We start from the raw sequence: 72,089 nt of genomic DNA on the forward strand, positions 1-72,089 counted from the left end.
AACAGAAAGCAGGTAATAGAATAAGGGGAACCATGCTCCAGATCCTGCAAGCAGCAGAACCTGGCAGCTTCAGTCATATGACTCTGGCTTTAGATTGAAAAATAGAAGGGACTACTGGGACAATTGATGCTGGTTAGCAGGAGCTAAGAAATTAGCGGTGATTAAGAAGACACTAGCATAATTGAGGTGATATTTTCTGTGAAGCTATACAGCAGGAATTAAGAAAGTTTTTGGTTGATAAGTATGGTGTGTGTGTGTGTGTGTGTGTGTGTGTGTGTGTGTTTATGTGTGTGTGTATGTGTGTGTGTATGTGTGTGTGGGGGGGGTGTGTAATTGAATCACATCCACAGTAGTTAAATCACTAGAGGTGATAGCACTATAAAAATGTTATTATTAGTAATTAGAGAGTTAGTTGTGGGTAAAACACCTACATCAAAATGCTTTGTACATTTGGGTACTAATATATACTAAAGAAGCAGACTGTAGATTCAAGGTCATCCTCCTTCCCACACCAACACCACTGAGGATCAACAGTTTCCTTAGTGGACTAGATGACATCATTGACCATATGACCTTGACTGAAAAATGTATCTGCTACCAGAGAAATGATCTCATTGCAGATCCAACATCGACCAAGAAAACAAAACAAAACCAATACACAAACAAACAAAAAAAAACCCAAATAAACAAAACTAGGCCTAAGTTGTTTCACCTGATTCTGTGTGTTTATCAAGGTGAAGCAAACTCTTGTATGGCAGGCCTAGTCATCATTTCCTTTATTTGACATGGCTTTGCAACTTTATTCCAAGTAAAACCCAAGCTTAATACAAATAAGAAAATGGAGCTGAATGCAGGAAAATGGACTCCAAAGAGATCAGATTTCAGAGCTTCTTTGCAGCAGAATCCACAACCAACTTGGGAGGGGCTTGTCTGGGATTGGCAGTTCTGGGAAGGTTTGTGGGCGTGGCCACAGGACTAAACTATAAAATGCTGAGCATTTGCGATTGATCGTCACTTACAGCGATTTTCTGGAGGGAAAGACTTCCTTCTGCTGACTTAGAAGATTCCAGCAGGTTATTCGAACGGGATCATAGAAAAATGGTAACTGCTCCCTCCTTCACAGAAGGTAAGTCTCACTGTAAGGTCTTACATCTTGTGTGTTCACCACCAAAGCTGTTGGCCCTAAAGTACCTTTATTTTCTTGTCCTGTAGCCAGTCTAGCCTTGTCATCTCCTGCAGCTCTAGACATGCATAAGGATGAATCTAGGGTGATGGGACAAACTTCTGGAGACATGGGGGGGGGGGCTTCTCTGCACTTCTAAGAAGTTCAGTGTCATAAGGCATTCACAGCTTGCATATTTAGTGCAAGAAACTTGCAGTCATCTCTGCGAACCATACTGGAACTGATCAGATGCACTCAGAGTGTGGCCTTTTATTCGAGCTAGCTAGGGAACCACCGTGAGTAGGAAGGTTTTGGTGATGATGAGCCCAGAATATCTCTCAGGACAAGGGTTTACATTAAGCAGCAAGCAGAGGGCTGGGGGTGAGTATGCAAGCATCTGCTTGGAAAATTTTTAGGATCTTTTAACATATTGGTGTGTGCTGAGAGTCCTATCACATACTTAATGTCCGCTTCCCTCTGCATTAGTGGTCGTTGGGGAGGGGCTGGGCTTTTAACCTGGGGGTGCAGATCTGTTGTGGTAATGACATGGAGTCGCTGACTTGCTGAGCTTGTAAACTGGAGACTGGATATAGCTTTGGAGTTTTTTGGTTTTTTGTTTTGTTTTTTATTGTTTTGTAGTGTTTTTTTTTTATTTTGAGTTGTTTTGTTTTGTTTTGTTGTTGAGGTGGTAACATGGATATTAGTGCTAGGTACTGTCTTGTTAGTTTTCCTGAGTTCAAACTTAGGTCAGGTTTTCTTTTTTTTTTTTACATTATTAAAACATTTTTTTTTATTAACTTGAGTATTTCTTATATACATTTCAAGTGTTATTCCCTTTCCCGGTTTCCGGGCAAAATCCCCCTCCCCCCTCCCCTTCCTTATGGGTGTTCCACTCCCAACCCTCCCCCCATTGCCGCCCTCCCCCCATAGTCTAGTTCACTGGGGGTTCAGTCTTAGCAGGACCCAGGGCTTCCCCTTCCACTGGTGCTCTTACTAGGATATTCATTGCTACCTATGGGGTCAGAGTCCAGGGTCAGTCCATATATAGTCTTTAGGTAGTGGCTTAGTCCCTGGAAGCTCTGGTTGCTTGACATTGTTGTACTTTTGGGGTCTCGAGCCCCTTCAAGCTCTTCCAGTTCTTTCTCTGATTCCTTCAACGGGGGACCTATTCTCAGTTCAGTGGTTTGCTGCTGGCATTCGCCTCTGTATTTGCTGTATTCTGGCTGTGTCTCTCAGGAGCGATCTACATCCGGCTCCTGTCGGTCTGCACTTCTTTGCTTCATCCATCTTGTCCAATTGGGTGGCTGTATATGTATGGGCCACCTGTGGGGCAGGCTCTGAATGGGTGTTCCTTCAGTCTCTGTTTTAATCTTTGCCTCTCCCTTCCCAGCCAAGGGTATTCTTTTTCCTCATTTAAAGAAGGAGTGAAGCATTCACATTTTGATCATCCGTCTTGAGTTTCGTTTGTTCTAGGGATCTAGAGTAATTCAAGCATTTGGGCTAATAGCCACTTATCAATGAGTGCATACCATGTATGTCTTTCTGTGATTGGGTTAGCTCACTCAGGATGATATTTTCCAGTTCCAACCATTTGCCTACGAATTTCATAGACTCGTTGTTTTTGATAGCTGAGTAATATTCCATTGTGTAGATGTACCACATTTTCTGTATCCATTCCTCTGTTGAAGGGCATCTCGGTTCTTTCCATTTTCTGGCTATTATAAATAAGGCTGTGATGAACATAGTGGAGCACGTGTCTCTTTTATATGTTGAGGCATCTTTTGGGTATATGCCCAAGAGAGGTATAGCTGGATCCTCAGGCAGTTCAATGTCCAATTTTCTGAGGAACCTCCAGACTGATTTCCAGAATGGTTTTACCAGTCTGCAATCCCACCAACAATGGAGGAGTGTTCCTCTTTCTCCACATCCTCGCCAGCATCTGCTGTCACCTGAGTTTTTGATCTTAGCCATTCTCACTGGTGTGAGGTGAAATCTCAGGGTTGTTTTGATTTGCATTTCCCTTATGACTAAAGATGTTGAACATTTCTTTAGGTGTTTCTCAGCCATTCGGCATTCCTCAGCTGTGAATTCTTTGTTTAGCTCTGAGGTCAGGTTTTCTAAAATGGAGTCTGAAGTTAAAAGATTTGACCACTGACATGTCCTCCACCAAAGCTGTTGGCCCTAAAGTCGTTTTGTGTTCTTGTCCTGTAGAAGATCCAGCCATGTCACCACCTGCTACCCCAGAGCTCCATCAAGATGAAGCACGGGTGCTAGAGGAGCTGTCTGCCAAGGGGAAGCCCAGTCTGAGTTTGCAGAGGATCCAAAGCCCAGGGTCAGGGCTCCAGAACATAGGCAACAGCTGCTACCTGAATGCAGTCCTGCAGTGCTTGACACACACACCACCTCTTGCCGACTATATGCTGTCCCAGGAGCATTCTCAGAGGTGTTGTTACCCAGAAGGCTGTAAGATGTGTGCTATGGAAGCTCATGTGACCCAGAGTCTCCTCCACTCCCACTCAGGAGGTGTCATGAAACCCTCCGAGATATTGACCTCTACCTTCCACAAGCACAGGCAGGAAGATGCCCATGAATTTCTCATGTTCACCTTGAATGCCATGCATGAATCCTGCCTTCGAGGGTGCAAGCAATCAGAAACCTCCTCTAAGGACAGCTCCCTGATCTATGACATATTTGGAGGCCAGATGAGATCTCAGATCAAGTGTCACCACTGCCAGGGCACCTTAGATTCCTACGATCCCTTCCTGAACCTCTTCCTGGATATCTGCTCTGCTCAGAGTGTGAAGCAAGCCTTGGAGGACTTAGTGAAGCTAGAAGAGTTGCAGGGGGACAACGCCTACTACTGTGGTAGGTGTAGAGAGAAGATGCCAGCTTCTAAGACCACGAAGGTTCAGACTGCCTCAAAGGTTCTCCTGCTAGTGTTAAACCGCTCCTACGATTTCGGGGGTGACAAGTTGAACAGGGTAGTAAGCTACCCAGAGTACCTTGACCTGCAGCCATACCTGTCACAGCCAACTGCAGGACCCCTGCCTTATGCTCTCTATGCCGTCCTGGTCCATGATGGGGTGACTTGTTCCAGTGGACATTACTTCTGTTATGTCAAAGCCAGCCATGGGAAGTGGTATAAGATGGATGATTCTAAGGTCACCAGGTGCGATGTGTCCTCTGTCCTGAGCGAGCCTGCCTATCTGCTCTTCTATGTCCAGCAGACTGACCTTGAGAAGGTCAATGTTGATGTGTCTGTGGGCAGAGTACATGGGGTTCTTCACCCTGAATCCCAGCAGAAGAAAACGCGGAAGAAAAAGCACAAGAGAAGCTCTTGCACAGAAGCTGTATACATGCCCCGAGAAAACAGGGAAAATACAGCCACCAAAGAAACCTCCTTAGGGGAGGGGAAAGTGCTTCAGGAACAGAACCACCAGAAAGCTGGGCAGAACCTCAAGACTACCAAAGTCAATTTGTCAGCCAACGGAACTGTGATTCATCAGCCCAGATATACCGCAAACTGGGGCAGGAATGCTCCAGACAAGGACGATCAACCAGGGCACAGTGGTGACAGACTCCTCACCACTCAGGGCTCCATGAACACTGGGCAACTCTGTGGTCATGGAGGGAGCCAAAGATCTAAGAAGAGGAAGAACAAGAACAAGCAAGGGCAGAGGCCTCTGCTTGTTTACTAGTGCTCAGTTACTCAGTCAACCTGGGTCCTGTGGACACACTGTCAACCTGAGAGGGACCTCTGGAAGAAGAAATTTGAACCCATGTCCCAAACAGGAACATGCCTTACCCCTCAGGTGGAGTCTTCCTTTCCTGTGCCCTTGCCTGCCTTCGCTGACTCTGTGAAGGATAGTCTGGATGTGGAAAAACAATGCCCAGGGTATAGGGACAAATTGAATACAAGAAAGCTGGAAACCTGGGGAAACACTGCCTACCTACCCTCTTCTGCAACTCATGGAATCTGAGGAGGGAAGAGACTAAATCCCTACCCTGGCACTCTTGATGTTCAGATTTTACCCTCTGCCAAGAAGTTGCTGGGCAGACTGACTTTTATAACCCCCTTTCTGGGAAATGTGAAGGACAAAGTGTAGAGATGTTCTTATTCCTTGTATGTGATTTGCAGTTCTTTGACCAAATAAATTCTGTTACTCCACACTCTGTTTTCTTATTTATTTATTTTTCGCCATGAATATAAATCAGTATGGTATTCACTTGGAAGAGTATACTGACCCTCATAATAACATTCATCTCAGAAATGTAGGGAGTAGTCATCACTCACTTGAGTTTTTAAAGGATTCTTTTCCCCCAGGGAGTTGCCACCTACCCTGTCTCTGATGTGAGGTCATTGACTTCACTGCAATCCCGGTTGCTAGACTTGTTTGAAGGTTCTGGGTTTGATACTGAAGGAGAAAGGTGGGCAGTCAGCACCTGTGGCATCAGCTGTTCATCAAACCCTAATGAAAAGTCAGAGGTGGGACTTGCAGAGACTGTGACAGCAAAAGTGTCTGGGCTCCTGTCTCTGCCAAAGACCTCACTACCTCGGTGTCCCTTTTGATTACACGGGCCCCAAGGTCTTCTTAAGCCTGTTTGGAAACTAGAAGATCACAAATTCTGCTACTGGGATGTAAATGTTGCTTCTTCATAGGGGAAGAACCACTCTGTGAACAATATACAGAGTTGATAATTGATGCCATGAAAATTGCTTGTTGTTACTAAACACAACTTGATTGCTGGTTTAAGAAACTCTAGTATGTTCTCAACCGATAGCTGTCAACCTCTCTGGAGATGAATGATTCTTTCACAAGGGCTGTATATCACATATCCTGTCTATTATATATTCACCTTACAATTCAACAGCAGTAGCAAACTTACAGCAACAGAGTAGCATGGGAAACAATTTTATACTTGGCGGGATGGCACAACACGAAGAAGTTTACTGAGAACCACGGCTCTAGGACCATATAAGAGAGATCTTTAAATGAAGAAATCCATTTCAAACCCAAGAACAATTACATAGCAGTTTTTGGAACATCCACAGGGAACTGATTACATATGATATGGGGAAGAGGGCAAGTAGATAGAACCCACCTACTGTTACCTCGGGTGGGTGTGTGCAGATTTGTTGAGGAATAACCTAGAAACTGGTATTATACCTTGGTCTTGTTGGGAGTTAACTTGGAAACTAGTGCTAGACCCAAGTCTTATTGGGTAGGTAATCTGAAAACTGGTGCTAGTTACTGGCCGGTTAGTTGAGTTCAACCTTAAGTCAGAATCTTTAAGAAGATCGTCTAAGAAATCAAAAGATCTGTTCACTCAAGCACAAGTGACCCTTTATACAAAAACAAACAGAGTACTACGATTTGCCTGGTGTGGTCCACCTAAAAGTTACTCCTATTACTCCAGTGGGAATGTGTCAGCATGATGGCATTAGCTGGATGATTAAATCACCTGAAAAGTAATGGTGCAGTCAAGAGCTGATAAAGGCACTATAAAAAGGGCATTATAACTAACTAGAGAATTCTTTGTGTGTTGATTCCTTACAGCCTAATGCTTGGGATGTGCAAGTACTGACGTACACTAAAGAAACAGATTGTAAGTTCAGGATAATTTTTTATCCCAGTGCCAAGTGCAGTCGTCTACTCAGTAGGTTAGATCAGGCTTCCATCACATGACCTTGACTGAACCATAGGAAAGAGACTGTTCTGCAAAAGTATAGCAAGCTTAGAAAGGAAAAATATAAAACATATGGTTCAATTATTAAAAGTGCACCAAGAAGTGAAATGGAACTGAATCCTATGTTCTGGGAGGTAACAGATTAGAAATTTGGGGGCAAGGTCCTACCCCGCTAAGTTTACCTGCAGGTACTGTGGCACACACCTTTAATCCCAGGAGACAGAGCCAAACAGATTTCTGAGTTCAAGGCCAGCCTGGGACAAAGCAGGTTCTAGGTAAAGAAGAAAGCTTAACTCCAGGTTCCGTGGTACAAGCCTTTAATCCCAGTACTACAAAAGACATAGCCATGCAGAACTCTGAGTTCAAGTCAATCTACAAACAAGTTCCAGGAAAGCCATGCATAGGCAGAGAAGGAATTGAAAAACAGAAAGCAGGTAATAGAATAAGGGGAACCATGCTCCAGATCCTGCAAGCAGCAGAACCTGGCAGCTTCAGTCATATGACTCTGGCTTTAGATTGAAAAATAGAAGGGACTACTGGGACAATTGATGCTGGTTAGCAGGAGCTAAGAAATTAGCGGTGATTAAGAAGACACTAGCATAATTGAGGTGATATTTTCTGTGAAGCTATACAGCAGGAATTAAGAAAGTTTTTGGTTGATAAGTATGGTGTGTGTGTGTGTGTGTGTGTGTGTGTGTGTGTGTTTATGTGTGTGTGTATGTGTGTGTGTATGTGTGTGTGGGGGGGGTGTGTAATTGAATCACATCCACAGTAGTTAAATCACTAGAGGTGATAGCACTATAAAAATGTTATTATTAGTAATTAGAGAGTTAGTTGTGGGTAAAACACCTACATCAAAATGCTTTGTACATTTGGGTACTAATATATACTAAAGAAGCAGACTGTAGATTCAAGGTCATCCTCCTTCCCACACCAACACCACTGAGGATCAACAGTTTCCTTAGTGGACTAGATGACATCATTGACCATATGACCTTGACTGAAAAATGTATCTGCTACCAGAGAAATGATCTCATTGCAGATCCAACATCGACCAAGAAAACAAAACAAAACCAATACACAAACAAACAAAAAAAAACCCAAATAAACAAAACTAGGCCTAAGTTGTTTCACCTGATTCTGTGTGTTTATCAAGGTGAAGCAAACTCTTGTATGGCAGGCCTAGTCATCATTTCCTTTATTTGACATGGCTTTGCAACTTTATTCCAAGTAAAACCCAAGCTTAATACAAATAAGAAAATGGAGCTGAATGCAGGAAAATGGACTCCAAAGAGATCAGATTTCAGAGCTTCTTTGCAGCAGAATCCACAACCAACTTGGGAGGGGCTTGTCTGGGATTGGCAGTTCTGGGAAGGTTTGTGGGCGTGGCCACAGGACTAAACTATAAAATGCTGAGCATTTGCGATTGATCGTCACTTACAGCGATTTTCTGGAGGGAAAGACTTCCTTCTGCTGACTTAGAAGATTCCAGCAGGTTATTCGAACGGGATCATAGAAAAATGGTGACTGCTCCCTCCTTCACAGAAGGTAAGTCTCACTGTAAGGTCTTACATCTTGTGTGTTCACCACCAAAGCTGTTGGCCCTAAAGTACCTTTATTTTCTTGTCCTGTAGCCAGTCTAGCCTTGTCATCTCCTGCAGCTCTAGACATGCATAAGGATGAATCTAGGGTGATGGGACAAACTTCTGGAGACATGGGGGGGGGCTTCTCTGCACTTCTAAGAAGTTCAGTGTCATAAGGCATTCACAGCTTGCATATTTAGTGCAAGAAACTTGCAGTCATCTCTGCGAACCATACTGGAACTGATCAGATGCACTCAGAGTGTGGCCTTTTATTCGAGCTAGCTAGGGAACCACCGTGAGTAGGAAGGTTTTGGTGATGATGAGCCCAGAATATCTCTCAGGACAAGGGTTTACATTAAGCAGCAAGCAGAGGGCTGGGGGTGAGTATGCAAGCATCTGCTTGGAAAATTTTTAGGATCTTTTAACATATTGGTGTGTGCTGAGAGTCCTATCACATACTTAATGTCCGCTTCCCTCTGCATTAGTGGTCGTTGGGGAGGGGCTGGGCTTTTAACCTGGGGGTGCAGATCTGTTGTGGTAATGACATGGAGTCGCTGACTTGCTGAGCTTGTAAACTGGAGACTGGATATAGCTTTGGAGTTTTTTGGTTTTTTGTTTTGTTTTTTATTGTTTTGTAGTGTTTTTTTTTTTATTTTGAGTTGTTTTGTTTTGTTTTGTTGTTGAGGTGGTAACATGGATATTAGTGCTAGGTACTGTCTTGTTAGTTTTCCTGAGTTCATACTTAGGTCAGGTTTTCTAAAATGGAGTCTGAAGTTAAAAGATTTGACCACTGACATGTCCTCCACCAAAGCTGTTGGCCCTAAAGTCGTTTTGTGTTCTTGTCCTGTAGAAGATCCAGCCATGTCACCACCTGCTACCCCAGAGCTCCATCAAGATGAAGCACAGGTGCTAGAGGAGCTGTCTGCCAAGGGGAAGCCCAGTCTGAGTTTGCAGAGGATCCAAAGCCCAGGGTCAGGGCTCCAGAACATAGGCAACAGCTGCTACCTGAATGCAGTCCTGCAGTGCTTGACACACACACCACCTCTTGCCGACTATATGCTGTCCCAGGAGCATTCTCAGAGGTGTTGTTACCCAGAAGGCTGTAAGATGTGTGCTATGGAAGCTCATGTGACCCAGAGTCTCCTCCACTCCCACTCAGGAGGTGTCATGAAACCCTCCGAGATATTGACCTCTACCTTCCACAAGCACAGGCAGGAAGATGCCCATGAATTTCTCATGTTCACCTTGAATGCCATGCATGAATCCTGCCTTCGAGGGTGCAAGCAATCAGAAACCTCCTCTAAGGACAGCTCCCTGATCTATGACATATTTGGAGGCCAGATGAGATCTCAGATCAAGTGTCACCACTGCCAGGGCACCTTAGATTCCTACGATCCCTTCCTGAACCTCTTCCTGGATATCTGCTCTGCTCAGAGTGTGAAGCAAGCCTTGGAGGACTTAGTGAAGCTAGAAGAGTTGCAGGGGGACAACGCCTACTACTGTGGTAGGTGTAGAGAGAAGATGCCAGCTTCTAAGACCACGAAGGTTCAGACTGCCTCAAAGGTTCTCCTGCTAGTGTTAAACCGCTCCTACGATTTCGGGGGTGACAAGTTGAACAGGGTAGTAAGCTACCCAGAGTACCTTGACCTGCAGCCATACCTGTCACAGCCAACTGCAGGACCCCTGCCTTATGCTCTCTATGCCGTCCTGGTCCATGATGGGGTGACTTGTTCCAGTGGACATTACTTCTGTTATGTCAAAGCCAGCCATGGGAAGTGGTATAAGATGGATGATTCTAAGGTCACCAGGTGCGATGTGTCCTCTGTCCTGAGCGAGCCTGCCTATCTGCTCTTCTATGTCCAGCAGACTGACCTTGAGAAGGTCAATGTTGATGTGTCTGTGGGCAGAGTACATGGGGTTCTTCACCCTGAATCCCAGCAGAAGAAAACGCGGAAGAAAAAGCACAAGAGAAGCTCTTGCACAGAAGCTGTATACATGCCCCGAGAAAACAGGGAAAATACAGCCACCAAAGAAACCTCCTTAGGGGAGGGGAAAGTGCTTCAGGAACAGAACCACCAGAAAGCTGGGCAGAACCTCAAGACTACCAAAGTCAATTTGTCAGCCAACGGAACTGTGATTCATCAGCCCAGATATACCGCAAACTGGGGCAGGAATGCTCCAGACAAGGACGATCAACCAGGGCACAGTGGTGACAGACTCCTCACCACTCAGGGCTCCATGAACACTGGGCAGCTCTGTGGTCATGGAGGGAGCCAAAGATCTAAGAAGAGGAAGAACAAGAACAAGCAAGGGCAGAGGCCTCTGCTTGTTTGCTAGTGCTCAGTTACTCAGTCAACTTGAGGGAGACCTCTGGATCAAGGAATTTGGACCCATGTCCCAGGCAGGAAAATGCCTTACGCTTCAGGTGGAATGCACTATTCCTTTGTGCCCTTGCCTGTCTTTGCTGACACTGAGAAGGATAGTGTGGATATGGACAAACAATGCCCAGGGTACAGGGACAGTTTGAATGCAAGAAAGCTGGAAACCTTGGGGAAGTCTGCCTACCTACCCTCTTCTGCAACTCATGGAATCTGAGGAGGGAAGAGACTAAATCCCTACCCTGGAGCTCTTGATGTTCAGATTTTCCCCACTGCCAAGAAGTTGCTTAGCAGACTGATTTTTATAACCCCCTTTCTGGAAAATGTGAAGGACAAAGATAGACATGTTCTTATTCTTTGTATGTGATTTGCAGTTCTTTGACCAAATAAATTCTGTTACTCCACACTCTGTTTTCTTATTTATTTATTTTTCGCCATGATTATAAATCAGTATGGTATTCACTTGGAAGAGTATACTGACTCTCATAATAACATTCATCTCAGAAATGTAGAGAGTAGTTATCACTCACTCAAGATTTTAAAGGATTCTTTTCCCTCAGGGAGTTGCCTCCTACCTTGTCTTTGATGTGAGGTCATTGGGTCCACTGAAATCCCTGTTGCTAGACTTGTTTGAAGGTTCTGTGTGTGATACTGAAGGAGAAAGGTGGACAATCAGCACCTGTGGCATCAGTTGTTCATCAAAGACTAATGGAAAAGTCAGAGGTGGATCTTGCAGAGACTGACAGCAAAACTGACTGGGCTTCTCTCTCTGCCAAAGACCTCAGTAGCCTCAGTGTGCCTTTTGATTACACGGGCCCCAAGTTCTTCTTAAGCCTCTTAGGAAGCTGGAAGATCACAAATTCTGCTATTGGGATGAAAATGTTGCTTCTTAATAGAGGAAGCACCACTCTGTGAACAATATACAGAGTTGATAATTGATGCCATGAAAATTGCTTACTAAACACAACTTGATTGCTGGTTTCAGAAACTCTAGTGTGTTCTCAACACACTATAGCTGTCAACCTCTCTGTGGATGAATTACTCTTTCAAAAGGGCTGCATATCACATATCCTGTCTATTATATATTCACCTTACAATTCAGCAGCAGTAGCAAACTTAGAGAACAGAGTAGCATGGGAAACAGTTTTATACTTGGGGGAATGGCACAACATGAAGAAGTGTACTGAGAACCACTGCTTTAGGATCATATAGGAGATATTTAAATGGAGAAATCCATTTTAAACCCAAGAACAATTACATAGCCGTCTTCAGAACACCCACAGGCAACTGATTAGATATGATATGGGGAAGAGGGCAAGTAGATAGAATCACATCCACTGTTACCTGGGGTGGGTGTGTGCACATTTGTTGAGGAATAACCTAGAACCTGGTGTTACACCTGGGTCTTGTTGGCAGTTAACTTGTAAACTAGTGGTAGACCCAAGTCTTATAGGTAGGTAACCTGAAAACTGGTGGTAGTTACTGGCCTGTTAGTTAACTTGAGTTCAACCTTAAGTCAGATTCTTTAAGAAATCAAATGATCTGTTCACTCAACCACAAGTGAACCTTTCCTCAAAAATAAACAGAAAACTAGGGTTTGCCTTGTGTGGTCCACCTAAAATTTAATCCTATTACTCCAGTGGGAATGTGTCAGCATGATGGCATTAGCTGGATGATTAAATCACCTGAAAAGTGGTGATGCATTCAAGAGCTGATAATGGCACTATAAAGATGTCATTATAACTAACTAGAGAACTCTTTGTGTGTTGATTCCTTACAGCATAATGCTTGGGATGGGCAAGTACTGACATACACTAAAGAAACAGATTGTAAGTTCAGGGTAATTTTTTACCCCAGTGCCAAGTTCAGTCGTCTACTCAGTAGATTAGATCACCCTTCCATCACATGACCTTGACTGAACCATAGGAAAGAGACTGTTTTGCAAAAGCATAGCAAGCTTAGAAAGGAAAAATATAAAATATATGGTTCAATTATTAAAAGTGCACCAAGAAGTGAAATGGAACTGAATCCTATGTTCTAGGAGGTAACAGACTAAGAAATTTGGGGGCAAGATCCTACCCAGTTAAGTTTACTTCCAGGTACTGTGGCACACACCTTTAATCCCAGGAGACAGAGCCAAACAGATTTCTGAGTTCAAAGCCAGTCTGGGACAAAGCAGGTTCTAGGTAAAGAAGAAAGCTTAACTCCAGGCTTGGTGGTACACGCCTTTAATCCCAGTACTACAAAAGACATAGCCTTGCAGATCTCTGAGTTCAAGTCAATCTATAAAACAAGTTCCAGGAAAGCCATGCATAGGCAGAGAAGGAGTTGAAAAACAGAAAGCTGGTCATACAATAAGGGGAACCATGTTCCAGGTACTGCAAGCACCAGAACTTGGCAGCTTCAGTCACATGACTCTGGCTTTAGAGTGAAAAAGTAGAAGGGAATACTGGGACAATTGATGCTGGTTAGCTGGAGCTAAGGAATTAGCAGTGATTAAGAAGAGACAAGCATAAATGAGGTGATATTTTCTAGGAAGTGTTTTCTGAGAGCACAAAGAAGCCAAGTTCCAGAGATAGCCAAGGTTGTACCTCCCGATGCAGCTGTACTTGGTAATGTGTAAGAGTCACGCAGGTGGTACTGGTTTTGGGGCATGAAAGGGTCAAGCTGATGCTTGGTATTGTGAAAAGCCATGGAAGGCTGCGAGGGACCTGTGGGACCCCTGTCTGGGACCCCTGAGTGAGACCCAGGGAGGCAACAATCAATTCAATTGCAAGAACTTTTATTCAAATGCTTTAGGGTTGATTCCCCTTCAGTAGGAGACAGCTCCTTCCAAACAATTGGGGCAAAATGCAAATAATTGGTAACTTAAACAACTTGTAGGTAGGCAGGGGAGAAGCAACCTTCAAACTGACTTGTAGTCAGTGGACCATTCTGCACTCTCCAGGGTGGATGGTTGGGAGTCAAGGGGAGGTCGGTTGGGAGTCACAGGTAGCTTTGTTTTACAGTTTGGTTTGCAGTTGCTCCAGGAACTAACTACTCTCTGGAAGGGAGGGGTCTTTGTGATTGGAGGTTTGCAGTGGAACTTTTCCACTGGCCTTAGATTGACCCCCACTCTGGCTCTTTCAAGGCCATTGGTAAAGGTGCAGTCTCAGTTGCAGTAGAAGGAACAGGACTGAAGGGTCATGCAAAGGAGCTGAATCTTGGCACCATGAATAGCGTGCCTATGAGAGGCTATTGGTGAAGCCTACTTTCAGTGAAAAGTCCCAGTATATTGGAAATGCCAGTACTACGAGATGACCACAAAGAACGGCATCAGCAATGGAGAGGAATCAATCACACCTTGGAATGCTACAGATGGCAGAGCTGGAGAAGTGACCCAAGCACTTTGGAGGAGCCCAGGAAATCATGTGTGGATCCCAGACATTGATATAAAAAGGTATAAAATTGAAGTTGCCTTGGAGCAAAAGTTTTGAGATGCCAGACCTATAGGATATCTCCTGAGGAATGCTGCTAACAGGGAGTAGAATTAGCCCAGGAGAAAGAAGTTTGTTGCAGTCAACAAAGATGGAAAAAGGAGTTGGACATCCCAACACCACTTTGCCATCAGACATGGAGATGCAGAATTTGGAGTGTGCCCAGTTTGATTCCTGTCTTGATTTGGTGATTACAGTTAAGTGATTGGGTAAATCTTAGAAGAGACTTTAAACTTTAGACTTTTAACATTGTCAAGACAGTTATAGACTATGGGGACTTTTGAAGATGAACTAAATGTATTTTTCATTATGTGATTTTAGATATGGTCTCCATAGACTCATATGTTTGACCAAGCCTATGGGGGCCAGGAAGTGGAATGTTATTGTTTGTATATGCTAGTTCCAGGAAGTTGTACTATTAGAGGGTATGGCCTTGTTGGAGGGTTGCCTTGTTAGAGTAGGTGGGTCATTGTGGGTATGGGCTTTAAGACCCTTTTCCTAGCTGCCTGAAAGCCCATATTCTGCTATGAGCCTTCAGATGGAGATGTGGAACTCTCAGCTCCTCCTGAACCATGCATGCCTGGATGATGCCATGTTTCCACATTGATGATTATGGACTAGATTTCTGAATGTCTAAGCTAGCCCCAATTATATGTTGTCCTTACAAGAGTTGTCTTGTTCATGGTATCTGTTCATAGAAGTAAAATCCAAACTAATATAGCAACCAAGCCAGGCCAAGGTTTTGAGACCTCACTTAATAAATATCTCTGACCATTTCAGTATTCTCTACTATGTATACATTCCTGCTCTGATCATTTTAAATGTGAGTATTTACTGTCTCAATTTCCAGTCTTCCACCTCTTGTGTTGCTCCCTTCATATTGTCCAATTCATGACTGTGTTGCTTTGAATAATGATGACACACCTAGGTTCAGATATTTGAATGCTCATGCATCAGGGAGTAGCACTATTTAAGCAGGATTAGGAATTCAGGTCCTGTTGGAAAAAGTGTGTCACTGAGGATTGGGGAGGGGGGCGGCTTGCCGTTTCTAATAGCCCAGAACTGGCCCAGAGTTGTACTCCTCTTGATGCCTTAGCATCTTTGAACTGAGATAGTTCTCCAACACAATGTCTGTCTGCCTGTGTTTCACCATGCTCCAAGGTATGCTAATGGAAGTCAAAACCTCTGAAAGAATAAGCAAGACCCAATGAAATATTTTCCCTTATATGCTATTCAATTGGTGTGTCTTCAGAGCTGTTGAACAACAACTAAGACAGTAAACAAATACTTAGAAATCACTTTGCTATTGTATCATATTTCCCTTTAGGGTGTTTGAAAGAATTAATCACTCTCAAAGTAAGATATTCCCCGCATGATTCTGTTTGAAGCAACTAGGGTTAAATATCCTAGGTGGAGATACAAACACAGGATCACAATGGAATACGCAGCAGCAGAGCTCACAGTCTTGTTCAGGCCTGAAATTTAACTGGTTATTTTGTTTTCTTTTGGTTCAGGAAATCAAAACCAACAGTTTGGAGTGGAGATCAAGTCAAGCAGTACACAAGATCAAGGTCACTATGGACTACAAGAGATTAAGTCTCAAAAGCAGGATTTATTTATATATTTATCTTATCTCCTTGGAGTTGAGGCAGGAAGATTGCCGAAAGAAAGTGAATTTTGAGCATTCATGTTGTCCAATTTGTGACCTGACACTTTTCCAGGTATCTCTTCCTTCTGAATCATGATTTCCATGCATCCCAATATCTACTGAATCTTTGTATATGCCCTTATGAAAACTCACTGTTTGCTATATCACACCTCTACCCTTAGAAACTATCGATTACTGATAAAGAAACAGACTGTCTCCCTCCTTCCCTCCCCTGTCTGTCTACCTCTTTGTCATTTTCCCACTCTGCTCCTCCCTCCTCTACTTGCCCCTCCCTCTGCCACTCTCACTGCCCTTCCTTTGCCATCTTTACGTGAATCCCTATCCCCAGGCTTTTTGTCTACATATTTACCTCCCTCAGCAATGCCCTATTCCTCTCCACCTCCCTTTCTCTCTCCTCCTTACCCATCTGTACATCCTACTCCACCACACCTCATCCTCACTCTTCTTCCTCCTGCCTGCCCCTCACAAATAGGGTCTCATGACATATTTCTGGCTAACCTGGAACTGTCTACCTACCCCAGGCTGGCCTGGGACAGATGTAAATATTCCTCTGTAGGATGATGTCATTATGCAGCAAGGCAGGTTCAGGATAAGGGAAAGCCTATCATTGGATGAGAAGGAAGGGTAGGTGGGGAAAAGCATCTAGGAAGTAGAGAGGAAGAGGAGGAGCCGTGAAAAAAGTCAAGATGGAGAAAATAGAGCAGGATGATCCAGGTCCAGGTGGAGTAGGTCAATTTTATCTTGTCTAGGTGGGCAGTTTAAATCTTCATTAATTAGCAGTGAATTTATTGTGTGGATGTATTGTGCATTGAGTATTTAACATATAAATCTAATTGCTAAATTACAAGTTTCTGGAACTTTGATTTTACCTGCCAAGGGGACAGTGAGTAAAATTGACTGGCAGAGAAACAGCTGGAGCATGCAGCTCCTGAGGATCCCACGTGGAGTGAGTATGCAACAGAACTGGTTCTGCTACTTTTTTAATCTTACCACAGCATTTCTCAATCTGTTTTTGATTGTGTATTGGAAAGAACAGTAGAGTTAAATTCTGGTAGAAATGGTCATTTACCCCCACATATTTGATCACAATCCCAGTATCCCTTTTATATTTATTCTTTTAATTTATTTTTTATTTTTTTACATTCAAGATTTTATTCCCTTCCTGGTCAACTCTGCAACTGTTCCACATTCCATACATCCTCCGTACACCCCTTGATCCAGGAGGATGTCCCTACCCCATCCACCCCACCAGACCTCTAAACTCCCAGGGCTCGCCAGTCCCTTGAGGGTTAGGTGCATCTACTCTGACTAAATCCAGATCCAGCAGTCCTCTGCTGTATATGTGTTGGGGGACTCACATCATTGATAATTATATTTACATTTCAAATATTGCCCCCCTTCCAGTCCTCCCCTCTGCAACCCCCATCCCGTTCTACATCCACTCTTGTACATCATGTTTTACTTGAAAAATGTATACTTTTATCAACACACACACACACACACACACACACACACACACACACACACACACATGAAGTGATAGTAACCCTTTGCCAAGTGGTAATGAAGTATGGTGTAGAGTGTAGAGATGATAAGATCCTATGTGATTAAGCAGAGGGGTTGAAAAAAGTACATACTGGATAATCTAGGAAAGAAATTCCCTCCTGACAGGGAAGTTTGCCTCTTTCTTTACCACCCTGAAATCTAGTTCAAAAACAGGGCTGTGTCCCACAGTCCCTCATCTGAAGCCCTGCCTAAGACAGAAGTGAATTTCTTGTATGGTAGGTCTATACAACCTTTCTTTATTTGACACTCTTTGATATTACTGTTACAATGAAAACCCAAGCTTCAGATGCCGAGGGAAATATATCTCCATCCAGATTAATCGTCTCCATACAGATCCAACTTAAGAGTTACTTTGCGTATACCACATCTACTTTGTCTGAGGCAATTAGGTGCTTGCAGGGGATGGGTGGTTATAGAACCAGGTTGGTGGGCAGGGCCACAGTATAAACTATAAAACTGTGAGTATCTGAGAATCAGAGATTTTTTTTGAGGTATAGTTCCTTCATTAATGTGTTTGATCATGTTGGGCAAATGGTAGGCCTTCTTTTTATTGATATAATATTATCAAAACATAAAAAATTCTTTTTACAGGACATTGTAGGTTCAAGTTCTTTTTTCTTAAAAGTAGATTCTTCTTTTATATAATATATTCTGACAACATTTTTCTCTTCCTCCACATTTCTAAACACCCCCTCCCACCTCCTCTCTCCTCCAGATTTAGTTCATTTCCCTTCAGAAAAGGACAGGTTACCGTGAAATACTCAAACATGAAAAAACAAGATAAGACAAAGCAAAAGTCCTCATTTGAAGGATGGACAAGGCAACCCAATAGATGGAAAGGAGTCCCAAGAACAGGCAAAACAATCAGATACACACCCACTTCCACTTTTAAGAGTCCACAAAAACACAAAGCTAGTAGCTATAACACCAACCAACCACCAGACAGAAGATCTCATTCAGTCTCTCCAGAACCTATATCAGATCTGATAACCCATTGAATAGCTATGTTGTGGACTAACCCCAAGGACAATATTACTAGGTAATTGCTGGAGCTCCAAGTTCAAGCCAGTGTCCTTGGCATTTCCCACTGAGAAGCAAACATCTCCTGATTCCCACTGAGAAGCAAACATCTCCTGATTCCCACTGAGAAGCAAACATCTCCTGATTCCCACTGAGAAGCAAACATCTCCTGATTCCCACTGAGAAGCAAACATCTCCTGATTCCCACTGAGAAGCAAACATCTCCTGATTCCCACTGAGAAGCAAACATCTCCTGATTCCCACTGAGAAGCAAACATCTCCTGATTCCCACTGAGAAGCAAACATCTCCTGATTCCCACTGAGAAGCAAACATCTCCTGATTCCCACTGAGAAGCAAACATCTCCTGATTCCCACTGAGAAGCAAACATCTCCTGATTCCCACTGAGAAGCAAACATCTCCTGAGAGTCCTGCCTCTAAAGAGGTGAGAAAATATACTTCCATGTCTCAGTGGGTGTCTCCTAAAAAGGACACCCTCACTCTTCAGAGACAGTGACTGAGAGTGACTCAACATGATTAGAAAAAGCTCCTTTCAGTCACATCCTTTCAGGACACTTTGGATTGACACATTATGAGTTAAAGGAATCACAGGTGACAAGTATATTCTTCTTCGAATTTTTTTAGTAGATGTCTATAACATAGCACGTTCAGTTCTAAGTGACTATATCAATGTACACCCCTACCATGGATAAACTCACATCCCTGAACAAGTAGCCTGACCTCAGCATGGACTCTGGACTGTGAAGCATGCCAATGAGATGCACTCTGAAGAAAGGTCATTGTCTTATCAATTGTCATTATCAGTGACAATACTAGTTATTTCAATGTTCATAACTATTTACAAGTACTTATAGTGTATAAAATTTTCACCTTTCAGAAATAAAGTTTTTCTAGGAATTATTTCTGTGCACTAGGATAATCTTGGCAAAGACCTTTTTTTTTTTTCACACAACCCATATTCTTGGGACAATCCACAAACCCAAGTGGCACTCATCCTACTGCATTAGGTGTTCCTTGCTGACAATGTGCACCTTGTGGCCTTATGATCATCTGTAGAACAATCTATAGGCCTGATGTATTTTGCAACACCTGATGTATTTGGCAAGCTCCTTGGCCTAACTGACATCCAAGTATCCAGGCAATACCTATTCAAGCAAGGCCATCCTTCCAAATAGTGTGACTTCCTATGGTCAAGGATTCAATCACTTGAGTTTATGGGGACTATAGCCACTCAAACCACCACAAGGAGAAAATATGAGAGGTGAGAAGTGAAGTGGGGATGAATCCAGGAAGAATCCAGGAGAGGGAGAGTCAATATGATCAAAACGAAACTCACTGCACAAAATTCTCAAAGAACTAATTAAAAATATAAATGATCAAATACATCCTCCATTCCTTCCCCTCCAATGCATCTCCATACCACCCCTGCCACTACCACTTCCAATTTTATGTGCTCTTTTAATTTTTAACCTACTAAGTTCACTTACTGTTGCAAGTTTCTTTGAGGGTATAGAGCCTCTACTGAAGCATTATGTAGCCTCTCAGGGCCCCACCCATGATGAAAAGCAACTTTCCTTCCCCCAGAAGTCATCAACTGCCAGAGGTGTCTTGCCTGGGATTCAGACTTTGTGACCCAGTGCTTTTTGTTCATCATTGTGTGATGAACCACAATTTATTCAGTCACCACTATCAATAAATATTCATTTATATCCCATTAGTACTGATATGCATTAGCCTACACTCAACATTTACTGTGAGGCCTTTGTGTAGACATCCACATTTGCTTTATTTAGTTAAAAGGAAACAAAGTACAGATAGCTTTAATCTTTTCAAAAACTTGTCACATGCTTTTCAAAGTGATTTTGCCAGAAGAGTTAAAGTTGGTACCTTGCTTAGCATGAGCAAGGGTCCTGTTTCAAATTTCAGCATAAAATACTATTGAAACATAATAAATGGTTTTATGATCCAAGCTCCATTAATTGTGCCTGACTGTCCCCACTGCACCACATCCTCACCAATACTTGACATCATTTACCTTTTGAAGTACATAAGTGTGTGTGTATATAAACATATTATAAGTCATGTATAAGCATACAATTTTTCAGTGTCTTCAGTATTATGTAGTAACTTTACAAAAATATTTATGGTGCTTATATAACTAGTAAGTAGATATACTTAACTCTCCATTGTAAAATAAAGCAAAACTAGATGAGGATTCTCTTAAATGAAACTGCAGGGATATAGTCTCTGGATTGAGATTTCTAGAAGTTTCTAGGAACTGGAGCATTGCTGTTTTCTATGTCAATATTGACATGTAGTAAAACAAATGCTACCAACATTGTAGAAAGACATATTTTGAGAGGAACATTTGCTCCCAGCTTATCACTTATACTGCCACTTCATGAAGCTGTATTGCACTGTGCTGTGGGTTGAGACCCATGACTTATATCAATTGACATTTGGACTTCATGCTGTGTTTTGCTTTTGTTCCTTTTGAGACAGGGTCTCATGTATCCAAGGATGGCCTTAAACTCACTGAGCTGCTGGGGGTGACCTTGAACTTCTGATTCCCCTGTCTTATGTTCTGAGCATGGAGATGATAGACATGTACTATTAATTCTGGTTTATGTGACACTGGGGATCAATTCAGGGCTTTGTGCATGCAAAGCCAAAAGTACCAGCCGAATTGTTCCCCTAGCTTCTACGGTATCCTGCTCACTACTGGGATGTGTGTATGTGTGTGTGTGTGTGTGTGTGTGTGTGTGTGTGTGTGTGTGAGAGAGAGAGAGAGAGAGAGAGAGAGAGAGAAAGAGAAAGGGAGAGAGACAGAGAGAGACAGAGAGAGACAGAGAGACAGAGAGACAGAGAGAGGCACACAGAGAGACACCTCAGTTCTTTGAGCCTCTAGCCATAGTAGTTTTTCTAAAAGAGACTTGCACTACAGCACCGGGTTGTTGCTCACTGTATTTACCACCTGTAACTGAAACTCTTCCACTCACCCGAAGGCTAATATCAAACTATATTTGTGCTGTTCTATGATTCCAGATCAGAAAGTGTTCACTTCTGATAAAATTTAAGCTCAACTTTCAGTACCTTAAATGTGATCAAGGGCACTAGAATTCTAAAATGTGATACATTTGTACGAACGTAGAGAAATTCAAGGATGGAACCTCCATTCATTTTCACAGTTCATTGCTCTGTATGGATATGTAAACTGAAGCAATTACAGAAATATATTTTAATGAGTTTTATTTAGTTATCTATTCTGACATCTATGGGTCAGAAACTGTTTCCCCAAAAATTGTATTAAATTTTGAGATACATATATGACAAGTGGTAGAGTTATAAAACAGAACTTGATCAGCCCTGGGGAGTAAATGCAGTTCTATATTGGCAATTAACTAAGTCACAGAAAATATATCTAACTTCCCATGGTTCATCAGAAGAAATCTTAGAACAATTTTAAAACTGCACATATCCTGTTCATCTGTGTTCTAAATATAGACCTTGTTTTGTACAGTGCTAAATGTACACTCCTTTCTTCAGAGACCTATGGGACCTCTACCTGTGATGCCCCAAACATATCATTTTTTCTTTACTTGAAAAGTCTCAAGAGAAATTATTAAGCTTGTTATACAAGCTTATTATTTAAATATAGCCCAGTTCTTTCTTAGTAGTAGCATCATGAATGGAGATTTAAAACTATGTAGCACTGGGGTGAGTCTGTATGGTCCAAAGAAAGTAAAGGCATAGGATACACAAAAATACTACTACTGCACAGGGACTTTAGTCATAGATGGTTGAACAGGGACTATAGATCATGAATATTATCTCAGTTTGTGGAATTTCTGAAGGAAACTGATTTCTAAGTGGCTTTGAAAATGGAGAGGAGGGGTAACAACTAGGTACACTTTGGGTATTGGGAGATGGGGACCCCAACATATTGATGTAATAAGTATTAAGGTTATAACACAGACATGTAAATATTTATATATAATTAAAGAGAGAGGCCTCTCCTTTCCACAGGTGATTGAGTGCTCCTTAGGAAGTGATAAGAATTTTTATCAACCAAAATGCACTAATTCAGGGAGAGTAAGGGATTCCTGTAATCATGTAAAACAACTTAGCAACACCATTCCTGACATCAGCTTCTTTCTCATCAATGGAATACATTCAATTCCAATGACTTTCCAGTCTCCCTGTGATATTTTATGTGCCAGGATGAACAATAGTATTTGAACCCAGATTTACATATGTATACACACACACACACACACACACACACACACACACACACACACACCACACATGCCAGTCATTATTATATTGGTTTACTACATATATTTCCCAATTCTCAAGGGCTGTGATTTCATTTAGCAATGTCTTTTAGGTGACTGCTGACTGTTGAATTAGGTTTGACATTTTTCCGATAAATTATTATTTTTCAAAGCAAAAACATGTTGGGATATTTATCTTAAAGTAGTAAAACCATTTAAAAGGCAGTCTTGTAAACTATCAACATATTATTTCTGTCCTGCACTTTCTCATGTGCTGCATACAGCAGCATACAAAACAGAGAGAAATTTTCTGTTCAGAGAGTAACAGCACATAACACCAAATGCTACAGGAAGAGCTAGAATATGGAGTATGAAGCCAAGATTGCGGAAGTGATAGAACACCTCACAATGTTAAGTTGGAAGGTGGGAGGACTTTGTGTTAACTCTGAACAAACACCTGAAACTGTTGGAGACACATGTCATAATCCTTGGAGGAATAAGGTGAGCTGCTTAAACGACAAGGAGAGGTGTCCAGAAATGCATGCCTATTGAGATTGAGAAGCCTGCGGTAGATACTGAGGGACTGATGCAGTCTATTTGGGGCAATGCTGGGAGCATTTGGAGATTTCAAAGCATTCTAATAGCATAGTATTTTTCAAGAAAATATAATGATGCCATATTTTGCCCTGAATAAGATGAAAGGATGTAGGAAGTAATAAAGAATGGTTAGGCATGATTTTATTTACATTTCTCCTATTGATAAAAACATACACCAAACTATTAATTAGGATAGTACTATATTGTTTATTTTGGTATTTAGAGTTGTGTTTATTTTTCTGTAATTTATTTAATATTACAAGCATTTTATATTTGATGCAAATGCTTTTGAAGTGTTCTGAATTTCCCTATGAATGACATTTAACCTTTGAAAAAGATAGAGAAATATATAGTTACACCGGAATGGAAAAAAATGAAAAAGCCAAGAAAATTGGAAAAATGATATAGAAGATAAAAAATTTATATAGGTCTAAGGAAAATTGATACTTCATCTTGATAAAGTAAAGTAAGCAAGAACTGAAAGAGTTACACTCCAAATTTAAAACATGCACTTTACCCAAGAGAGATACTAGAGTCTAATGGTTTCATTAGGAGCATTTTCTACCAGCAAGAAAAGAGAAGAGATAATGGGAAATGCAATATGAACATGCTGTTTAAATTGTAACGTATTTGTTTTTTTCCCTCTCTCATAAAAAACATACTTATATTTCTGCCTTTAATTTCTCAGATTTGAAAAATACAGACTTCTCAAATCTGCACAGACATTTAATCATGTTGAACTCATAGCAGAGTGCATAGTGTATAATGCTCACATTATTTAGTAGCTGTACTCCATTATATACATTGATGTAAGGATTTCACAAATTCAATGTTATTTGAACAAAGTCCACAATTTGGAAATTGATTGAAGCAAGCGATAAATCAAATACTAGTGGCTGGCCTGGGAATATGAGCTAGCATCTGTCAATAGAGTTGAAAATATAAAGCCAAGCCAGCCCAGAGTTTGGAAACAAGTTTGAAATCCTAACTTAGTAACAAACTGAGGAATACATAGGAGGAGAAAGCAATGTAGTCTGCATACAAAAATATACATTTCTTTGTTATTATTCATATTGTGAAAAATACTTTTATTCTTTTTTTTTCTTATGTCTAGAAAAAAATTTTGTCGCTCTTGTCTTCAGCATAAGACACTATTACCAGCACAGACTGTGACTTGTTTCCTATTGATCAATATGCCTGGGGTCAATACCTCTAGCCTGACACCAAGATACTTTATCCTCAATGGGATTCCTGGGTTGGAAGCTGCACACATCTGGATCTCTCTGCCGTTCTGCTTTATGTACCTCATTGCTGTCACAGGTAACTGTGGACTAATCTATCTCATCAGCCATGAGGAGGCCTTGCATCGGCCTATGTACTACTTTCTAGCCATGTTGTCTGCTACAGATGTTTCTGGGTGTAATACAATGGTCCCCAGTATGTTATGCATCTTTTGGTTCAGTCTTAAGGAGATTGATTTCAATGCCTGCCTTGTACAGATGTTTTTCATCCACATGTTAACAGGCATGGAGTCTGGAGTGCTCACACTTATGGCTCTTGACCGCTATGTGGCTATATGCTATCCATTACGTTATTCTAGTATCCTTACCAACACTATGATTACTAAGATTGGAATAGCAGCACTCATTCGAAGTGTGTTACTCATGATCCCCTTTGCTTTCCTGATCAAGCGTCTTCCATACTGTAGAGGAAACCTCATCCACCACACCTATTGTGATCACATGGCTGTGGCCAAGCTATCCTGTGGCAACATTAAGATTAATGCTGTCTATGGTCTTATAGCTGCTGTATTTATTGGGGGCTTTGATTTGTTCTGCATCTTCATGTCTTATGCCATGATTATTCATGCTGTGGTAAAGCTGTCTTCTGCAGATGCTCGCCATAAAGCCTTCAGTACCTGCACATCACACATATGTGCTATTATTATTACCTATGTCCCAGCCTTCTTCAACTTTTTCACTCATCGCTTTGGGAGAACCACTATACCCCATCATATCCACATTATTATAGCCAACCTGTATCTGTTGCTACCTCCCACCTTGAATCCAATTGTATATGGAGTAAAGACCAAGCAGATTCGTGAAGGAGTGATCAAAATGTTTGTTAGACAAAAAGATGTTTGAATGAGAGATTAATCTATGCTAACAAAGTTTGTGTTTAACATATATGTCCAGAAAATTGCCAAGGAAGAAAGGCATGAAAATTCAAACTGATAGTGGTAGACACTACAGGTGAATATTTTGTCACCAGATGCATAAAACAACAGATCATTAAAAATAAAATCTTTAATTTCTTAGAAAGAAATAAGATAGGAAAACAAGTATGAGTCTAACATAGTGACCTTGGAGCTCATGGAATGCATATAGAACAGGGGAGCTTAGATATTCGACTTCAACTGAACCCTGGCTGGTCCATGCACATATCATAGGCATGTGAGGAGTGTCCAGGAAGAATTGAGGTCTCATAGAAACTAAAGATATCAGAGTAGTGGGAAGACACATGACCAAAAGTGTCCCAACTTTGTAGAGAAGCAGGTACCTCTCCCCAGGAGGTTTCTCCTGAGTTCCAGTGTCCTTTCAAGATGCCTGCCTCATATTTGTTTAACAGTTATCACTCTGGGCTGATGTCTGTGGTTTTGTTAACCTGGAAATTCTGACGTTTGGGTGGTACCTGACTCCTGCATCAGTGCCAGAGTGAGGCTGGAGTGGTGTAGGTACTGAAGGCAACCACAGTCTGAGTTCTTCTCAGCCTTAATGTCAGGAGGCAATCTAAGTGGTGAAATGTCATGACATGGCATCTGCTAGAGGAGAGTCTGTAAGTGTAGGTAAAGGTACCTGAAGAGTATCTACATGGTCTGCTGAGCTAGGAAGCCTGGTGGCTGCCTTTATCTGGCTGGCATGTAGATGAACAGACAGTGACCATAGAAATGACCTCATTAGATTTCTGGAAATAACTGAGAAAAAGTCAATGGGTGTAAAATGATGAAAAATAGTATAGGCTGCAAAGTGAGAAGAGTAGGAAGAGATGTCGAGATGATTGAACTTACCAGAATGTTTGGAGAAAAGAAATAGGTAGAAATAATAATTGGGTTAATAAAGTTATATTCTTTGTTAACACAAGAATATATTTTAATATCACATGGCATATGAGCAAACTTGGGAAATAAATTAACCACTCCATGCATATTTTTCATTATAATTGTCCTATTTGGAAGCAGAACCTCAGGTTTTTAAGAAACTCTAGCAATTTTATGAATTTTTCTATAATATAAGCTATAAATTTTTCATCAGTAAAGATTGTGTGCTTTAAAATTACTTTGTTGGACTTCCACAACTTGTCTGTGTGCTGTCACATTAGCTATACATAACACAGTCAAACTAAATAAATACAAAATGCCTTTCTCTAATCTGATGTTTTATTATGTTTGTTCACAGCACAATACTTTTCCACTTTAATTTTGGTTTGAGAATCATATATGTAAATATAATGTGTTTTGAACAAACTCAACCCTCTTCCCTCTTCTCCAACTCCTTCTATCCCTTTCCCTTTCCCTCCAAACTTCATGTACACTTACCCCTCTTTGCTGCCAGTATGTGCACAAGTGTAGGGCCATACACTGGAAAGCAGACAGACTATTAGGGCCACATCTGAAATAAATTCCTCTCTTTTCCCAATAGCCTCTTGCTGATAGTACTTCAATTATGCACATGTGCAAAGGTACATAGTTTAGTTAGTAGCTTCATATCTGCCTGCTATCCAGAAAGCTCTACTAATTATTGTATTTTACAGGACAACGAAATCACCTCAGTATTTCCACAAATTCTATCTCTGCCGGTGAATAACAAGTTTATATTCCACCGAGTGAAAAATAATCACACCTGAAAGTCATCTTTAAAAGCACATTGGGCACATTTAATGTTTGCGGTAAAGTTGGTTATTCTCCAAGAGTATACAAGGAAGTGTAATTGTCTTATGTGATGCTAGGACCTGAAAGTTTTGAATGCCATAATTCTGCATTTGAGATGAGCCTAGACCTTTTAAGTCAATAGAAAGAAGGCCTGTTACCCACCTGTCCATTTTTTCAATTCTTTGGAGCAATTGATGTCTACAGATACTAGTGCTGTGTGGTTGTTTAGACCTTGAAAGGCCTATACAGGGGGATGCTGATGTTTGAAGCAAATCTGAACATGGAATGAGTTTCAGCCTAGCTTGAACTATAAAGTAGAAGTCTGTTTCAGAATTTTTTCTAGAGAAACTAGAATATTGGGCATAAACAGCTATATATGAGTCAACTTTATAATATGGCCAGCCTTTCCCTATGTAATATAACTTAGTTTCCAAGAGCAAAGACTCTCATCATATCATCAACTGAATAGATTCCCTTTCCATCCTTAGCCTGTTTTTAGGTGGTGATGAGTTTCCATGCCATTTTAGATCTAGAAGTGAGTGTCGGGAAATGCTTCATACATGCTTTCTGTTTTAGTTTTCTAAGATAAGGTCTCTTTCTGGTCTCTTATCAAATTGTCTAGCCTGGATGTCCAGAAAGCCCCTGAAATTTTCCTGTTTCTGCCTCCCCATTGCTAAGAGTAAAGCAGTTGCCACCATGAGCAGTTGTTTTCTCAATGGTTCTGGTTTTAATTCTTGGAAGAGCAGCATGTTAATAATCGGGGTATTTTCTTAGCCCTAAGCTTGTCTTTAAAGTAACAGATAATAAAAACATATACAGTCTGTTTCAACACATGTAGAGTTTTTAAATCAATTTACATACATAGCTCTTTAAATATAATTTGTGGTAAAAACTTTCAAAATCTGTTTTTTTAATAAATTCACAGTAGATTATTAATAGCCATAGTCACTCTACTATGCAATAGTGCTACAGAACTTTCTATTTCTACAAAATAAACTTAAAATTCATTGATTAATTATTCATCTACTCCTGACTTCTCTCAACTTGTAGTGGTCACCAATCCATTCTCAAATTCTCTGAGGTCAACTGCTCATATCTCATAACAGAGTAATCATGAGGGGATGCTTCATCTCACTTAACATGATGATTTCGAGTCATATTTATACATTTATCAAATGACACATTCCATAATCTTTTAATGCACAAATATCATTGCATTGTATAAAAAATACATTACATTTTCTTAACTATTCTTCAGTTGATATACTCTTGCAGTGCTTACATTGCTATAGTTTTGTAAATAGTTATGCAAAAAAATAACATAAAGACAACAGCAGTTACTAGATCATTTAATACTACTACTACTACTTTTTGAGAAACTTAGATCTATAAGTTTCATTTATATATCATATATAAATATATTATAAAATATATTATACTATATAATATGAATATGGAAAATATATTATAAATACATAATAAATATGTAATATATATTAGATTATGTACTAAATGTGAACAACAAATAACTTTTCAAAAGAACATAGCCATATTTGGAGCTGATAGTCTATGTAGAGTTTATTACAAATTGGAAAAAATTTGCTGTGTAGCCGTGTGAGAGTTACATGAATAATCAATATTGAGGGGTTTGGGATGTCTTTGTCAATATGTTAATCAGTATAGATATGTTTTTACTTGGTCACCTTTGAGCAAAAAGTATAAAAGGTTATATAGCCATCACCAATAGGAACAAATCCAGGGGGGAAATATTTTATAAACAACAGAATCATTAAACTTTGTACGACAGCTCTAGGGGAGTCACTTTTGAGGATAAGTTGAAAAACAAGCAGAAGTGGTTTGTCTTGTGATTGTGCACAGCATTAGGCCTTCAAGAATCTGATGGCAGCACCTTGTACTTTAAAGTATTTCATATATTCAATTATCTATTTTTCTTTTATTTATTATTACTGTCTGCGTGGTCCATACTAGTGTGCACATGCCATGACACAACTGTTGAAGGTCAGAGGGTGTTCGAGAGTCTGTTCTGGAGTCCCTTCTATCTTTCTACTATATGTTCCAGGGATTGAGTTCAGTTCATCAGGCTTACACAGCAAGCACTTTACCTGCTGAGCCCTCTTGCTAGACTCAAAACACTTACCAGTTCACCCAGGTCAGGGTTAGCACCAGGGACTTTTCACCATTACTTTCAGAACATTATGCTGGAACAATTTTTTTTTTAATTTTGGGCATGGGGTAAACAATCAGCACACTGTAGTCATTAAAATGCAAGACGCTGGAAGCACACAGCCTCTGTAGAAAATCGCGGCTCTGCCAATTGCCCTGTTATTTTCATTAAGCTGTTCACCTCTCAGTATCTTTGTGTCTCATTTTGCCTAACTGTAAAACGTACACAAATTATTATTACTCCAGTAGATGATTTTTAGATCAAATGGACGTGTATTTTAAACATATCTTATCTGAAAAACACATGTTTTGGTGTTATTGTGACTATTACCACCTTGAAAATATTTGTCTGTCTTTAAAGAAAGAGAGTAATTCCAGAGGAAAGCATGGAAAGACTCCACTCTCCCAAGGACGTGCAGAGTCCAGATTGCGAGGATACTAGTCAAATGCTGAAGTAGTGGGAAGGGACTGGATAACTGGATTTTCGTTTTACAGAAAACAGAAAAAGCTGAGGAGACACAGAAAGATGAAGCAAGGACTAAAGGGTTAGAGATTGTGGTGGAAATCTGAGCCACCAAAGATGCTGACTACTGGGCAGTTAGTGAGGGTTAAATATTTTCTCATTTAATAATTCAAAAGTGAATGACAGAGCTGGCTGTCTCTTGTGTCCTATGGAAAGCATACGTCAAGCCCTCCCTGACAGGCCTTCTGCTACCTTCCTCACCATTCCTTTGTTCTTCCTACTTTCTGAAACATAGCTGAAATTGTTTCCTTACCCTTAACATTTAACATGTCTCGCTTGGTTTTCTGTACTTCCTAAGTACTTACATACACTCAAGATTCATATCATAGCCCTGTAAAGTCTTCACCCACTGCCCCCAATAAATATCAATGAACATTCATTCAGTTTTAATTTAATCATCTGAAAGACATTTCTGTCTCTACTAGAAGAATTCAGCCCAGCTTTTGTAATCCTTTACATGTTTCAGAAAGGATATAGAGCCAGGCATATAGAAGACATTAAAACCATGGCTGTTCATTATAGAAGCTTCCTCTTGCAGTAGATAGAGATAAGACAGAGACCCATAATTGTCAATGCACAGAAAGAGAATGACTTTGGAGTACCCAGTCCTACATGGAATGTCTCTAATCAAACTTCTCCTATCAAGGTTCAGAAATCTATGCAGAAGCAGGGGTGGGGAAGATTGTAAGAGCCAGAGGAGGTAGATGAATCCAAGGAAATAGTATATTCTAGATACAACAGGACTGGTATACATATGAACTCACAGAAATTGTGACAGCACATACAAGACCTGCACATATTCAAACCAGACAATATCCAAGTACTGAGGAGGGGAAGTAGACACAGTACTGCAACCCTAGCCAAAGGATAGGTACAATTGATAGGTGCTGGGAAGTTGAAAATCAGTTTTCTAACAGAGCGTTACTGGGTATATCAATTATATTCCAAGGCCTTCCCATATTGAGGAAGAGTAGGCCAACTAAAGATGGACTTTGTGTATTTGTGCATCTTTTATTTGGGGATATTTTATCTAATTGGTTTTGCTAGTGTTATTGTTGTTATTAAACCATTGATTTTTGTATTATTGTTTTGAAAGAGAACAAACATGACATTAAATGGATAGGAAGGTGGAGAGGATCTGGGAGGAATTGTAAGAAGGGAAGTATATGACAAAAACATATTGTCTGGAAAATATTTAAATAAAAATAAAACTCTATGGCCTATACTAGCATGCTTGTGAGAAGCCAATGAACACTCAGCCATAGAAAACTAATCCTCCACTGAGGAAATATTTCTCATCAGACACTGATGTTCAGAATTAATCTGAGTTGAAACTAACAACTCATAAACAATACAATAATGTATTAAACAATTAGAGTATACCAGAAACCATGTTATGCTATTTTGTAAGAATTGGCATATTTATACATTTTATTGGTAAGCTGTTGTTATGTTGGAAAAAGGTACACAAGTTGCCATGTATAGACATACAGAAATTCATTAATATGCTTAATCCTTAGAAATAAAACATTTTAATTTTCAGACTACTTGATCCAAGATCAATAAAGCATTTGATTAATTGTCTACTAAGGTGCCCACCTTCAAGATGGCATCTCTTTTTAATAATCTCTTCTTGTTTTTCATACATGTTTCATTTCAGGTTTTTCTCACCTGGGTATCTATTCTCAGTGCCCTGAAATTTGGGATTATTGGACATTTAGATCTGGGCCCTTGAATTAAACCCAGTTTGTTCCTAAAAGAATTAGTTGTATTTAGTGTCTCAAGAATGAGTGAAGGAGTGAAATAATATCAAATGCCTGATAATGTAACCTGCTTAATCAACACACACACACACGCACACACACACGCGCGCGCACGTGTGTGTGTACACTAAAGTACTAAACCTGTGTTATGTACATCAGCAATATAGCAACATACTTGATGTAAGAGTTTGTCCTTAACAGAGAGGACAAGGTTGTCCCAAACTACTACAAGATTGTCTTTTAAACACAGAACAAAGATTGACGTTTAGTATCCCTGCATTATTTTATTACTTGTGTACATATTTAGAATTATGTACCTACAAAATGATTTATACAGAATGAGAGCACTGCATTTAATTTCTAAATCCTATATTTTGGCTTTCCTTATAAGGAATAGTTCATAATTTCACTCACAAAAACTTCAGAACTTCTACAAATTAGATGACTTAATAGCATTTCACTCCTATTTTATGAATTTTTTCTCCACTATTTTCCCCATCATAAAAGCAGTACAGCTGGTATTAACATGAATTTGTTTTAGTTAATGCCCAATTTATCTCCAAGTAAAAACTTGATTACACTTTCCCGAATCTGCTTGGTCTTGACTCCATAAACAATTGGGTTCATGGTAGGGGGCAGGAGTAGGTAGAGGTTGGCCACTATGATGTGGATGTGGTGGGGAATAGTGTGTCCTCCAAAACGATGAGTGAAAAAGGTAAAAAATGCAGGCACATAAGTGATCACAATAGCACAAATGTGAGATGTGCAGGTGCTGAAGGCCTTGTGACGAGCATCAGCAGAGGACAGACTCACCACAGCTCTCAGTATCATAGTGTAAGACACAGAGATACAGCAAATGTCAAACACACCAATCAACAGAGCAGCCATGAGACCATAGATTGCATTGACCTTGGCATTGCCACAGGATACCTTAGCCACAGACATGTGATCACAGTAAGTGTGAGGGATAAGGGTGCCTCTGCAATAGGGCAAGCGCTTGGTGAGGAGAGTGAATGGAAAGATGAGCATGACACTTCTCAAGAATGTAGCAAGCCCAGCCTTGGCAATCACAGGGTTGGTGAGGATGGTGGTATAGCGAAGAGGATAGCAGATGGCCACATACCGGTCCAGGGCCATGAGCATGAGCACACCAGACTCCATTGCAGTCAACATGTGGACAAAGAACATCTGGGCAAGGCAGGAATTAAACTCAATCTTCTTGAAGTTGAACCAGAATATGCACAGCATATTAGGCACTGTGGTTGTGCACAAGGTAACATCAGTGAAGGAGAGTAAGGCCAAAAAGTAGTACATGGGCCGGTGCAGAGACTCCTCATGGCCAATGAGGTAGATAAGCCCACAGTTCCCCACCACAGCAATCATATACATGAAGCAGAATGGCAGAGAGATCCAGACATGTGCATCTTCCAGCCCAGGAACACCATTGAGGATAAAGAATTCTGGGGTCAGGCTGGAGCTGTTGGCTCTAGACATAATGGCTGGCAGGATGAGAGCATTTTATACTCAGTAATAATGACACTGTACTAGAAAAGAATATAAATAAATGTTAAAAATAATAATAAGGTAGAAAATGATACCCTGAAAAATGAGAAATCATTAAAAGTACCCCAAAAATGAGAAAATTTTTAGAGTCTTGCAGTATTTTCCATTACTTTATACTCTCTTGCCATTTTTCACCTGACAGAGACTATGTTATTTACCAGTTGATTAGCCTACTATGGAGCTGGGGACCAAACCCAGGGCCTTGCGCTTGCTAGGCAAGCGCTCTACCACTGAGCTAAATCCTCAACCCCTAGAATATTCTTAATAATAATATCAATAATTATATATATATATATAACTTTATAAGAATTTATGAAAGGCTGCTGTTACTAGAAGGTGACTAAGCTAGTGGTCACTGTAATTTCTGAAAGAGAATATGTCCCTGTGTTTGGAATGTGCATTCAATGTCTCAATTGTAACATAGCTAGAGAATCATAATGCTGACTCATCAAAGGGGCCAGAATATTTGGATAGATCTGAACTGATAGGTCTGCTTCATGCTTGCGACTTAAAACTAATGAACTAGTGCAGAAATCTGACAGTCTGACAATGTTCAGTAACAAAATCTACCCATAATGCCCATTGCATCACAGACAGACAAGTCAAACTGAGCTCTTTCTTTGCCTCCCTTAGTACAGGGAATTTTGTCTTATATTTCCCACACTGGGATCCATTCATCTCCCACATAGTTATTTTTTGCACTATTCATGGCACTAAAAATATTCCAAAGAAGAAAATTCTCTGTTGCTAAAATTTGCCCTGACAATGAATTAAAACTGATTTGCAATACAAAATGGATGGATAGTTGAATTTGAAGGAACAAATGATTTTTTGTACAATTTTTAGAAGCCTTAAAGGAAAATAACTTCTAGCACTACAAACTTCTGATATGTTTGCACAACAAAGTGAGAACCACCACCTATAATTAAGTACCTGATGTATGAGGTTTTACACTAATATTATTTGTGATAAAGTATACTCTATCTTGTGCTGATAATTAGGTTGCCTTTGACATTGCTGACAGCATTCTGTTTTGGGGAAATATATTAAGTAAGCAATTAGGCAAAATCTAATACATTAGGTTACTAATATTTAGAAGAAGGCTGGCTCCTCTATTCGAACTTAAATAACACGGACACATATTATGTCTTCATTTTGTGGAATGAACACCTGTAACACAGGTTCAGGGGCCCAAATTTTAACTGACATGCTAACAATCACGTGAAAGTTTGAAATTTCTACTAAACATTCAATGTTTGTGTCTATGACCCTGAGTGATAGATCATAATACTGGTAGAATGTTTCATAAGCTGAGTATTACTAGTTTAAGAGATCATGATGATGTAAGAAAATGATTTTAAAAATGTGAGACAGAGAAACTTTACCCTGAATTGTTACTTAGGGCAGAGACAGGAGAGGTATGAGAAGTGAGAAAGAGTTATTCACTCACTGAGAGAACTCTCCACACAGCAATTGTCTGTGAGATAGCTGCTGTCTAATCTGAGACTTTTTGGGAAAAATTGTGTGTGGCCTGTGGCTGTATGGCATTTTGCATAGGCAAAATTTTGCAGGAGCCTCCTTCAGCAAGTCCTGCCAATATCCTTACTATTCCAGTCTTGTTTTGTATGAGTTTTTAGTTACCTCCACAAAGGACAGTTCTCTAGATGCAAATCTGAGCATATCTATCTATTAGTAAAGGTAAAGAAAATACATTTTCCCTGTGAGAACCAATGACTAACTGAGTTTCATTGTCTCCAATTAATTTCGAAGTCATTTTACTATTGCTTTACAACTGCGGAAGCCTTTCTACCCATTTCACCCAGAATAATGGAAATGTACTATGGGGGTCAGTGGAACTCCTGTGCTCTACAACTCATGAGTTTCTTTGTCTTCAACTTTTTTCCATTTTCTGAAAACAAGAGTCATCAGAAGTCACTCAAACTTACCTCAATGCTAAGAGAGACCAGAGCAGTATCCATGATCAAGAGCCTAAGCATGAGGGGTTCTACACCCACCCAGCATCCCTGCATCATTTTCAAATTCTCCAGCCTGGAGAGTGTGCATTTGTTTGGGTCTTTGTAGTTCAGTGTCTCAGAAGACTGTGGTTGGAGAGAAAACATCCTTTGGGACATCTGAGATAATTTTGGCATTTAATCCTCAGGCACAGATGAAACTAGGAGGAAATTATACCCAAGTTACAGTTTCTCTCTCAGGTATAGATTCTGAAAGAATATTTATAAACAGAAATAACTGTCTTTCATTTTATTTACCTTGTTAATAATCCAATCTCATGACAATGTAATGCCTACTGCATATGTGTATGTGTGTACCTTTTAATATATATACATGTATAATCACATGTATAGGATAGTTTCGAAAAAGAGATACACAATAAGGACAATAAGATATAATATATAAGTTGATGTAGAAAAATATTTCTAATTTTTATTTTATGTTTATTGATTAAATTAATTAATAAGACAGGCCTGGCCTGCCACCATGAGGTACAGGCCAGATGTGGTTGCAACTCTAATGAACACGTATGTAATAGAGAGGTAAGAGGGAAAGAAGATGTGCAGCTTGTAGTCTATTAAGAGAGGCAGAACTATAGACACATTGACAGTCACGAATAGCCTGATTTTCACATGGCCTGCACTGTCAATTCAGGCCATGGTGATGTCTGGACTCCTGTTGCAACTGAAGGGCCATATCTGAGTCTGTGGCACTTCAGCTGCAGCAGGTGTCTGTGTTAAAGTCTGTCACCACTGTTACCATCAAATGCCATGAGAAAGTCCATGGTCTGGGCTTCCAACTGATGCCATGTTGATTTCTCAGGATCAAGCTGAATATTTCAACCCCTTCACCAGCCATTGAATTTGGCACCAGTGGTGATATGCGCATGAGAAAGCTGGCCCATCCCCTCACTGCCTAATGCACTCTGGAGAGCCAACCCCATCCGCAACTGGGTACCATAAAAAAGCTGACCTTAGTAGCTTTAGTATGTAAGACCTCATCTGGTGCCTAGGGAGCAGGCGAGCTGGCAGACTAACCCACTCATCTACCACCCAGGCCCAGATCCAATGTCAATGCTTTGAGATAGCCCACCACAATATGTATTTATACACACATGCTGTTGTAACTTCTGAAGGGGCTGGTCATAAAGAATCAAAGCTGCATGATCTCCATGATTCAGGGCAACAACAAGGTATCCAAAGGAGTCTCATTGAGGATCTAATATTGATGGTGTAGCAGAAGCCAGAGGCTTCTGACCAGAACAGTCACCTGTGACAATGATCATTTGCTAGAGCAGCTGTTTGGAAGACAGGTAGACAGTGTGAGACACTGAGACACACTGAAGACACACAGTGAGATTTTGTTTTGTTTCATTTTAATTTAATTTTCATTTTTGATTTATTTTGGCAAGAGATTACAAGGGTGCAGTGTCCACATGGAAGAACAATGGCAATATCAATATATGTGATCACTTGGAAGAGGGATCTCACAGAATCTCACAGCTAGACAAAGAACTACATGCAACTAAGAGCTGCTGGGAGAATTAGCCTCTTCCAGAAATGAGCCCATTAATTGTTTATACAGCTCTGAAACCATATACAAGAGCCACAAAAATGTACTCAAGTTGTATGTGGATACATATACATATATATGTACACATATATGCATAACAATAATAATCAAAGCAAAAGAGGCTATAAAGTTGACAGTGGAGCATGGATATGATGTTCTGGAGGAAGAAAAGGAGTGGGGATGATGAAAATCTCTTTTAATTAAAAACGTATTTTCATATGCAAAAACTGAATGTTTAAAAAATTGCGCTGACAAAGACACACACACACACACACACACACACACACACACACACACTACCTTTTCCCATTCTTTGTTTAATTTAAGGTAAAGTGTATTTGTTGGTGACTAATGTTAGTAGATGAACACTGTCACTTAGTCCATTCTCAAGGCTAGTCTGTGTCTTTTGATTAGCTAATTGAGACTATTAATATTCAGAATTATTATTAAAAGGTGTTTATTAAATTACTGGCATTTGTCCTTTTTGCACTGTTTCATGATTCCTAGTGCTCCATCTGTTTAAACACTGATAGCATGTTTTATACTTTCTTATACCCTCGTTGGTATGTTTCTCTTTCTCTTCAGTCTGAAGATCTCCTTTCTAGTATATTCTGTAGAACCGGCTTGATATTCATGTATTCCTTCAGAGTCTTTGTTTATTTTTTGTTATGTGTTCGTTTGTTTGTTTGTAAAGTTTTTTCCTTTAGTTATAATAGATAGTTTTGTAGAATATAGTAAACTGGCTTAGCAGTTACTGTCTTTAACAGCATGAAATATACCATTCCAAGCTCTCCTAGCTTTCAGAGAAATCTCCTAGCTACAGATAAATCTCTTGCCCTGATAGTCCAGTGTTTACATGTGATTTTTTTCCTCTTTAAGCTTTTAGTATATATTTATTTCTGTATTTTAGCTTTTTATTTAAAATGTGACATGAGGGGTTCTTTTTGGGCTTCTCTGTTACTCTAAACGCCTCCCACTCTTCAATGGCATCACATTGCCTAGATTTGGGAAATTTTCTTCTAAGATTTTAGTAAAAATATGTTCTATGTTTTTTCATAATATGTTTTTTCTATTTGTCTAATTCATATATTTGGTCCTTTTATAATGACCCATAGAGCTCCTGTGCTCTATTTTTATTTTATCATTGTCATTGTCATTGTGTGGTTCACCTGTCTTGCCTTCATCCACTCATATTTTTTGTCATTTACTGATTTATGCAGACATTTTGATTTGACTAATTGAACTTTTACAATTTCAAATTATTTTTTTAGTGTTGATATCTGTTATTGAAGTCTGCGGTCACATCCTACATTGACTGCCTCTTTTGTCTTCCCCTTCTTTTCTTTCCATTTTATTGTTTTTAATTTGTTAGGATTTCCCAAAGAACACAGGCTGCCTATTGGTGTCTCCACATCTCAGCCTCCTGGAGGCCACAGTTACTTAATTCTTCAGCTCTCTCTTTTGTTGTACCTAGAGGCACAGCTTCTTCATTTCCCTTTCGCCCCAACTATTCTCCTTTCTCTCCTTCCTCTATTGTACCCATGGTAACTAATGGTTTTATTTTGCATATTTTCCTTCTACTCATGACTGAGATAAAAAGGAGGGTGAGTTTAAAAGGATAAGGAAAGGGAGAGAGAGGGGCCATGCAGGACAGAGATGGCCTGTTAACCTGGAACAGGGCACTAAAGAAAGGTGGCATAAAAGTGTAGAAGACATAGTTGGCTGCAGTACAGATTCTGAAGTGGTCTTTCCCCTGCTTCCTGGGTCTTGTCTTGACTATTCATACTCCTTCTTGTGTCCCAGATAGCAGTCATGGTCCTGAGCAGTCCTTTAACTGTTGTATCACAGGTTCTTGATCCATAGGCAAAGAGGTTCTATATAGTTGAGTTAGAATGCTCATTCTGCTCTTGGACAGTCTCCTGCAGTGTCTGGCATGCTGATAGAACTAAAATGCATTTCCTATTGCAGCCTCTGGCTTTCACATATTATTTGGTTCTGATTCAAAGTGTCTTCCCTGCATTCTACAGGTATTCTGATGCCAGATTTTGGTGTATAGCTCTATGACACACGCTCTTGTGTTTTCTCAAGACGTCAAACCACAAGAACAGTATTTTAAAAGTATTTTTAAAACACTCTTGGTGTCCTAGCAGCAGAGGTGAGTAGAGTCTCTTCCTCCCCATGCCAGTGCTGCCCTTTGCTTCTTTTGTCTCCTTTCAACCACCTCTTTTTCTACTCTTAATATTTTCTAGACTTTCCTAGGCTCTGTCTCGAGTTCAGTTGTTGGCTCTTGTATTCCTTTTTGATCATTCCATACATGTATACAACAACATGATTATTCTCCCCCCAAATACCCACCTCTAAAACTTACATATAAGTCCATGTAACACTGCCCATATGTCATGAAGATAATATTCACCCTTGTCTGTGGTTCTGTTGTGAATGAAATGCAACTTTTTACCTCTTAAACATTTGTTTCATGGAATATAGACACGTTATAGGCGATAGGCCAAATGTGTTCATGACATGATCAGTATACAAACTCATTTCAGATATGAATATCTCTTCATAGACAACCTTTATGGGAACATTTTAAATATGTTGACTATGGTTGAAGAAAAGCATTGCTATAAAAGTATGTTGCCATCCACATCCCTAAGTTATTGAACCTCAATTTTTTTAAAATACACAAATCAATTGTTATGTGTTTTCTTTTTAAAAAGATTCATTGGTTGTTTTTTTTTCTTTTTTCTTTTTTTATTTCTTGACTTGCACCACATGCATGCAGTTCCCATAGGGTTCAGAATAGAGCAAATGATCCTTTGGAACTGAGGATGCAAATGTTTGTGAGGCACCAAACCTTGGTCCTTTTCAAGAACAGCCAGTGCTTTCAACCTCGAAGCCATTTCTTTTGCACCTGGTATATATTTTTTGATGTATTAATAATAAGTTTATGTTCAATATGTTATTTAGCAAGATGCTCATGGCTTTCTAGTCACAAACAGAAACACATTTTGACTCAAAAGACAAGAGCAGTGCACTTTTGGAAAAACAGTATTCTTCACACCATGGTTAAAACCTCATATTGCAAACTCAGAAAGTAACAATTTTTAGGGTTTTCAGATTCCAGGTGGCTATTGACAGAAACATAGAAGTGTGGAAGATACAGAAGGCTTGAAGATTGGCACAAGAGCAAAACCAGAAATTCTGATGCCACTTTGCTGCCACTAGAATGATGCTGCAGACTTTATATGTTGGGTGTTCAGAAAGTGGTAAAGTGTATTATAATTATTAAAATGCAAATAAGGACTTCCATGCAAATCTCAATTCTGCTCATTAATAGCAGTGTGATAGTCTAATATTCATTAGCTTACCAGCCTTTCAGTGTCTGCATTGGCCTAACTCAATACCTGTTATTTAAACTATTGACTTCATAGTTACTTTGAGAACAAATGAGCATACTGTATTTATGGTTAATAGAATGGTCAATGGCTATTGTGGTTGATGTAATTGTTAAATTTTTTTAATTAAAATAGTCAAAACTTCAAAAGAAAACAGGTACAGAAGACGACATAAGAAATCCCCATTTCACACATAAGTACCTTGAGTTTAGAGAACCTATGTAAGGATGCTGTACAAGTGAGTAGAAAAGAAAAAAAGAAAGCTGAGGAGGAAGTGGGAGAAGGAGCCAGGACTGAAAAATTATCAATGAGCAGCAGCTGTCTGAAGGTCCACTATTGTGAGATGCAGTTATCAAAGGGGATAAATACCCAAAATCTGATGATATCTGGTGGTGTCTTGAAGGAAAATAGCCCCATTGACTCACAGGGACTGGCATTTTTGGGGATGTGGCCTTGTTAGAGAAGTTGTATCCTTGCGGAGGAAGTGTGTCACTGGTAGTGGAGTTGGGGGGGGGGCTTTTTATTTTTAAAATCTCAAGCTAAGGCAAGTGTTACTCTTCCTCCTGCCTGCTAATCTGGATGTAGGATTTTCACCTGCTGTCTAAGACCATGTTTGCCTTCATACCCATGCTTCCTGCTGGACTAACAATGGACTAACCCTCTGAACTGTAAACCAGCCCCAATTAAATATTTTCCTCTACAAGATTTGCTGTGGTCGCGGTGTCCCTTCAGAGCAATAAAACCCTAAGATGGGGAGGGGAACACCCACAGAGAAGGGGAGGGGGCGGGGCTAGGGGGATGCTGGCCCGGAAACCGGGAAAGGGAATAACACTCGAAATGTAAATAAGAAATACTCAAGTTAATAAAAAAATTAATATCAAAAAAGGAAATATAATATATACAGAAAAGCCCCTAAGATAACACTCAAGGCCCTTCCCTATTCAGCCTCTGACTACAAATCCGACCATACCGTGTTGTTCCTTCATTCTACAAATGAATGTGGAATCCTGATTGTTGCTACTTAGCCATTATCTTTGCTTATATAGTTTGTTTTTTTAATTAATTCCTATCTGCTGCTTCTTAAACATCTGCATACATTCAGGATTTGCCTCATATCTTTCTTTGCAGTAAAGTCTTTACTCACCTCTGAAATTAATAAGTGATTATCTTGAATATTACAATAATCTGCATGTTACAATTAACATGTGCTCGTTTTAAGGTGGTCATTCTTTTACCTTTTCTATTCTATACTCAATTAGGAATTAGCTATACTTTGTGAAATCCCTTATTTTCTGTGTCTATCACAGAGTCAGTCATACAGAACATACTCAGAAAAACTTGGTAGCCAATATTGTTAATATGATAACATACTCGAGGTCAATGAATGAAAGATTCTCCCTAGAAAACTAACCACCTATGTTTTGAAGTGGAACGTGGGAAATCATATGTAGAGCGATTTCTCTGCTGACTGTGATGTGCAGAAGTAATCAGTATTGATACTAGCTATTCATAACAGTATCAGTTTAGTTAATTTTCTAGTGTTTATCAGAAGCCATGCTGTGGAGGATGTAGAAATCAACCTTGTGAAGGAATAAGTTGAATGGAGAGAAAGGGTCCACAGTCTCATTCGACTCCTCAAAGAGTCCTGATCTGCCACACATGGCATTAGATCTAAAATGGCTCCTGGCTCATCTGTGAGACAGCAAAAAGGAATCCCATCAGGGTGGTGGCTGCTTTCCCCAATTCTCATGGAATTCCTTACATGTGACAATACTTCCCCTAATCCTCCTGAGTTACTTCATTGGGCAGTAGTTTCTTTGGAGCATAGTGATGATGTGGCAAGATACGATTGGCCAAGGATTTTGGGGCTTGAGATTGGCACAAAAACTGTGTATAAATTTATGGGCCAGGTAATAAACTCAGCTCTGAACCCTTATGCTGCTGTCTGTGGTTGGATTACCCAGGAATTTGTCAAGTAACTCTGTTGCCTCTCACCCCCATCTTTCATCCTATTCCCACGTCTGCTGTCCAACCAGGATACCCCCAAGAGTCTTGTGTGACAACAAGTGGGTGAGTGGACCTCTCCGAGAAAAATGGGCTATACTAGCTTTCTGAGAATGTGTGGTAAATCAAAGATCTTGAAAGGGATCTTGGAGAGCAGTCAACTGACAGGTTCTTAAAAAATGTTCTGGAATTAGGTCCATGGGTGTTAGCAGGCAAATTTTGTGATGAGCATACCTGGGAAGGGCTAGCAGCGCTGGTGCAGAGGAAGGAACTGGAGGAAGAGCTGCTTTGTGCTTTCTTCCTAGTAGTTGCGTCCATCCTGAGCTGCCTTTGCTGTTCTGTTCTAGATCCACAGTCCCTGCCTGTAGCGCAAGCCAGTTCCAGGGGTGACTCCCCAACGACATCCTCAGAAAGCTCAGAGAGCCCAATTGCCTCCACAGATAAGGAGACGGCCAAACCAGAAAATATTGTCATCTCTGTAGATAAAAGGGCAGCTCCATTTGGCCCCAATGTAATAGACTTTGAAAAGGAAAGTGGAGGGAAATCACCACATCAGTACCTCTGGCATGTAGCTAATAGGAATACATCTGAAACTAATACACATGAAACAACAGCATGACAAGTTCTGCCACCTGCCTCTGCTTCCTGGGGGAAAGGATGGAGAGTGAGCATTCAGGACACCTCTCCAATGCTTCCTCTTTAGGAGGCAAAGCTGAATTCCTCGTCAGCAGCACCTGTACCACTAGTTTTAGTAATGTTATATCCTCCTGTGCTATATCACTTGGCAGCAGCACCTGTACCAGCATTCTTACACCCTCCTGTGGGAAATGATTCCCCTACAGAGAACCTGGAACCTTATTCTGTGGAAGTGCTGAAAAGTATAGGAAGGTAGTTCCTGAAAATGGACTATGCTCTCCCTTTGTGGAGCAGACGCTTGAATCCAGGGCCACTACTCTGAATACTCTGAAGGATTGGTAGACTATGAGATTTATATTATCAGGGGTGAATTTCTACAATGGAAGGTGGAATTTTGTGATGGGGCTGAGATTCTCAGACAGAGTAACTTAGCTAGACAGGAAGCAATTCCACCTGGAGCTTTGCAGGGAGAGGATAATTACAGTGTCCCTTCTGCTCAAATATAGGACCATCAAGCTACTTTTATCAGGTCCACCCTTCATGCCAGGAAAGTTAATGGAGGTGCTAAGGTACTACTCAGAGGCCTGAAGCAAACCAATGAATAGTTAACAGATTTTACATATTGTTTCCAAGAAACTGTTGGCCATTTGGAAAAATCATCATGTGGTCATTGAAGCTTTTGCTAAGGAGCTTATCTGAGAAGGGGCTATTACCAAGGTCCAAATAACTATTTTGCTCCTATCCACAGTGGGGAAATAGAGGACTGGATCAACTCAACCTGAGATAACAACAGGGAATAGTTAAGGAAATACAGAAAGCCTAGCAGCTGCCTTGACCATGCACCTAAAGGTAAGAAAAAGAAGAGAAGAAAGGTTGTGTGTTGGAGCTGTGGAGGCCAGGGACATCTTGCTAGGCAATGTCCAAACAGTGCAGGAAAAGAAAAAGACCCCCTTTGTTTTGCCCTAAATGCAGAAATGGGTTTCCCTGAGACAAGGATTGCCTATCAAAACCCACCAGGGATGGGCAATCTTTAAAAAAAAAACAAAAACAAAAACAAAAATCTTCCAGCTGTGCAACCCCAGTCCCTCCAGTAAGGAGAAAACAAATTCCTTAAATATTAAGGACTATTTTTTTTATAGATCATAATCAAGACAGACTGAGACTCAGGCTAGAGGATACCATACTTGGGGACATAATTGACAAAGGAGCAGAATGCACTTGCTTCTGAAAAGAAGCGTTACTAGCATTCTGGAAACTCAACTCGAAATAAGGACTGGGTCAGTTGCTGGGTCAGGAAGAGGGGCTGGGTGTTCACCATGGCTGGACAAAGCACTGCCTCCTCCCATGTTCAGGGAATCCTCCTCCACCCAGGCCTGCCCCCACCCCTCTTTTCCTTTCACCAGGGCAGGATAGCAGGTCAACCTCGAACAGGTGGTCTGGGGAAATCAACTCGGCAAGAGCAGGCAACACTGGCAGTGTGGCCACAATGCTGAAGACCATGTTTCTGCCTACTTCCTAGTGTCAATCGCTGGCCTCCTCTACATGCTGGTGCAGTTTGGCTGGCCTTGTGACTCCCTCCATTTAGGCAGCAGCTGAGCAGCAGCAGCAGGGGGACCTGAGGATTTTCCCAGTGCAAGCTGATCTCAGTTGCTCACCCTCTGCTTCAGCTCAGTCCCTGAAGCCAAGGCCCTGCCTACTATCTTATGACCTTACCCTCCAAGGGTCAGTGGCTTAGGGAAGGTGAGCCAGACTGGGTCTGGCCAAGAGGAGTAAAACATTGAAACAAGGTACTGGACTGGCTCTGTATCAAAAGGGGGTAGGTACTGTTGTAGGTAAGAAGGACCCAACACTTCTAGGGTCCTAAGGAGTTGTATATTTTGCTGGTTATGACAGCTCCTACAGCCAGGAGTTCTTTAAGGACATGCATTCAAAAGGGTTCCAATCCCCCTAAAGCTAACATGGACCTCTGACAAATACTAAACTGGATTCCCTTGGCAACATCTTTCCTGGTGCTTAATTCTCTTTAACCCTTCTGAATCGTTACCCAGACTTAATTGTAATGCCCTTTACTCAGTATCTGCCTTCATGGGCATTTAAGTTTTCACCCTATAGCTCAGGTATTTTTGCTAGCTCTCATGGGAAGTTAGAAAATCATTTCCTTAAACATATTTTTCCCATCGTTCCTATGATGACTGTGCTTTATTTCCTTGCTAGTTATCCTGGGAATTTAAATAATTATTTCCCTAAACATTAAATTTTCTCCATCTTTCCTATGGTGAGTGTATCCCATAGGCACATTATTTTTGAGATTTCTTTTTTACAGGCTTCTTCCGGCTTCACAGATGCTTCTAAGAATGGTTTTGGTTACATCAAATATAGCTCTAATAATGGTCCTCCAAAAATATTTAAGCAATACTTCAATTGTTCAGATCAATTAGGTGAATTGATGGCCATTTTAACTCTATTAAGGGATTGGCCAGGATCTATCAACATCTTCAGTGGTAGCCAATATGCCAACAATGTAACTAGAACTCTACTCTTAGCTTCTGTCAAGCCCTCAGGTGAACCCTTCCATTTGGCTATGATCCAATTACAATCATTGAGGAAAGGGTCTTGCTCACCTTTTTCTATCCAACATATTTTTTCTCATCTTAAACTCCCAGGTATAATAATCTCTCAAGGCAGCCAAGAGGTGGACCAGCTGGTTTTTACCTTTTTGTCATTTCCCCCTTAGAACAAGCTCCTTCCCTACAGACATCCTTCCACAATTCTGCCCACTCGTTAGTTACATAGACCTTTCACTAATTGTACCCCAGTCTCATGCAAACGTTTAGTGTATGCTTGCTCAGCCTGCAGCCCACTCCTTCCTTTGATACCACTACCCCCTCCCAACACATTAGTCACTGCAGAAATAGGTATATCCTCTCTCACTTAGTCTAGACAAGGCAGCCCAGAGGAGAGGGATCCACTGGCAGGTAACAAATTCAGAGACAGCCCCCTGCACATGTTGTAGGCAGGACAAGTTTTAGCTTTAAGGTTTTGTGAGAGGGTTACTGTCCTTATCACTCCACTGAAAGTCTTGCCTGGCTACAAGAAGTGGCCACTTCAAGATCCATATACCTCACTGCTAGGAGTTTCAATTAGTGTTACCCTGATAGATACTCTGGGGGCTACCCTGTCCCAGGTCTCTTTTCATTCCACAGAAAAGAGATAAAAACAGAAATTGATCCACAAATTCTTCAACCTAAATTTTGTCATGACTACAAGATGTGTAGGGAGAAAGATAAAGCAGAGATGGAGGAAATGGCCAACCAATGATTGGTCCAAATTGAGACCCATCCCATGGGCAAAACTCAATCCCTGACACTATTAATGATATTCTGTTATGGTTGCAGACAGGATCCTAGCATAACTGCTGAGAGGCACCACCCACTAGCTGACCAAAACAGATGCAGAGACCCATACCAAATATTAGATGACTCCTGTGCAAGAGTCAAAGGGAACTAGATGAATTGCATCTTTCCTGAAATTATTCACTTCTGTTCACACTTTAAGATAATTACTTGTATTTTGGGTTTTGTTGTTTTATTTTGTTTTCTTTCAGCAATGCTACTCTTGTATCCGCTAAGCAATTTGATTATAATCTCCCGAATCTGCTTGGTCTTGACTCTATAAACAATTGGGTTCATGGTAGGGGGCAATAGCAGGTAGAGTTTGGCCACTCTGATGTGGATGTGATGGGGTGTCCTCCAAAATGATGAGTGAAGAAAGAAAAAAAGGCAGCCTCATAAGTGATCACGATAGCACAGATGTGAGATGTACAAGTGCTAAAGGCCTTGTGACAAGCATTAGCAGAGGACAGGTTCATTACTGCTCTCAATATCATTGTGTATGTCACAGTGATACAAAATATGTCAAATGCACAAACAACAAGAGCAACTTACTGTTGCGTGTAGTTTCAAAAACACGTTACTGCCTTAGCCCAGAAGCTGTGACCCATGCTCTAAATCCTCCTGGATTCTCTTTTGTTCTTCCTCGTTTAGTTCCACCAGCCTGCCTTGCTCCAGGAAAACAACTGCTCCACCAGCTCACTCCTGGGACCCTTGACCCAGGAAGGGTCGTGTTACCAAGCCCCACTCAAGACCTTTGATTCCACCGATAAAAAACATACACTCAGCTTTATTACTTTAGAATTTGCCTGCTAGTGCAATTGCTGGGCTCAAACACCTCCTGCCTGGAAATTCCTGCCCTTAACAATTTATTACTCCATCTCTCCTTACCCCCTAAGCTTAAAGGCTTGCATCAGCTAGCCCTCGACTACCTCCTTAGCCATCCACTGATGTCACAGGCCACTGGTTCTAACTTCCCCAAGATCTTACATGATTGTTGTGTGCCTCTCATTATAAAGCCTGGCCAAAGAGCCCCCTCTATTTCCCAGACTCTCCTTTTCCTCTTGGCTCCTATACCTTTTACTCAGCAATTGGCTCCTGCCTTCTTTATTGACAAAATCAAGAATGAATTAGGGAACCAGACCTTAGAATCAGCACCTCCCCCTACAACTAACAGACCATAGACTGCATTGATCTTGACGTTGCCACAGGATATATTGGCCACAGACATGTGGTCACAGTAGGCATGAGGGATGAGTCTTCCTCAACAATAGGACAGGCACTTGGTGAGGAAAGTGAAAGGGAGGATGAATGACACACTCTTCAAGAAAGTAGCAAGACTCACTTTGGAATCACAGGGTTGGTCAGGATGGTCCCATAGCGCAAAGGGTAGCAGATGGCCACATAGCGATCCAGGGCCATGAGCATTAGCATGCCAGACTCTGTTGCTGTGAAGGTATGCACAGAGACCATCTGGGCCAGGCAAGCTTTAAATCCAATCTTCTTGAGGTTGAACCAGAATATACACAGCATATTGGGCATTGTGTCTGTGCTCCTGTGCTCAAAATGACATTATTGAAGGAGAATAAGACCAGCAAGTAGTACATGGGCCGGTGCAGAACCTCCTCATGGCCAATGAGGTAGATAAGCCCACAGTTCCCCACCACAGCAATTATGTACATGAGGCAGAATGGCAGTGAGATCCAGACATGTGCATCTTCCAGCCCAGGAACACCATTGAGGATAAAAACTTCTGGGATCAGACTGGAGCTGTTGACTCCAGACATAATGGCTGACAGGATTATACTCAGTAATAATGTCAGTGTCCTGGGGCAAAAAAGAAAAGAAAAGAAAAGAAAGGAAAAGGAAAGAAAATGTGACCAAATAGTTGACTTCTATGCGATCTCTGGAATGGAAGTAACTAAACTCCCTTGTAAACTATTCTCTCTAGCTTCATTCCTAAATCTGTTTTTCGAATCACAGACTTAGACACTGGCAAGTTGCTTAGTCACTCACACCCCATAATTATCTGTTTCCACTAAGATAATAATTTGATCCTGTTCTCAGTATTTGTAGTACTATACAACAGGATGATTTAAAATATTGTGCTAACTTTATGTATAGTGATTATTGAATAAATATCAACATCAAAACTCTTTTACTACCATTGTCATTAGATTCTGTCTTAATTTAGAACAGATAATCAGACCATTCTCATCTTGGTGGATATATGTCAATTTAAATGGATACTTTTTTTATCCTGCTCAAACTCTAGACTCATTGTGGGTATTCCAGGAAAATGATACTGTAAGGTTTAGAAGCATCCACTACAACACAGGATTGAAGTTTCAACTTCTGAAAGGAATGCCAATAAACTGAAGACTTTAAGAGTGATTTTATATTTCTGGATAAGAAGGCCACATGTGTTTTTCTTCCCCAAAGTAATATTCATGTATCATTTTCTTCATCATCAATTACACCATAATCACTTCATTCATTTTAATTTTCAACAGTAAGAGACTTTGGAAGTCATCCCAATTCACCTTAGAGTAAACAAAGACTAGACTCGTGAGCACGAGTGAGCATCAGGAATTCTATGACAATCAGATTCTATCTGCAGCCAGCATAGTTGGACCTTTTAAGGAATGTATTACCTTAACTTTGTGTCATTGATTGGCTCTTTTCCATGTGCTCTCTTGGGAGACCCAGAGAGAAGGATAGATCCTCTGGGAATCATGATAATTTTTGCACTTACTAATCTTAAACACTGGTGAAACCGAAGGAAACTAATATTATCATTTTTCAGAAGGCCTTTAGAACAGCACACATAAGATCTGCACAGGTTCAAACCAAATCAAATCCCAGCACCAAGAGGAGGAAGTGGATAAAAACACCTATCTTGGCCAGGATGCTATTTGCGACTGATACTTACTGTGAAAGGGAAAATCAATTTTCTCCAATAGAATGTTACTAAGAATGTCAACCACAGTCCAGGGCAGGCAGGCCTCATACCCAGTAGTAGATGACAAACATAAAATAGACAACGTGATTTTAGTTGTTTTGTTGTTGTGTTATTGGTGGTGGTTGTTTGGTTGTTGTTTTTTTGTTTGTTTGTTTGTTTGTTTTTTGTCCTTTTTGGGTTTTGTTTGTTTTTATCTTTGTTTTTGTTATTTGGGAAGGAGGTGTTCTGGAGGACCTGGGATTAGTTTCTAAGAAGAAAAAACATGACTAAAATATATTGTATGAAAAAAATAAATAAAAGTAGTGAAAATAATATTTAAGTTATGTGCTCTTCAATGTGTCATTTCTAATAACTCTGATAATCACAAAAATTATTTTTCATTTTATTTGTTTTATCAAAGGTTAACCGTACTACATTCTTATCATATACTATGTACACATGCATATGCATTCACATGAGTATACATAGACACATATGTACTCCTATTTCATAAGGTTTTGAAGAGTGAAAGAGACAGAGAAGGTGAGCTACACAATCATAAATATTGTAAAACATAACACAAAAATGTGTTCTATCTAGTTTACATTTATTCTGGGTTTATCAATTATTTAATGAATATATAGATTCACACATGTCTGCAAAATCACACATAATTGCTGTCATGGGGACTTGACAGCTAGTGCTATATATGTTTCCAGATGTTTTATTGGTTAGATTTTTCTCTGAAGCATTTTATTGAGCGGAGATTGATGCTGAATGGATTTGAAAAAAAATTAAGTGATGTCATTTTAGATAGTAAATATATGTCATTGTCATATTTGAAAAAAATTGATATTTGTAGATATACAAAAATTCGTTAACAATATTTAGTTCTTAGAAATCAAACATTTTAACCTTCAGACTAATTGAATTTAAAATCAATGAGACATACTTGTGTATAAAAGTGTCCTTCTTCCAGATACAACCTTTTTTTAAACTTCTCTCCATCCGTTTTTGCACATATGCTTTATCTCATGTTTTCCTTACCAGTGTGTCTATTCTCAGTACCCTGAAACATGGAATTGTTAAACATTCAGATCTGCCTCCCTCAAATTAAATCCAGTTTATAACCAATACAGTTAGTCATTTATATATTATGTCTCAAGAATAAGTAAATGAGTGAAATAATATCAAATACTATAGAAACCCAATGATCTATCCTCGCTACAACACAAATACACTTAATATATTCAATTTTCACGGAGCTTGAAATTTGAATATTCGAGGAAGAACAGAACTCTTGTACATTTAAAAAGGGAGAATATTTATAAAACTTGCAAATAATTAGAATTGGAATAGTCCACAAAATATCAAAATATAGCTTGTCATATATGTATCGCAGCACTGAATCCATATTTTCTGCATCAGAAACATACTCGATGTAAGAGTTTGTCCTTAACAGAGAGGAAAAAATTGTCCTAAATTACTGCAAGTTTGTGTTTTAAACACAAAACAAAGATTAACATTTAGCTTCCGTACATCATTTCATTATTTTCTATATACATAGAATTATGTATACACAAAACGATTTATACAGAATGGATACACTGCATGTTAAATTCTATATCTTATACTTTGGCAGAACATTCCTTAAGTTGCAAAGAATTCAGAACTTCTACAAATTAGATGACAATACTATTTCACTCATCTTTTATTAAAATTTTCTCAACTCTTTTCCCTATATATAAACAGTGTAACTAACTGGTCATAACATGCATTTGTTTTAGGTAATGCCTAGTTTGTCTCCAAGTAAAAACTTGATTATACTTTCCCGAATCTGCTTGGTCTTGACTCCATAAACAATTGGGTTCATGGTAGGAGGCAGGAGAAGGTAGAGGTTGGCCACTATGATGTGGATGTGGTGGGGAATAGTGTGCCCTCCAAAACGATGAGTGAATAAAGTAAAAAGAGCAGGCACGTAAGTGATCACAATAGCACAAATGTGAGATGTGCAGGTGCTGAAGGCCTTGTGACGAGCATCAGCAGAGGACAGACTCACCACAGCTCTCAGTATCATAGTGTAAGACACAGAGATACAGCAAATGTCAAACACACCAATCAATAGAGCAGCCATGAGACCATAGATTGCATTGGCCTTGACATTGCCACAGGATACCTTAGCCACAGACATGTGATCACAGTAAGTGTGAGGGATAAGGGTGCCTCTGCAATAGGGCAAGCGCTTGGTGAGGAGAGTGAATGGAAAGATGAGCATGACACTCCTCAAGAATGTAGCAAGACAAGCCTTGGCAATCACAGGGTTGGTGAGGATGGTGGTATATCGAAGAGGATAGCAGATGGCCACATACCGGTCCAGGGCCATGAGCATGAGCACACCAGACTCCATTGCAGTCAACATGTGGACAAAGAACATCTGGGCAAGGCAGGAATTAAATCCAATCTTCTTGAAGTTGAACCAGAATATGCACAGCATATTAGGCACTGTGGTTGTGCACAAGGTAACATCAGTGAAGGAGAGTAAGGCCAGGAAGTAGTACATGGGCCGGTGCAGAGCTTCCTCATGGCCAATGAGGTAGATAAGCCCACAGTTCCCCATCACAGCAATCATGTACATGAAGCAAAATGGCAGAGAGATCCAGACATGTGCATCTTCCAGCCCAGGAACACCATTGAGGATAAAGTATTCTGTGGTCACGCTGGAGCTGTTGGCTCCAGACATAATGGCTGCCAGGCTGAGAACATTTTATACTCAGTAATAATGTCAGTGTACTGGGAAAGAATATAAATTAAAGGTAAGTAGAGGAATTAGAATATAATTGATCCCCTTTAAATGAGAAAATTAAAAAAATTTTCAGGATTCTATATAACTTTACAGTTTATTTTTCAGCTGACACAGTATATGATACTGACCAGTTGATTCAATAATTTATCATTAAGCTTTCATTCTACAATGATACAATAAGTACATCAAGCTCAGAATGTTGATAAGACCATGAAAAGTATGCTTTTATACAATGTAGTGAAGATATCACTAATGAATATTCCACGAATGTAAGCAGTAATGGTCATTATTATTGTCCAGCCTATAACAAGAAATATTAGTTTCCATGGACTCCAAAAAATTAAAATTTTGTCCTAAGTGTGTGTGTGTGTGTGTGTGTGTGTGTGTGTGTGTGTGTGGAGAGAGAGAGAGAGAGAGAGAGCTAGATTTAGATATATAGATATATGTACATATACATTGATTTTGGAACAAAACCCATGGAAATCTTATATTTTCTGAGAGTCTGTTGTTACTAAAAGGTGACTAAGGTAGGTGACTAAGGTAGTGTCCCCTGGAATTTCTGTAAAAAATTTTATCCATGTGTTTGCAATGTACCCTAAATATCTCTATCCTAATATAGCTAGAGGGTACTAAAGCTGAGTCATCAAAAGGCCTGGAAATTTGCAGAGGTCTAACATGTTAGGTCTGCATTCTGCTTGCAGTTCAACTCTAATCAACAAGTGCAGAAATCCAACTGTCTCTCAATGCATAGTAAGAAAAATCTTCCCACACTGTCCATTGTATCACAGACAGGTAAGTCAAATGTAGCTCTTTCTTTGCCTTCTTCAATTTTGTCTCAAATTTCCCATGCTGTGTCTCTAGGCCAAAAAGTGATTTATGATTTTTTTCTTTCTTTTTTTTTTGCACTATTCATGGCACTAAAATGTATTCAAATGAACAAAAACCTAGGTTGCATGTTTTGCCCAGCCTAGCTGGCAGAGCTGCGTGTTTCCATCCTTTTTGATTCTTTCAGTTAATGCCACAGTTGAAATCAAAGACATGTCCCTCTTTTGTTGTGTTTCAGCATTCTGTTCTCCAGCTGTGCCAAATTCAAACCATGACCTCTGTCATCTGGCAGGGCCACTTGTGGCTCAAGGTCTCTAGGGACAAGGGAAGGTTAGGCTGCTAGGTTTCTTTATGGATTTTGTTAATGGAAAGCAACATAAGTGGACTTCAAAGATATCGATTGTTTTGGAAAAAATTAGAAATGGGTAATTTTGTTTCTTGATAATTTGGTCTAGCAACTGTTGATTCTGTGATCTTTTCTAATGTAAGTGCAAGTTTTTATAAATACTTTTTTTTGAAATTGACTCATATATGAACTCATCTTGTATGGTTCATAAAGAATGGAAGGTCTGGTAAACTCCCTGCTCATCACCATGACTATTCCTATCTTCTTGGAATGGAGGAAACTTTCTTATCCCCCACCCACAGCTGCTCAAAGCACCCATACTCTCAGCAGTAGTCCACTGAAATGCTGGCCTTGGAATAATGAAAGGAAAGTAGGAAAGAAGGAAGAAGAAAGCAGTCACAAAAGCCCACATGCTGTATTCTGAAATTTTACAATATACAGATCTATGGAGTTGGAAGACAGCTTAGTACCTGCCACTGGCTGGGGTTTGGGTTAGAGTGTGTTGTGGGAGACTGGAGAGATTCTGGCTAACACATATGCTGGCTTACTGGCAATGGACCATGTTGTATGTTGTTCATTATACAAAATGTGTTTTATACATATACTGATACTGTAATATATTGTGAGAATTTCTTTTTAAATGTCGTGCCATTGAAATAAGAAACCAAAGTCCCCAAATAGATTTTTCTTTTTATTATAATAAAAAAATCCACCCTAGGTTGCTAAAAGACTATTCTCCAATAGTATAAGAGCTTCTTTTTATACCATACTTACAATAGACATATAGGAATCCTGACTATGAATTAAAGTTTCTTTGTAATACAAAATAGGAGGATAGACTTGCATTTGAAGAAGTAATGATTGTACAATTTTTAGACCCCTAAAGGGAATAAATCTATAGCACTACAAACTAGATATGTTAACACAGCAAAATGAGGATATACACTTTGCATGTACTTGATGTATATTAGCTCATATATATACTATATGTGAAAACTATATGCCATTATTGTCCTGATAATTTGATTGCATTTTAATTTGGGGAAGTATATAAATTAAGCAATTAGGCAAAGTTCCATACATTATGTTACTAATATTTCAGAGAAGGCTGGATCCTCTATTCAAACATAAATAACAGACAGAAATAAGGTTTTCCTTGTGTAGATGAGAAAACACAGGTGCAGAGTGACACCATTTAAGATGGTAAGGCAAGAATCACATGAATGTTTGAATTTTCTACCAAACATATAATGTTTGTGTCTATGATCATGAGTGATAGATCATAATACTTATGGGAAGTTTCATAAGCTGAGTATTACAAGTTTAACAGATCATAATGATGTAAGAACATGATTTTCAAATGCAAGACAGAGAAAATTTACCCTGAATTGTTACTTAAGGAAGAGACAGGACAGGTATGAGAAATGACAAAGAGTTATTCACTCACTGAGAGAACTCTCCACACAGCAATTGTCTATGAGATAGTTGCAGTCTCATCTGGGACTTTTTGGGAAGATGCTCTGTGGCCTGTGGCTGTGTGGCATTTTGCATAGGCAGATTTTTGCAGAAGGAACCTCCTTCAGCAAGTCCTTCCAATATCCTTACTATTCCAGTCTTGTTTTGACTCCCTCCACAAAGGACAGTTCTACTGGATGCAAATCTGAGCATATCTATCTATTAGTAAAGGTAAAGAAAACACATTTTCCCTATGAGAACCACTGACTAACTGAATTTCATTGTCTCCAATTAATTTCGAAGTCATTTTACTATTGCTTTACAACTGTGGAAGCCTTTCTATCCATTTCACCCAGGATAATGAAATGTACTATGGGGGTCAGTGGAACTCCTGTGCTCTACAACTCATGAGTTTCTTTGTCTTCATCTTTTTTCCATTTTCTGAAAACAAGAGTCATCAGAAGTCACTCAAACTTACCTCAGTGCTAAGAGAGACCAGAGCAGTATCCATGACCAAGAGCCTAAGCATGAGGGGTTCTACACCCACCCAGCATTCCTGCATCATTTTCAAGTTCTCCAGCCTGGAGAGTGTGCACTTGATTGGGTCTTTGTAGTTCCATGTCTCATAAGACTGTGGTTGGAGAGAGAACATCCTTTGGGACATCTGAGATAATTTTGGCATTTAATCCTCAGGCACAGATGAAACTAGGAGGAAATTATACCCAAGTTACAGTTTCTCTCTCAGGTGTAGATTCTGGAAGAATTTTATTTTTAAAGCTTTTATTTATTGTATATGAGTACACTGTAGCTGTCTTCAGACACACCAGATCTCATTACAGATGGTTGTGAGCCACCATGTGGTTGCTGGGATTTGAACTCAGGACCTCAGGAAGAGCAGTCGGTGCTCTTAACCACTAAGCCATCTCTCCAGCCCCCATGGAAGAATTTTAATAGACAGAAATAACTATCTTTTATTTTATTTACCTTGTTAATAATCCAATCTCATGACATTGTAATACCCATTGCATATATGCATATGTGTACATATGTACCTTTTAATATATATACATGTATAATCACATGTATTGGATAGTTTTGAAAAGAGATACATAATAAGGACAATAAGATATAATATATAAGTTGATATAGAAAAAATATTACTAGTTTATATTTTATGTTTATTGATTAAATTAATTAATAAGACAGGCCTGTCTTGCCACCATGAGGCACAGGCCAGATGTGGTTGCAACTCTAATCAACAGGTATGTGGTGGAGAGGTAGGAGGGAAAGAAGATGTGCAGCTTGTAGTTTATTAAGAGAGGCAGAGGGTTGGGGATTTGGCTCAGTGGTAGAGCGCTTACCTAGGAAGTGCAAGGTCCTGGGTTCAGTCCCCAGCCCCGGAAAAAAGAAAAAAAAAGAAAAAGAAAAAAAAAAAGAGAGGCAGAACTATAGACACATTGGCAGTCACAAATAGCCTGATTTTCACATGGCCTGCAATGCCAATTGAGACCATGGTGCTATCTGGAATCCTGCTGCAGCTGAGGGGCCATATCTGAGTCTGTGGCATTTCAACAGCAGCAGGTGTCTGTGTTTATGTCTATGACCTCTGTTACCACCAAATGCCATGAGAAAGTTCATGGTCTGGGCTTCCAACTTGAGGCCACATTTATATCTGAGGGCCAAGCTAAATTGGTCCTGCCCTTTACCAGTCATTGAAGGGGACACCAGTGGTGGTATGGGCTTGAGGAAGCTGGGCCTCCCCTTCCTATTTAATGAATTTTGGAGAGCCTACCTCATCCCTCATTGGGCAGTATAAGAAAGCTGGCCCTGATGGCTTGAACATGGAAGAGTTTACCCAGGTGCTTTGGGAGGAGGAGTGTGAGCTAACCAACTCAATTACCACTCTGGACCAGATCCAATGCTTTGAGCTGGTCTACCCCAACATCTTGCCTACCTATAACTGCAAGCTGATAGAACTAGTGAAGGGTCTGCTCCTAAAGAAATAAAACTTCTAGATCTCCACAATTCAGGGCAATAGCAAAATATCCAAAAGGAGCCTTGTTGAGGATCCAATATTGATGGTGTAGCAGAAGCTGCCAGCTTCTGAACAGTTACTTGTTTCAATGATCATTTGTTGGTACAGCTCTTTGGTATACTGTGTGATACACTGAGATACACTGCAGCTTCCACAGTGAGATTTTTGTTTTATTTTGTTTTTAATTTAATTTTCATTGTTTCATTTATTTTGGTGAGAAAGTACAAGGGTGGAGGGTATGTGTGGAAGAACTGGGAAATGAGTGAAATTGGGGTACATAATTTGAAATTCACAAAGAATCAATAATTATGAATATTTAATGAGTACATGTCCATACCTCCGTATGAATAAACACTCAAAATACTTGTTTTGTTTATATTTGTGTCCCATACACCTGTATGTTTCAGTGGTTGGATTGTTTCCTACTGTCTCATTGTAAAGAAAAAGTGATACTAACAAGTTCCAAACAAGTTAAAATATTTTGTGTCATGGTGAATGTAGGGTTGGTGGAGTCCTGCATCCACTCTGCCACGGGGCAAGGCTGCTGCAGGCCGGAAGCTGGAGCTGACCGCACTTACTCCATGCTGTCATAGGGTGGGTGTCAGGCCAGAGGGAAGCCCTGTGGGGAATCACAGTCTGAGGTACCAGGCCTGCAAGGAGGCCAGAAATGTTTGGTTCTCATTGCTTTTAGATACCTAGGTGCCACTGGGTGCTGCTGAAGAGCCAGTAGAGACCTGCAGGCTGGATCTCACCCAGGGCTGGGCATGGAGTAGGGAGGTGGGGGTAAGGGGATGCTGTGGCTGGTCCCACAGGGAAGTCCTTGTCTTGATCACTGTAGGCTGCAGGCTTGGGCTTGACTTGACTTGGCTTGGTGCCAACCACGGCTGGGAGCACAGAGAGACCTTCTTTCTAGGTCAGATTAGCTCTGTAGCGAAGGCCTTCTCCATGCAGTAGATCTCGATGAAAGTCCATGGCTTTAGAAGCAGTCCATGGCTTTAGGGCATTTATTGTCATGGTGGAAAGTGGATGAGTAAAACCATTCCCCACTTCTCAGGGTGGGCCTGAGATTAAATATTTTTGCAGGGAGGATTGTCTGGGAAGAAAAGCTTATAGGCTAAGCCTCTAGGCCTATAGGAACCTCATTAAAATGGAGATCTGTCTTGAGCCTATGTGACCACAGGTCATGTCCTCGACCTGTGGAAGGACTTGGGGCATTGCCCTTACATGACTGATGGCCACAGATCTATGGAGGGCTGTGGCTAGCAACAGGGTCCTGGTGTCTGGAACTAGGTGAAGTATCTACCTTCTCTTCAGGGTCACCAGGGTTTCTGGTTTTAGCTCAACCAGGAACCAGGCTGCCTTTCATGGTCCCACAGTGAATGCATGCAGAATTTTTAACTCATTTTTTTGAGAATTTCATATATGCATATCATGTATTTTGATCAAGTCACTCCTTGTTTCCTCCTGCAGAGTCCTTGCTTATGTCTTCCATACCAATTTCTTGCAAAATTTCATGGGCTCTTTTGAAAAACCCATTTAGTTCCCTCACTGGTACCAATATGTACTAGAGCATGGATATGCTGTAAGGGGCTGCATTCCTATAAAAACACAAACAAGCAAAAAACACCCAGCTCTTCCCTTCACACCTGTCAACAATTGTCAATAGCTTTTCTGTAACTTTAACTTTTTAAAAGCCTAGTTTTAACAATGGTTCTTCAAAGCTTTAACCTCCCTTCTAGTCCGACACCCACAAGAGGTATGTGAAAGAAAGGATACAGGGGAAGTAGACCTGTTTAGAAATGGTTCCTTTTTTTTTTAATCATTCCATTTGTTTACCTCTCAAATGAGGTACTATTTCCTGGTTAGCCCCTCCACCACCCCCCCCCCCCGTTTCCATGCTATCCCACTTCCCTGCTTCCCCTCCAGCAGCCCCCCATCCCACATCCACCCTCTCCCCACCCTTTGCCTGTATGAGAGTGAAACTTCACTCCCAGAGAAACTTCCATCTACTTAGTCAAGAAATCACCAGTTCATTTTTCAGGTCAGCAGTGGCAGCTCGATCCATTCGCAAACACGTCACAGGTATACCAGCAGTCTAGTTCCATAGAGTCAGGAAAGCAAACATGAATCAGCAGCCATGGCATTACCTAGCAGAGGCAGCCAGGCCTCAGCCTCCGCAGGAGGGACCAAGGCCAACAGGAAGATCAGGAAAGTTTTCAGCTGCGCTGTTCTCAGTGAAGCGGAGATAGTGAAGACTCAAGACCAGTAAGTGTTTAGCTATGCGAGCAAGCCAAGCAAGCTCCTGTCACTCCTTTGAGTCCTTTTTATACTCTCTCCAAGCATCACATGTCCTCCACAGATCTTGCCTAACCACTAACCACATATCTTGCCTCAGCACATAAGTCTTAGGAAAACTCAACATGAGTCTGTCTTAGCTGATATCACTCTGCTAACTGGCCTGAGTCCAAGGAAGCAGCAAGAAACTGCAGCACACCTCCCCCAGAAGATTTTCAGTTCATTTCTCTCTATGAAGTCCTGACAAATGCAGCTCAACTATGCAGTGTAAGGCAGACTAATGCACTCATGTTGTTAGTGAAGAATCCTTCATTACATGTCCTTCACTTGCTTGCTTTAGCCGAACATCCTTTCCCTTCTGTCTGCTTCAGCAAAAAGTTTCTTCATGAGACTGTCTTAACCTTTCATCTGTGTCTCCTTTAACACAATGTACCTTCACGTGTTTGCATCAGCAAAACACTATCCAGCACAACTAACTTTCCAAAGAATCCTTAACTTTCCACTTCACACCTCTTTGCCCCAACTTCCTGATCTAGGCCAGATATTTTGTCTAGCTGAGTCTTGTGCAGGTCAAGTTTGCCAAAAGAACAATTGTTGTAGAAATTTTTAAACCCAATCTGGGGTTTCTACTCCACTTTGATCCCAGGTAAAAGACACACAACTTTTATTATTTACAATAAGCTTTAACAGCACAGGAGGAGCTCAGCAGATATCCACCCTCTATGCTATTAGAATCTACTTTTTTTTGATAGCCCTGAGTTATTACATACTGTCTTTTATTTGGGCTGCTCTTAATATCAATTGGCCGGCCTTCATGGCCCTATTTTTATGACTGTCCTATGGCAGCTTCTCCTCTTCCTCACCTTTTTCTCCCCAGACACCCAAGCAAAGGAAGCCTAATCCCCATCTGTGTCTTTTCTGTCCAAGTATTGTCTGTCAGCATCTTTATTTATCTATGAGCAATAACTCGGGAGCAAGGTCACATAGTAACTCTCTCGTCTCTGGGGCAACTGGGTCTCCAGGAACCACTATTAGCATTAGCACACAAGCAGTACCAGGCCAACCCACTACACACATTATGGACAGTCATGTTTCAATTTCTACTGAAAGCATATCAGTACCAATGCCTGTGATTCCAAGCCTAACAAACCAACTAAGAAAGTGTTAAATGCCACAACTACCTGACAAATTTCATTAATTCTGCATACATCACCTCTACGATCTGATGCTATCATTCTTAGATTTTATTAAAAACTTTGGGTAACAAAGGGATTTGTAGGAATGTTTATGCAACCTAGGTGTTATGAATAACTAGCATATGTATACAATGGCTTGTAATTCAGAGATAGTAGGTATATTTTTGTTATAATCTATACATTGTTGAGGGTTCACGATTGAATGCATCCCTTTTGTGCTAAAATAGATCTTTGTCTTTAGTACTGGTTTATAACATTGGCATTCCTATGAATATTTTTAAAATTGCAGTAGCTTGATGAATTGTTCCTTTAATGAGTATAAGGTAAATGTCTTTATTTTGTCAAGGTAGTTTTGGTTTGAAGTTTAGGTTTCAGTCATTAAACAAACAAACAAAACAAAACAAAATTGCAGACATGAGAAAACTTTTTACAAATAGTTGTTCTGGTTACTCCCCAAAACATTGTATATTATTAATGTATCCTGTTGTTGCTGCTCAGATATTGTAGGTGGGCTTCTATTGTTATAGATACTGTAAACTTAGAACAAAGGACTCAGTTGAGTCAAGCTGGATCTGACCATAAAGCTTCTTTTTACTGCTATAGCTTTCATAATTTCATAAAACACTATGTAAGTTGCTGAGGGAGGGAAGCTCTTAAACAGTCCTACCTAGCTGTCACACCTATGAACCATGACAATTAATAGCATAGCAGGATGTACATAAAGGTTCAGTATATGGCACTCACATGTTGGTGGCAAACAGCAACTGTCTAATTGGATTTAAGGCCCATTCAACAGGAGGGAAATCACTCTTGGTACTGGAAATCTAGCCAGATTTCTGGGATTAGCTAGGTCATGGAATTTAGAAAGGAAATTATTATCCCCACTTTGCCAGACAACAATAATTCCTTATAATTTTTAAATCATCCTTAGAGCTGTGTAAAAGGGGAGCTACCATTCATTATCAAACAGGGTGTCTTATCAGCAAATGGAGACCATCACAGAAAACCATAACTGAATACAGTGCAGAATTCAACTGATTGTGGATATCCCAGCTATAGATGTGTATGCATCATAGCTCCTGCATCTGTCTTTTAGGGAACATCGAGAAAGAGGGAACAGGAGTTTTGTAAGGACCAGAATGTCAATAATATTTCTGTGAGCATATTCACCTAGAAATGGCTACATAAACAAGACCAGAAAAATGGCAATATCAACAAATGTGATTATATGGAATGGGGAATCTCACAGGGTCTCACACCTAGACAAAGAACAACATGCAACTAAGAGCTGCTGGGAGAAGAATTAGCCTCTTCCAGAAATGAGCCCAATAATCGTTTATCCAGTAAATACTCTGATTAGCTCTGAAACCATATACACAAACAACAAATATATACTCATCAGGATGTGTGTGGATATACACAAACATACATATGCACACACATATACATACATATATACATGTGTGTGTGCGTGTATGTGTGTGTGTGCGTGTGTGTGTGTGTAACAAAAATAATCAAAGCAAGAGAGGCTATAACTTGAGAGTGGATGGAGCATGAATATAAGAAGAGTTCTAGGCAGAGAAGCCTCAAGGGGCCAGAGGGAGAAAAGGAGTGGGCAAAGTGATGGATTTTCATTTCAATTACAAATATTTTATATGCAAAAATATTTGGAAGGCTAGAAAATTACCCTGACAACCCCCTCTCTCCTTTCCTCACTTACTCTCTCTCCCTCTCTCTCTCCCTCTCTCTCTCTCTCTCTCTCTCTCTCTCTCTCTCTCTCACACACACACACACACACACACACACACACACACACACACACACACACACACACACACACACCTTGCTTGTTTCTTGAGTCCCTTTGCTTAGACTACTTTTTCCCACCCTTTGTTTACTTTAAGGTAATGTGTATTTGGTGGTGGCAAGCATTGGTAGATGAACACTGTCACTTAGTCCATTCTCAAGGCTAGTCTGTGTCTTTTGACTGGCTAATTGAGACTATTAATAGTTAGAGATATTATTAAAAAGTGTTGTTAAATTACTGGCACTTGTGCATTTTGCAGTTTCCTGTTTCCCATCTGCTTAAACAGTGATAGCATGTTTTATATGGGTATGCGTCAATCTGAAAATCTTCTTACTGGTATATCCTGTAGAACTGTCTTAATAGTCATGAATTCCTTTAAGGTGGTTTGTTGTTTGTTTGTTTGGAAAGTTTTTCTCCTTCAGTTGTGACAGATAGTTTTGCTGGATATAGTAAACTGCCTTGTCAGTTACTGTCATTCAGAGCATGAAATACACCAATCCAAGCTCTCCTAGCTTTCAATGTTTCTGCAGATAAATCTCTTGTTCTGGTGGGTCAGCATTTACATGTGATTTCTTTCTTTAAACTTTCAGTATGTATTTGTTTCTATATTTTAGTGTTTTATTTATAATGTGAAGTGGAGGGTTCTTTTTGGACTTCTCTGTTACTCTAAATGCCTACCACACTTCAATGGCATCACATTCCCTAGACTTGGAAAATTTTCTTTGAAGACTTTAATGAAAATATTTTTTATGTTTTATTCATAAAATTCTTCTATGCATGATTCATATATTTGTTCCTTTCATAGTGTCCCATAGATCTCCTGTGATCTATTTTTACTCTATTTGTTTATCTTTGTCATTGTCATTGTGGTTCACCTGTCTCGCCTTCAATCACTGGTATTTTTGGCCACTTACTGAGTTGTACAGACCTTTTTATTTGATTTATTGAACTTTTACAGTTTTATTCCTGTTATTGTAGTCTGTTTTCACATCCTACATTGAATGTGTCTTTTATCCTCCCCCTTCCCCTTTTTCTTTTCTTTCCATTAAAAAAATTCATTTGTTAGGATTTCCCAAAGAATATAGGCTGCCTATTGGTGTCTCCATGTCTCAGCCTCTTGGAGGCCACAGTTACTTCATTCTTCACTTTTCTCTTTTTTTTCTTTTTAATAAAGGAAGATGTATTTTATTTCAGTTTGAACAGTAGAATGTGATTATAAGGCAACTTTTCTCTTTTGTTACACTTCGAGACAGAGCTTCCTCATTTGCCTAGTGCCCAATTGTTCTCCCTTCTCTTGTTCCTCTATTGTACCCATGGTAACTCAAGGTGTTATTTGGCTTTTTTCCTTTCTACTCATGATGCAATAAAGGGGGCAGTAAATTTAAAAGATGAGAGAGAGAGAGAGAGAGAGAGAGAGAGAGAGAGAGAGAGAGAGAGAGAGAGAGAGGCACATAGGACCGAGCTGGCCTTCTGAACTGGAACAGGGTACTAAATAGAGATGTCATAAAAGTCAAGGAGAAAGGGTTGGATATCATACAGATTCTGAAGTGGTCTTTCTTCTGCTTAGTGACTTTTGTCTTGACATTTTGTGTTCCTTCTTGGGTCGCAGATGCCAGTTTCTTCCCTTAGCAGTGCTTTGGAAGATTCTTGCTCCATCAGCTGGGAAGTTCTTTACCATTGTGTTGAGAACATTTATCCCACTCTTGGACAGTACCATCCAGTGTCTGGCATATTGATAGAATGTGCATGTGTGTTCTACTGCAGCCTCTGACTTCCACCAAGATGCGTGTTACGTGGTTCTGATTCAAAGTATCTTCCCTGTACTCTACAGGTGTTCTGATGTACTTTGGTGTACAGCTTCATAATACATGCTCTGACTTTTCCCAAGAGCAACATCCAGACTCTGTCTGAAGTCATCAAACTACTAGAACAGCATTTAAAAGTATTTAAAAAACTCTTGGTGTCCCTTCAGCAGAAGTGAGTAGAGTCTCTTCCTCCCCCTGCCAGGGCTGCCCTTTGCTTCTTTTCTCTGCTTCTCAATCACCTCTTTTTCAACTCGTAATATTTTCTGTGATGATAAGCACAGTGTAGACTTTCCTAGGCCCTATCTTAAGTTCAGCTGTTGGCTTTTATGTTTCCTTTCAGTAGGTGAGAGTACCCAAATTGTGCCAACCCCTCCCTTGTTTTTGCTTTATTAAGTTTTCAATTTCATCTTGCTATTGGAATCTAATATTTTAAGCCATCATCTACATCTTCTGATAGCTATTATCCTTCTTTTTCCAGGTGATTACCTTGGGATCATAAAAGACCATGCTGGAGTGCCTACTACCATTATAGTTGTTTCTTTATTAATTTTAAAATGTTTTAATTTGAAATAGAATTACATAACTTTAGCTTTCTCTTTCTTCCATCCAATCTCTCCTATCTTTCCTCAAACTCTTCCAAAGTTTCCAAACTCTCAATTTGCCAGCCGCTTTTCTTTGATAATTATTGTTACATATACACATATATGCCTATATACATGAATAGGTAGATGGAGAGAGAGAGAGAGAGGGAGAGAGAGAGAGAGAGAGAGAGAGAGAGAGAGAGAGAGAGAGAGAGAGAGAGAGAGAACCTGCTGTGTACATTTTTTGTTGATGGTGTGTATTTCATTTCAAAATTGAACATTTTGCACCAAAAAGCCAATAATGGGTCTCATTCCTGGGAGAGGCTAATTCTCCTACTACCAACAGTCAATATTTGACTATAGTTCTTTTTTTTAATTTAATGAACTTTTTTTTTTACTAACTTGAGTATTCTTATTTACATTTCCACTGTTGTTCCCTTTCCCAGTTTCTGGGCCAACATCCCCCTAACCCTTCTCACTCACCTTCTATATTGGTGTTCCCCTCCCCAATCTCCCCCCCATTACTTCCCTACTCCCAACAATCATGTTCACTATGGGGTTCAGTCTTGGCAGAACCAAAGTCTTCCCCTTCCACTGGTGCTCTTACTAGGCTATACATAGCTACCTATGAGGTTGGAGCCCAGGGTCAGTCCATGTATGGTCTTTGGGTAGTGGCTTAGTCCCTGGAAGCTCTGGTTGGTTGACATTGTTGTTCATATGGGGTCTCGAGCCCCTTCAAGCTCTTCCAGTTCTTACTCTGATTCCTTCAATGGGGATCCCATTCTCAGTTCAGTGGTTTGCTGCTGGCATTCACCTCTGTATTTGCTGTATTCTGGCTGTGTCTCTCAGGAGAGATCTACATCTGGTTCCTGTCAGCCTGCACTTCTTTGCTTCATCACTCTTATCTAGTTGGGTGGCTGTATAAGGATGGGCCACATGTGGGGCAGGTTCTGAATGGGTGTTCCTTCTGTCTCTGTTTTAAAATTTGCCTCCCTATTCCCTGCCAAGGGTTTTCTTGTTCCCCTTTTAAAGAAGGAGTGAAGCATTCGCATTTTGGTCATCCCTCTTGAGATTCATGTGTTCTGTGCATCTAAGGCAATTCAAGCATTTGGGCTAATAGTCACTTATCAATGGGTGCATACCATGTGTGTTTTCTGTGATTGGGTTACCTCACTCAGGATGATATTTTCCAGTACCATCCATTTGCCTATGAATTTCATAAAGTCATTGTTTTTGATAGCTGAGTAATATTCCATTGTGTAGATGTACCAAATTTTCTCTATCCATTCCTCTGTTGAAGGGCATCTGGGTTCTTTACAGATTCTGGCTATTATAAATAAGGCTACTATGCACATAGTGGAGCATGTGTCTTTGTTATATGTTGGGGCATCTTTTTGGTATATGCCCAAGAGAGGTATAGCTGGGTCCTCAGGTAGTTCAATGTCCAAATTTCTGAGGACCCTCTAGACTGATTTCCAGAATGGTTGTACCAGTCTGTAATCCTACCAACAATGGAGGAATGTTCCTCTTTCTCTACCTCCTTTCCAACATTTGCTGTCACATGAGTTTTTTATCTTAGCCATTCTCACTGGTGTGAGGTGAAATCTCAGGGTTGTTTTGATTTGCATTTCCCTTATGACTAAAGATGTTGAACATTTCTTTAGGTGTTTCTCAGCCATTCGGCATTCCACAGCTGTGAATTCTTTGTGTAGCTCTGAACTCCATTTTTTAATAGAGTTATTTGTCTCACTGCGGTCTAACTTCTTGAGTACTTTGTATATTTTGGATATAAGCCCTTTATCAGTTATAGGATTAGTAAAGATCTTTTCCCAATATGTTGGTTGTCATTTTGTCCTAATCTTTGCCTTACACTGTCCTTTGCCTTACAGAAGCTTGGCAGTTTTATGAGATCCCATTTGTCGATTATTGATCTTAGAGCATAAGCCATTGGTGTTTTGCTCAGGAAATTTTCTCCAGTGCCCATGTGTTCAAGATGCTTCCCCACTTTCTCTCCTATTAGTTTGAGTGTATCTGGTTTGATGTGGAAGTCCTTGATCCACTTGGACTTAAGCTTTGTACAGGGTGATAAGCATGGATCGATCTGCATTCTTCTACATCCTGACCTCCAGTTGACCCAGCACCATTTGCTGAAAATGCTATCTTTTTTCCATCTGATAGTTTTGGCTCCTTTGTCAAAAATAAAGTGACCATAGGTGTGTGGGTTTATTTCTAGGTCTTCAGTTCTATTCCACTGGTCTATCTGTCTGTCTCTGTACCAATACCATGCAGTTTTTATCACTATTGCTCTGTAATACTGCTTGAGTTCAGGGATAATGATTCCCCCAGAAGTCCTTTTAATGTTGAGTATAGTTTTAGCTATTCTGGTTTTTCAGTTATTCCAGATGAATTTGCAAATTGTTCTGTCTAACTCTTTGAATAATTGGATTGGTATTTTGATTGGGATTGCATTGAATCTGTAGATTGCTTTTGGTAAAATGGCCATTTTTACTATATTAATTCTGCCAATCCATGAGCATGGGACATCTTTCCATCTTCTGAGGTCTTCTTCAATTTCTTTCTTCAATGGCTTGAAGTTCTTATTGTACAGATCTTTTGCTTGCTTGGTTAAAGTTACACCGAGGTATTTTATAATACTTGGGACTATTATGAAGGGTGTCGTTTCCCTAATTTCTTTCTCGGCTTGTTTCTCTTTTGCGTAGAGGAAGCCTACTAATTTAATTGAGTTAGTATTATACCCAGCTACTTTGCTGAAGTTGTTTATCAGCTTTAGTAGTTCTCTGGTGGAACTTTTGGGATCACTTAAATATAATATCATATCATCTGCAAATAGTGATATTTTGACTTCTTTTCAAATCTGTATCCCTTTGATCTCCTTTTGTTGTTTGATTACTCTGGCTAGAACTTCAAGAACTATATTGAATAAGTAAGGAGAGAGTAGGCAGCCTTGTCTAGTCCCTGATTTTAGTAGGATTGCTTCAAGTTTCTCTCCATTTAGTTTAATGTTAGCTACTGGTTTGCTGTATTTGGCTTTTACTATGTTTAGGTATGGGCCTTGAATTCCTATTCTTTCCAGGACTTTTATCATGAAGGGGTGTTGAATTTTGTCAAATGATTTCTCAGCATCTACTGAAATGACCATGTGGTTCTGTTCTTTCAGTTTGTTTATATAATGGATCACGTTGATGGTTTTCCATATATTAAACCATCCCTGCATGCTGGGTTGAAGCCTACTTGATCATGGTGGATGATTGTTTTGATGTGCTCTTGGATTCGGTTTGCCAGAATTTTATTGAGTATTTTTTTTCCATTTTTTTAATTTTATTTTATTTTATTTTATTTTATTTTTTATTAACTTGAGTATTTCTTATATACATTTCAAGTGTTATTCCCTTTCCCGGTTTCCGGGCAAACATCCCCCCCCTCCTCTTCCTTATGGGTGTTCCCCTCCCAACCCTCCCCCCATTGCCGCCCTCCCCCCATAGACTAGTTCACTGGGGGTTCAGTCTTAGCAGGACCCAGGGCTTCCCCTTCCACTGGTGCTCTTACTAGGATATTCATTGCTACCTATGGGGTCAGAGTCCAGGGTCAGTCCATGTATAGTCTTTAGGTAGTGGCTTAGTCCCTGGAAGCTCTGGTTGCTTGGCATTGTTGTACTTTTGGGGTCTTGAGCCCCTTCAAGCTCTTCCAGTTATTTTTGCGTCGATATTCATTAGGAAAATTGGTCTGAAGTTCTCTTTCTTTGTTGGGTCTTTGTGTGGTTTAGGTATAAGAGTAATTGTGGCTTCATAGAAGGAATTTGGTAGTGCTCCATCTGTTTCAATTTTGTGGAATAGTTTGGATAGTATTGGTATGAGGTCTTCTATGAAGGTCTGATAGAATTCTGCACTAAACCCATCTGGACATGGGCTCTTTTTGGTTGGGAGACCTTTAATGACTGCTTCCATTTTGTTAGGAGTGATGGGATTGTTTAAATGGTTTATCTGTTCCTGATTTAGCTTTGGTACCTGGTATCTGTCTAGGAAATTATCCATTTCCTGCAGATTTTCAATTTTTGTTGAATATAGGCTTTTGTAGTAGGATCTGGTTATTTTTTGAATTTCCTCTGATTCTATAGTTATGTCTCCCTTTTCATTTCTGACTTTATTAATTTGGACACACTCTCTGTGTCCTCTCGTTAGTCTGGCTAAAGGTTGATCTATCTTGTTGATTTTCTCAATGAACCAACTTTTGGTTCTGTTGATTCTTTCTATGGTCCTTTTTGTTTCTACTTGGTTGATTTCAGCTCTGTGTTTGATTATTTCCTGCCTTCTACTCCTCCTGGGTGTATTTTCTTCTTTTTGTTCTGGAGCTTTTAGGTGTACCATCAAGCTGGTGACATATGCTCTCTCCTGTTTCTTTCTGCAAGCACTCAGAGCTATGAGTTTTCCTCTTAGCACAGCTTTCATTTTGTCCCATAATTTGGGTATGTTGTACCTTCATTTTCATTAAATTCTAAGAAGTCTTTAATTTCTTACTTTATTTCTTCCTTGACCAGGTTATCATTGAGTAGAGCATTGTTCAACTTCCATGTATATGTGGGCGTTCTTCCCTTATTGTTATTGAAGACAAGCGTCAGCCTATGGTGGTCTGATAGGACGCATGGGATTATTTCTATCTTTCTGTATCTGTTGAGGCCTGTTTTATGACCAGTTACATGGTCAATTTTGGAGAAAGTACCATGAGATGGTGAGACGAATGTATATCCTTTTGCTTTAGGATAGAATGTTCTATATATATCTGTTAAGTCCATTTCATTCATGACTTCTCTTAGTCTGTCTATGTCTCTGTTTAATTTCTGTTTCAATGACCTGTCCATTGATGAGACTGTGGTGTTGAAATCTCCTACTATTATTGTGTGAGGTGCAATGTGTGTTTTAAGCTTTAGTAAGGTTTCTTTTATGTATGTAGGTACCCTTGTATTTGGAGCATAGATATTTAGGATTGAGAGTTCATCTTGGTGGATTTTTCCTTTGATAAATATGAAGTGTCCTTCTTTATCTTTTTTGATGACTTTAGTTGAAAATCGATTTATTCGATATTAGAATGGCTACTCCAGCTTCCTTCTTCTGACTATTTGCTTGCAAAGTTGTTTTCCAGCTTTTCACTCTGAGGTAGTATCTCTTTGTCTCTGCGGTGTGTTTCCTGTAGGTAGCAGAATGTAGGGTCCCCATTGCGTATCCAGTTTGTTAATATGTCTTTTTATTGGGGAGTTGAGACCATTGATGTTAAGAGACATTAAGGAATAGTGATTATTGCTTCCTGTTATATTCATATTTGGATGTCAGTTTATGTGTGTACTTTTCTTCTCTTTGTTTTGTTGCCAAGACAATTAGTTTGTTGCTTTTTCTAGGGTGTAGCTTGCCTCCTTGTGTTGGGCTTTACCATTTATTATCCTTTGTACTGTTGGATTTGTAGAAAGATAATGTGTAAATTGGGTTTTGTCATGGAATAGCTTGTTTTCTCCATCTATGTTAATTGAGAGTTTTGCAGGATACAGTAATCTGGGCTGGCATTAGTGTTCTCTTAGGGCCTGTATGACATCTGTTCAGGATCTTCTGGCTTAAATAGTCTCTGGTGAGAAGTCTGGTGTGATTCTGATAGGTCTGCCTTTATATGTTACTTGACCTTTTTCCCTTACTGCTTTTAATATTCTTTCTTTATTTTGTGCATTTGGTGTTTTGACTATTGTGTAATGGGAGGAGTTTCTTTTCTGGTCCAATCTATTTGGAGTTCTGTAGGCTTCTTCTATGTTTATGGGCATCTCTTTGTTTAGGTTAGGGAAGTTTTCTTCTCTAATTTTGTTGAAGATATTTACTGGTCCTTTGAGCTGGGAGTCTTCACTCTCCTCTATACCTATTATCCTTAGGTTTGATCTTTTCATTGAGTCCTGGATTTCCTGTATGTTTTGGACCAGTAGCTTTTTCTGTTTTACATTTTCTTTGATAGTTGTGTCGATTTTTATGGAATCTTCTGCTCCTGAGATTCTCTCTTCTATGTCTTGTATTCTTTTGGTGATGTTTTTATCTGCGGCCCCTTGTCTCTTCCTTTGGTTTTCTATATCCAGGGTTGTTTCCCTGTGTTCTTTCTTTATTGCTTCTACTTCCATTTTTAATTCCTTCAACTGTTTGATTGTGTTTTCCTGGAAATCTTTCATGGATTTTTGTGATTCCTCTCTTTAGGCTTCTACTTGTTTATTTGTGTTTTTCTAAGGTAGTTCTTCATGTCTTTCTTGAAGTCCTCCAGCATCATGATCAAATATTATTTTAAATCTAGATCTTGATTTTCTGGTATATTTGGATATTCAGTGTTTGTTTTGGTTGGAGAATTGGGCTCCGATGATGCCATGTGGTCTTGGTTTCTGTTGCTTGGGTTCCTGCGCTTGCCTCTTGCCATCAGATTGTCTCTGGTGTTACCTTGTTCTGCTATTTCTGACAGTGGCTAGACCATCCTATAGGCCTGTGTGTCAGGAGTGCTGTAGAACTGTTTTCCTGTTTTCTTTCAGCCAGTTATGAGAACAGAGTGTTCTGCTTTTGGGTGTGTAGTCTTTCCTGTATACTGGTCTTCAGCTGTTCCTGTGGGTCTGTGTCCTGAGTTGACCAGGCAGGTCACTTGGAGCAGAAAAGTTGGTCTTACCTGTGGTCCTGAGGCTCAAGTTGCTCGTGGGGAACTGCTTTTGAGCTCTCAGTGAGGGCAGCAACCAGGGGGCCTGCGTTGCTTTTTCTGGGAGTCCCCATGCACCTTGACTGTAGTTCTTGATTAAGGGGTTTCACTTTGAAAAATTTCCCCTTCCATATTAAAATGCCAATTAATATTGTCATTGTTCTGGTCTTGTTTATGCACCCGTTTCATGAAGTTTCATAGCAGATTTCCTGGTATCTGGATTTTACAATTTCTTCCTCTTTCTCCACAAAAAAGGAATTGTGATGTAAGTGTATGTTTTGAAGCTTGCCCCGTCACAATCTGTTACTTTCTGCACTGTGTCTAGTTGTTTCTCCCTTTTATTATTCATTTATTTTGTGAAAATTTGTATATGATGACATGATTATTCCCAATCCCCCACTCCCACCCCTACCCCAAATACCCACTTATTAACTTTGTGTCTTATATTTTTAAACAGTAAGTTCTTTTAGTCCTGCCTTTATGGCATGGATAGAACATTCAGTCTTGTTGCTTTGCTGTGAATCAAGTAAAGCCTTTTAGCTCTTAAATATTTGTTTGGTGGAGCACAGTCAAATTATAGGAGATGGGCCAAAGCTGTACATGATGTGATCAGTACATAAGGTTATTTCAGATAGAAATATCTCTTCAGAAACAACTGTGGTGATTTGATTATGCTTGCCCCTGGAAGTGGCACTATGAGAACCTGTATCCTTGTTGGAATAGGTATAGCCTTTTTGGAGTAGGTATAGCCTTGTTGGAGGAAGTCTGTCACTGGTAGGTCTGTGCTTAAAGACCCTCCTCCTAGGTGTCAGTCTTTTCCTAGCAGCCTTCAAATAAAGATGTAGAACCCTCAGCTCATTCTGTACTATGC

The 72,089-nt window shown here is 40.0% G+C and overlaps 4 protein-coding genes and 1 pseudogene across 5 annotated transcripts; 2 read left to right on the forward strand and 3 right to left on the reverse strand.

Moving 5' to 3' along the window:
* Positions 1–1,098: 1,098 nt before the first annotated feature.
* On the forward strand, positions 1,099–10,770 carry Usp17l8 (ubiquitin specific peptidase 17 like family member 8). Its single transcript, XM_039096420.1, has 5 exons — positions 1,099–1,126; positions 3,377–4,640; positions 5,643–5,666; positions 6,244–6,280; positions 10,498–10,770. The coding sequence occupies exons 1-5, from the start codon at positions 1,099–1,101 to the stop codon at positions 10,768–10,770; spliced, it is 1,626 nt and encodes a 541-aa protein (XP_038952348.1).
* A 13,859-nt stretch (positions 10,771–24,629) lies between these two features.
* On the forward strand, positions 24,630–25,580 carry Or52n3 (olfactory receptor family 52 subfamily N member 3). Its single transcript, NM_001000176.1, has one exon. The coding sequence runs from the start codon at positions 24,630–24,632 to the stop codon at positions 25,578–25,580; it is 951 nt and encodes a 316-aa protein (NP_001000176.1).
* Positions 25,581–32,371: 6,791 nt separating this feature from the next.
* Positions 32,372–33,328, reverse strand: Or52n2 (olfactory receptor family 52 subfamily N member 2). The gene has a single exon (NM_001000177.1). It carries the CDS (start codon positions 33,326–33,328, stop codon positions 32,372–32,374), a length of 957 nt encoding a protein of 318 aa, NP_001000177.1.
* Or52n2d-ps1 (olfactory receptor family 52 subfamily N member 2D, pseudogene 1) lies at positions 47,578–48,196 on the reverse strand (annotated as a pseudogene).
* Positions 49,742–55,286, reverse strand: Or52n2f (olfactory receptor family 52 subfamily N member 2F). 2 transcript variants are annotated; one of them, XM_063270213.1, is made up of 2 exons: positions 55,258–55,286; positions 49,742–52,140 (listed from the first exon to the last, which is right to left on the reverse strand). In XM_063270213.1, exon 2 carries the CDS (start codon positions 52,088–52,090, stop codon positions 51,134–51,136), a length of 957 nt encoding a protein of 318 aa, XP_063126283.1. In that variant the 5' UTR covers positions 52,091–52,140; positions 55,258–55,286; the 3' UTR covers positions 49,742–51,133. The 2 variants fall into 2 exon arrangements, with proteins under 2 accessions (XP_063126283.1, NP_001001028.1); NM_001001028.1 differs by lacking the exon at positions 55,258–55,286 and having other exon boundaries at positions 51,134–52,090.
* Positions 55,287–72,089: the final 16,803 nt, after the last annotated feature.

The sequence above is a fragment of the Rattus norvegicus genome, chromosome 1 (assembly GCF_036323735.1).
Source record: "Rattus norvegicus strain BN/NHsdMcwi chromosome 1, GRCr8, whole genome shotgun sequence".
Taxonomy (NCBI): domain Eukaryota; kingdom Metazoa; phylum Chordata; class Mammalia; order Rodentia; family Muridae; genus Rattus; species Rattus norvegicus.

Coding starts and splice junctions, on each gene's coding strand:
- Usp17l8 (XM_039096420.1), top strand. CDS start 1,099: ATGGTAACTGCTCCCTCCTTCACAGAAG. Junction 1,127..3,376: donor TGCTCCCTCCTTCACAGAAG/GTAAGTCTCACT, acceptor GTCCTGTAGAAG/ATCCAGCCATGTCACCACCT. Junction 4,641..5,642: donor AAGACTACCAAAGTCAATTT/GTCAGCCAACGG, acceptor CCTAATGAAAAG/TCAGAGGTGGGACTTGCAGA.
- Or52n3 (NM_001000176.1), top strand. CDS start 24,630: ATGCCTGGGGTCAATACCTCTAGCCTGACACCAAGATACTTTATCCTC.
- Or52n2 (NM_001000177.1), bottom strand. CDS start 33,328: ATGTCTAGAGCCAACAGCTCCAGCCTGACCCCAGAATTCTTTATCCTC.
- Or52n2f (XM_063270213.1), bottom strand. CDS start 52,090: ATGTCTGGAGCCAACAGCTCCAGCGTGACCACAGAATACTTTATCCTC.